Source organism: Musca domestica, unplaced genomic scaffold, assembly GCF_030504385.1.
Source record: "Musca domestica strain aabys unplaced genomic scaffold, Musca_domestica.polishedcontigs.V.1.1 91, whole genome shotgun sequence".
Lineage (NCBI taxonomy): Eukaryota > Metazoa > Arthropoda > Insecta > Diptera > Muscidae > Musca > Musca domestica.
Genome location: NW_026712439.1, coordinates 294,732 through 366,820, shown reverse-complemented (window position 1 = coordinate 366,820; position 72,089 = coordinate 294,732). Strand labels below are relative to the sequence as shown.

The 72,089-nt window shown below is 35.8% G+C and overlaps 2 protein-coding genes and 1 long non-coding RNA gene across 4 annotated transcripts; all 3 read right to left on the bottom strand.

Annotated features, from left to right (window-relative positions):
* Positions 1–34,827: 34,827 nt before the first annotated feature.
* Positions 34,828–37,096, bottom strand: LOC109612215 (uncharacterized). Of its 2 annotated transcripts, XR_009344242.1 has the most exons (5): positions 36,622–37,096; positions 35,773–36,043; positions 35,464–35,690; positions 35,222–35,375; positions 34,828–35,156 (listed from the first exon to the last, which is right to left on the bottom strand). It is a non-coding gene; the product is annotated as an uncharacterized LOC109612215 (long non-coding RNA). The 2 variants fall into 2 exon arrangements; XR_009344241.1 differs by lacking the exon at positions 36,622–37,096 and having other exon boundaries at positions 35,773–36,599.
* A 3,393-nt stretch (positions 37,097–40,489) lies between these two features.
* LOC131806963 (mitochondrial chaperone BCS1-like) lies at positions 40,490–42,039 on the bottom strand. The gene has a single exon (XM_059131948.1). It carries the CDS (start codon positions 41,929–41,931, stop codon positions 40,660–40,662), a length of 1,272 nt encoding a protein of 423 aa, XP_058987931.1. The 5' UTR covers positions 41,932–42,039; the 3' UTR covers positions 40,490–40,659.
* A 2,559-nt stretch (positions 42,040–44,598) lies between these two features.
* On the bottom strand, positions 44,599–46,063 carry LOC101895172 (mitochondrial chaperone BCS1). The gene has a single exon (XM_059131949.1). The coding sequence runs from the start codon at positions 45,931–45,933 to the stop codon at positions 45,001–45,003; it is 933 nt and encodes a 310-aa protein (XP_058987932.1). The 5' UTR covers positions 45,934–46,063; the 3' UTR covers positions 44,599–45,000.
* Between the last annotated feature and the right edge of the window lie 26,026 nt (positions 46,064–72,089).

The window sequence follows — 72,089 nt, the reverse complement described above, 5'->3', positions numbered from 1 at the left end:
CTAGTTCCGCTTGGGGAGATGTAGATAAGATGCCGTAAAATGAGTTTGGAAAATTAAGACAAAGACATGAAACAATTAACGAATATTCATTAAACAAACAAAATTACATATGTAGAATATAGTTCTTTATTGTATTTAATGGATTACTTAAGCAAATAGTGTTAAATAAACTGTTATAAATAACACAAAGTGACCTCATAGGGTTGTTAAGCTCATAGTTAGTTCTCGCAAACGATAATTTTAGGGGTTCAAAATTACGAGTTCTGCGAGAAGGAACATTATGGTATATTTCACCTATAAGAAATGGAGAATCAATGAGACCGCGTACTAATTTAATGATAAATAATGCTCTTAATATAAGACGTCTTCTTTCAAGTGATGGAAGGTCAATTAACAATAACCGACTCTCATAAGGAGGAAGAGGTTCGGAAACGTTCCAGTTTAAACCACGTAAAGCGAAAATTAAAAACTGAATTTGTACAGATTCAATTTTATCAGAGTAAAATTTATAAAATGGACTCCACAATATACAGCCATATTCTAATACTGGACGCACTAAGCTAACAAATAATCTTTTAGTTACGTAAGGATCATCAAACTCTTTAGACCAGCGCTTGATGAATCCTAGTAAAGATTTCGCTTTATTAACGCAAGAATCAATATGCAAATGAAACCGAAGCTTAGGATCTAATATTACGCCCAAATCAACAAACGAATCAACATTATCCAATAATAAAGGTTGGGATCGAAAGAAAGACAACTTTTTGCATTTTTTTTAGATTAAGGGTCATACCATTTGCACTACACCAGTTTACGAGTGAGTATAAATCATATTGCAAAGAGATTTGATCACTAAGTGAATTTGTGTGAAGAAAAAGCTTCACATCATCAGCGTACATTAAAATTTTGGAAAAACGAACTACGTTTGGAAGGTCATTAAGGTAAAGAACAAAAAGTAATGGGCCCAAGTGACTTCCCTGGGGTTTAAGAGTTTAAGAGTGATGTTGGGAAACCCATTAAGTCTAGTTTTTGAAGCAAGAGTTTATGAACTACCGTATCAAAAGCTTTGCTAAAATCAGTGTAAGTAACGTCAGTCTGTTGCTTATTCACAAAGCCTTTTTGAACATGACAAGCAAATTCTAATAGATTAGTAATTGTAGATCTACCTTTCATGAAACCGTGTTGACAAGGTGAAATTATGCTTTTTATGTAGTGTAATATTCTTCGTGATACCAAAAGTTCGAAGAGTTTAGGAATGGCGCTTAATTTAGCGATACATCTATAATTACTGATGACACTCCTATTTCCTGATTTATGCAGGGGAATAACAAAACTCGATCGCCAAAAGCATGGGAAATATCCATTAGATAGGGAGAAATTAAACATTTTAGTGAGAGGTACAGAAATTTCACTAGCACAAGATTTTAAAATGTACGTTGGAACGCCGTCAGGGCCTGGAGAGACGGCTCTTTTGGAAGTCGTACAATTCGAGATTGAGGTTGTAGCGTTGGTAGTAACATCCGAGTCTTTACGATTATCATGAGAAACTGGTTTATTACTATTAGGAGGAGGATTTGGCGAAGTCGGAGAATTTAAGGTGATTAAATTATCGAGACCCAAATTGTTTGTTTCGATATTGCTAACAACACCTGAAGCTTTTTTCCTCTTTGGTGAACCATCAGATAATTCAAACCTGTTAACCAATTTTTCAATTTTTTCAAATTTTTTAAAAGTTAAATTAAAGCTTTTTTTTTAACTTGTCGATTTCAGCCTCAGTTTCTTTAAAAAGGCAATGATAATCAACTTGAAGATCTCTACAATCAAAACAAGACCAACGAAGACTTTAGTCTTGTCAGTAATAAAATCATACTGTCTACCATTAAAACCAGCACATTTAAGATGCATGAAATTATGCATAATTAATATTAAATAAACTTATTAAGGAGGAAAAAATACTTTATTCACAAAAACTTCACACTTTTGGAAAAAAGATAAATAGTGTTTAACACTTTTATGACGCTTTAAACACACAAAAAAAATGAATTTTTATTTCGTTAGACGAAGACACAGAAAATAAACACTTTCAATCGAGCAGAGTTGCCAGAGGTTATTGAACTCATCATTTATGGTAGTGACTGGAAAGAACAGCGTAATATGTGGAAGAGTGAGAGGTGGAGATATTCCGTTAGGGAGATTATGTGTTGTTGATATTCTACTCATCATCATCTGTGTTCACGTTATCGCTGTTTTTGCATTGCTTTTTTGCATCATTAGATAGAGCAGATTTTAGTTCTCTGATTGTTCTCTTTGATGTGTTTTTTGGCAGAATTTGCGTTTTTTTCTCAGTAGGTTTCTTTGGTTCAATTTGTGTTTGAAGAGTTGTTGTTTTTTTAGTTGCGTTTGTTTCTTCGTCTCCTTTGGGGTTTGTTTCTTGAAATTTTGTTTTGTTATAACAGCTTGGTTGGTCCTCGGTATCATTTGTTGTTATCTTACGAGCAGTGTTTGAAAAAGAAGCAGTAGGTAGATAGGTGACGTTGATTGTACATTTTGAATGCAGTTTTGCTGTCGACTTTATTTATTGTTTTTATGGCTTGTATTTCCTTTTGTTTAAGGAATACTGGGCATTTTTTGTCGCGAACAGAATGATTGAAATCTGGAAATTTGCTTTCTTTGCAATTGATGCATTTTTGGGGGTTTGTGCAAATTTCTTCTTCTAATAAATGCTCTTTTTCACAACAAATAAAACACATACCATTATTGTTACAATGTTTCGCGGAGTGACCATAACGTTGGCAGCATCTAATAGGTAATGGAATGTATGGTCGAACGTTTGCAATTTCATAGCCGATTTTGAGCGATTCAGGAAGAGATGTACTTGAAAATGTTATTATAAGAAGACCTGTTTCGACAGTTTCTTCTTTAACATTTTTAAATATTTTTCTGGTTTCTATAATGCTTTGTTGCTTTAGTTCAGCAAGAATCTCTTCTTCAGAAATTCCTCGTAAACCATTGCTGTAGATGAAGCCTTTAGTGTAATTAAGGTACCTGTGCTTAGTTACCTTTACTTTTATATCTGGAGTCAGAGATATCAATTTAATTAACTTCTAAGTTTTTGGCACATATCAATTTCTCCACAGACATTGTCAATTATTTTTTATCAAAAAAGGGGATACTCTCTTTAATGTTTCATCACTTTCTACTCTGGACATTATTAAATATTTAGGTCCAACAGATAGATTTCTAAATATTATTTTGTTGTCTAGTTCAAATTGTAGTTTAGATGATTGTTTATCCGCTTGTTATTTACTCATATTGAAAAGAGAGGGTTTAACGATTGAGAGATTAAAAAATGTACGTTCAGTTCACTTTCACTGTCAAAGCGAGACTGATTTATGAAGCAATAACTTATGAACTACCGTATCAAAAGCTTTGCTTAAATAAGTTTAAATAACTCGACAAACAAATTCTAATAGATTGGTGATCGTAGATCTACCTTTCATAAAACGATGTTGACAGGGATAAATTATGGTTTATGTAGTGTGATATTCTCCGTGATACCAAAACTTCGACGAGTTTAGAAATGGCGCTTAATTTATTAATTAATTATCGATGACACTCCTACTTCCTGATATATGCAAGGGAATTACAAAGCTCGATCGCCAGTAACATGGGAAATGTGCGAGGTACAACAATTTCACTAGCGCAGGTTTTAGAATGTACATTGGAACGCCATCAGGTCCTAGAGAGAATGAGGAGCGTAGTGTTCTCAACCCAGAGAAAACTTGGTCTTCTGTTAGGATAATCCGGAGAAAATTATTTAATTCTTCAATATTATAGCTGTAGGAACCACTAAAAGTGTTCGGTGTATAAAATGATTGAAAAAATTCGGTAAATAAATTAATCACAAGTTGTTAGAAAATTCACTACTACTACTATGTGCCTTCCGTTTGTAATTTAAAAAAGCTTTTGGGATTATGTCTCATGTTTGTCTCATTTTTATTAAATATTGAGAATATTCAGAGTTATATCTATTCCTTGCGGAAAAATATTTTGAATAGTTCAGTGCAGTATTTGACATTTTTAATTTTTTAAATAATCTGCTTTTCAAATTACGTAAACGTCTCAGTGTAGGAGTAAACCAAGCAGGACCCAGATCTAAATTTTGTTTAACTGTAGGCACAGAAATAGATAATGCAAAATGAAAGGTTTGTTTTCCCAACGTTACGTCTATCAATAGAAGCATTAGCAGAAATTAAATTCAGGAAAGAGTTTCTCAATTCGAGGTACATAAAGAGTGTAGGATGATAACTGTCTTCAGGAAGTACATAGGGAGAGCATATACAAATCGAAATATTCAATGAAGACGAAAAAAGTAAATCTAACAACCTGTCTTTAACATTTAACATATACTTTACTGGGTACAGACAAAGGTCAAATATCTTATCCCAAAAGTTATCAAGTTCAGTTGGGCAAGTCTGATGCATGTAATCTAAAATATTATCATCGGATGTCCAAGAAACTCAGGGAATTGTGTGTAAGCAATGCAGACACTTTTGCAAATAAATCAGTATGGTTAAAATAAATTTCAAGTTCAGAATTAGGTAAAATAGAACAAGTTAAGTAAAGGGTATTACCAATGATATTTAATTTTGTGCAGATAAATTCGCGATTAGGATCCGCAGAGACATCAATCATTTCTGAAGGAATCGAATTATGAACTGCGTTTAGAACTCCAACACATTTTCTCAATTATCTATCTTTTCTGTACACCTAAGTCTGTTTTTACACGGTCTTTTTGTACACGGTTTTGATATAACAAGGTTGGTAAATTGAATACTTTTAATTTATTTACACGATTTTATTCCATTTAGCACGATTTGAAATTTTATGTACTTAAATTTTTTTTGTCAAATTTAATTTTTGCGAAGTATGTTCATATCACAAAAAAGTATTTATGAAAGAAAAAAAGTCTGAAACCATCGATAGTATCGATAGTTTGCGAACACTAGCTTAAAGATTTAAGTGAATTCCCCTTTAGCGCGTACAACCAATTTTTACTGGTCAAAGCAAATGTGAATAGCACTATGTGCATACAATAAAATTTACTGGTCAGAGCAATTGAAACGTGTTAATATTTTGTGAACTGTTAATGCAATAAGACGTGTTTGGTAAAGAAAAAAATAAAACTTCTTGTTTTTCACTAATTTTAATAGGTTTTAGAGATTAGGAACAAATCACCCATTTTTGTATAAGATCAATGTCTTTTTTACACGGTTTTTTTTTTACACGGCTTCTTCTGGAACCAATCTACCGTGTAAAAACAGACTTAGGTGTAGTCTTAATAATTATCAAAGAATAACTCAGTGTCTTAGAAAAAGCTTAGTATTTATTTTTCTTACATTTTGATAAGGGCTCGCAGAGACGCCATTTAGTTGTTTGGCGCAGTTAAGGTGAGACTTATCTGCTGGAGCGTTCTCTAAAAACAAATTCTTTTACCAATATATCATCGAGCTAAAACGAACTACTAACAATAGTATTAAAAAGTATGTTAGCAACTGTTATTTTAAATGCCAATATAGCAGATGGGCTGTTCTGGAAGTCGTACTATTCGAGGTTGAGGTTGTAGCGTTGGAAGTAATATCCAAGTCTTTACGATTATCACAAGAAACTAGTTCATTGTTTTTAGGGTGGGGATTTGTTCGAACCGAGATTGCTAACAACAACTCAAGTTTGTTTCCTCTTTAGAAATCCACAAGAGAATTCAAATCTGTTGACCAATTCTTCAATTTTTAAAATTTAAATTAAAACTTTGTGTTAACTTATCGATTTCAGCCTTAGTTCCTTTAAAAAGGCAATGATAATTAACTTGACCAATGTAGACTTTTAGTCTTGTCAGTAATAAAAACATAATGTCTAGTATTAAAACCAGCACATTTAAGATGCACAAAATTATCGCAAATAAAACGAGAAATAAGACGTTCATTGATGTCTCTTGTTCAAAAGAACATTTTTTCTTGCACACGAATTTTTATTCTTTGTTATTTAATAAGTTTTGTGCTATGTCAGCATATAACTGACTTAATATAATTTTAGTTTCATTGTTTATTTTAAGCAGATCCATTACGAACTTCACATACGAAATTTGAAACAACAAATCTGTAAATAACGTCGCTAAAATCATTAAAATACCGAATCATTTTTTGATTTAGGATGTAGCATCCATTACGAACTTCAAATACCAAATTTGAAACGATTCCGGTAAACAATGCCGCTAAAATCATCAAAAAAACCGAATATCTGGGGTTACCGTTATATGGGGGCTACAGGAAGACGTGGACCTGCACAGATAATTTTCTGTCTTAGGCTGTAGCATCCATTACAAACTTCAAATGCCAAATTTGAAATAATTCCGGTGAATAATGTCGCTAAAATCATCAAAATACCGAATATCGGGAGGTACCGTTATATGGGGGCTATATGATAACTTGGACCTACATGGCCCATTTACGAACTTAACTTGCCTACTGAGAAAAAATACATGTGAGCAAAATTTTAGCCTTCTATCAATTTGTTCGAAAGATAGCGTGATTACAACAGACAGGCGGACAGACAGACAGACAGACACACCGACAGACAGACGGACATGGCTAAATCGTCTTAGAATTTTACGCTGATCAAGAATGAATATTTCGAGCAGTTACAAACGGAATGACAAAATTAATATACCCTCCATAGTATGGTGGAGGGTATAAAAATAATATTGTCGTAAAATCAAACAATATACGATCAAAAATGTCAAGCTCCATTATATTGTCTCCTATATCGCAAAGATATAGAATAGAACAAAGGTTAGTACAATCATTTAAATAATTAACATGAAATAACTATAAAATTGTTAAGGAAATCGCTTCGAATTCTTAGACGCAGTCTTCGGGATCACCACAATCCATTTGAAATAGCCACAGAGGAGAGCTTTTTTGAGTTGTATAGGAAGCGGAAGCATTTGTGTTTGGAACTCATCGAAGAATTGAAGCCATTTTTGCCGAAATCAACAAGAGTCCATGTAATTCCATGCCATCTAATAGTACTAAGTGCATTACGTTCATTGCTACTGGTAGCTTTCAACGAAGTGTAGGACAAGATAATTTATCCGCTTTATCTCAAAAATCCGTAAGCAGATGTGTAACTATGGTTGCGAAAGCTTTGAACAATATTTCACACAATTATATAAAATTTCCCAAACAAGAAGATTTCCCAGGACTTAAATAAAGTTTATGGAGAAATATCAATTTCCAGGGATTATAGGAGTTATTGACGGCACTAATATTAAAATATCTGCTCCAAGGCGTGAAATTGAGCATATATATTACTTTCGAAAAGAAGGGCATTCAAAGAATGTGATGATTATATGCGATTTAAATTATATTATTTTGGCAGCTAAAGCACAATTTTGTGGTACAGCATATGATTCTTATGTTTGGAGAAGTTCCCAAGCTTGCAGAATACTAGAAGATTTATATACCGGAGGAGAACGTAATTATTGGCTTTTAGGAGATAGTGGTTACCTATGGCAGGTAAAATATACGTACGTATTATGTGTAGAAATAATAAAGTGTATTCGTTTGATTTGCCAAATAGCCGTGGTTGATGACTCCTATACTTTCAACGTGCAATACATTCGAAGAGCGCTATAACTTCGAGCACAAATCGACACGAGCTTTAGTAGAAAGATGTATTGGTATACTAAAATCAAGATTTCGATGCTTATCAAAAGAAAGGACACTTTATTATAGTCCACCAAAGGCAGGTTTAATAATAAATGCCTGTTTGGTACTGCATAATTTTTTAGTTCGAAAAAAGATACCGCATCTGGAAATAATATTATAGGAAATGAATGACAATGGGGAACAAACAAATGCAACTGGGGATATTTCGTGCCAAAATATATCAAGTATTGCAAAAAGGCAACTTTCCGAGATAGTTGAAAACGTATTTGCTCAATAGATAAGAATATATTGGAAAATCAATACAATCATTAAAAACAAATTAAAAAACAGTTGAATACCGTCCACCATTTGGAAAGAATTTGAAAATTCTCAAAAAACAAAAAACTAAATAAATAAACGCAAAGTCCGTTACAAACTCTTTTAAAATCTTAAAAATACTATACGAATACGTGGATCTGAAATTCTCTGTCGCAGGCTGTAGTACCTATAACGAAGTGTGGGCTTTACCTACTTATGCGTGGGCCTATATAACAAATTTTTAATATCAAATGTCCTGCAGACCAACCACACATTTGAATAAAATTATATCAATCTAATTCAATTCGTTCGGACGCTAGGGTGATTTCCACATACGGACAACTTTTATCCACACCTTGAGGATTTTTGTCAAGCTTTTTTCCAAAACAGTTTAAGAATAATCGACGTCATTTTTAGTAACGGCTAGAATTTACTTTTTATTATATTAGTAGCCATTATTATTACAAGCGAGAACTTTAATGACTTCCTTTATTTTTTTTAAATCTACTTTTGCTTGTGTTTGTGCTTCTGTTTCCTCCTTTATAGCTTTAATCTCTTGTTCATTTAGAGTGTTAGACTTTCTAATAGCTTCCACTTTCTCTTCTTCTATTTTAAACAATATCTCAAATTGTAATTCATCAGGATATAAAGCAACCTTCCGTTGTTCTTTCCTTGGTTTTTTTCCTCCCAAATTATTTGTAAATGTGAAATTTTCTCCAATACATTTTGTATCATCAAGCATCTCCACCATATCTTCTGGATAGCAAATGTCTGACGAGTTATTTTCCATATGTACCCCATCTCCCGAGTTTTACCCGCATCAACCGCTTATATTTTGGTAATTTTTATAATCCTCTGTTCTACTTCAGATAGTTGTTTTATTTTTTTAGTCCATTAGTTCCACTCTTTTGTTCGTCTCTTTTCATTTGGAGCACGTAGGTTGCCTATTCGAATGGAAATTGCATAGATAAACGCATGTAAAATGACAAACATTGGTTGGTGTTAAAATACGTAAAAGCATATCGAGCGATTCCATTACCATTCTCCTGATCATTAGATCCATTCTCCCAATTTTGCTCCTCTACATAGTATAATACTTATAACATTCTTCCAAAATATCTTACTACTATTTTTAAGATTCTACAATTAAAATAAGTCATACCTCAAATCACTCCAATATTTCCTCCACTTGGCACCATCCTTCACAGTCCCTTAATAGCATTCAAGCATTCCGCCAATTCCTTCCATTTTTCTTCTCTATATTTTGCACCATCAATAGTACAAAATCTTAAATATACGTATATTTTTATTTTGTAAAGAAACATGATTTTTTTGTAAAATTGTAAATTGTTTTACTTGTCGTTCGCCCAACCCATATTTTCCTCAAGGAAATTTATTAAAAAAATAACCTTTTATTCTTCTGAGACTCTTTAGCACGGACCGATTTTAATAGAGAAAATTTGTATGAAAAAATATTTTTCAACTGAAAACTTTTTTGATTCAAATTTCATGATAGCATAGAATCGGAATAGCTTACTTTGTGAAAATGTGAGAACACTAGTTTCCTTTCATATGAAAACATTAAAAAATATATTTTTATGTTATCATAGAACTCGAATCAGTATTTGTATGAAACGGTGAAAAAACTTTTCATTTTACGTTTTCATTTCATCAATTGCACCTTTCGCAAATGAAAAAATAACGAATTAGCAATTAATAATGGTTATATGTAACAAGTAAACAAGCAATATTGATAATTATGAGCAAATATAATTTAAAAAATCAATAAAAATAGGGAAATACTTGTATATACTTGTATCTATATACCGAATTTGAGAAAGGTAATTAATATTTAATCTAAGCGCGATGTGTTTTAGTTAAAATCAAGCTAAAATTAGTGACAGAGTCTTAATACTTCAACTGGAAGATCGACGTATGAAATCTTATTTTTAGGTGAAATATGTAACATTTAGAATTAAGATGCGAGAGCTAAGCAAAACGTAAAAAAAGTTGGCACAACTCACCATATATATCCCTTGATGTCCTCAGGCCTTCTGACGTTGGGTTTTTATGCTTTTATTTGCGATCGTTTACTAATCAAAATTTAGTTTGCTTAGCTCGCAATATATGGAAATTGAGATGTAAAACAAAATTAATAAAAGAAAAGTTTCATATTTAAAATTCCTTGATGCTGCGGGCAATTCCAAGTAATTGGTGGAGAACATGCAAATTTAACAGCGTCTTCACTAAATGCTCTCCATCTGAATTTAGAATTGGGGAATGTTAGGGCCCCGCTTCAGCGCGATTCGTTCTGAATTCTATTCGTTTCTTTGATGGTTGCCTCAACTTATATTAAAACAACAACTTATATTAAAAAGTCCTCCAAAAACTATACCACGCTTAAAAAAATATATACTTAAAAGATCTTTCTTTCAAATATCTTTCAACTGGTATACTGCAACCTTGCCACCTTAACAATATTCCAACTCGTAATTTACGTTACCTATCTTTCTTAGGACTTTTGCTTTAATACCAGTGGGTGCTAATTTTGAAATAAAATGATTCAATCGACCATTTTGTGCAAAATTTCGACGTATAACCTCTTGCCCAACTTTTAATTCTCTAAACCTTGCTTTTGCAGTATATATTCAAATACTTTTCATACGCCACCCCCATCTTTTCTTGGATCCTATCTCGCAACGTAAAGAATTTATCTTCCCGTTGAAGTTCTAAGTCATGTTCTTCCAGCACTTGCAATTTCCTCAAAAGTTTAAAGTCTTGGCTATGTGTTATCATTTGCAGCCTAAACACAATTTGATAAGATGTATTGTCTCTTGCCTCATGTTTGGTGTTTCTAAGTGCGCAATTGACACGTGGAAGATATGCATCCCATTGCCTGTGATCCTCCCTTGCATATGATCGAAGAGCTACGTTTAAAGTTCTATTCATCCGTTCCCTAGCATTAGCCTGAGGGCTGTAAACGGTACAACATATCCTGCACACCAAATTGGGACAGAAAATTTTCGAATTCCTTACTTTTAAACTGAGTACCGTTGTCGGAAACAAGTACTTCAGGAAAAACCATAACAGGTGAATATCTCATCTCTTAAATATGTAATAATGGGCTTTGATACCAATTTCTTCAAATGCTTCTATCAACATTATTAAAATACATATATGTCCACTTCGTGTACGAGGAAATGGTCCAATAATATCAATATAGACTCTTTGGAAAGGCCTCTGCGTTATTACCATATTACCCATCGGGGGTCGTAATGCCATAACAGGAGTCTATGATGTTTTGCAAACATCACATTTATTTATATATTTCTTTACATCGGCTACTAGCTTAGGCCAATAGAAATATTTCCTAATTACCTCCATTGTTTTAGTAATACCGCAATGTGCAGCGTTTGGTATATCATGAGCAGAATATTTATTCTCGGCTCGTAATTTTCCTGGCACTACCAACTTCCAAGAACTCTGTTCATCTTCATCCAAGCCAGCAAACTTCATCCTTCTATAAATAAGATTATCCTCAACCCTAAAATCAGGATGATTCGTTCTCTCCACTTCTACTCTTGATTTGGCATATTCTTCTTCATTAAAAGCGTCTGAATCTAGATTTATTAAAGGCTTTACTATAATTTCAGAAACCCTGTCTTCTACATCAAAACTTCTTGACAAAGTGTCGGATACAACGTTGTCCTTTCCTCGCCTATGTTCGATTGGGAAATTGAAGCTCTGTAATTTCAATACCCATCTTGATAACCTCCCTGACAAATCTCCCTGCTTCATAAGCCATTTTAGACTGGCATGGTCTGTGACTACTTGAAACTCATGTCTTTCTATATATGTCCCATTCTTTTGCATTGCTAGCACTTCAGCTAAGCACTCCAACTCTGTTATAGTACAATTCCGTTGGGATTCACTCAGCTTCTGGGACATGTACGCTATGGTCCTCTCATTATCGTCGCAATTTTCCTGAGCCAAAACAGCTCCAACGCCAACCGTACTTGCATCACATTGCAGTATGAATGGTTTATTAAATTTGGGGTGGATCAATACCGGTGCACTGCATAGCTTGGATTTCAAATCATCGAAAGATTTCTGAGCACTGTCGTTACATTTAGAAGTTTTCTTCTTTGATAGCAACTCAGTTAAGGAAAAGGTTAGGGTAGAAAAATCAGCGATAAAACGACGCTACCACCTGATCATTCCTTAAAATTGACGTATTGTACGTATCGAAGATGGAGTTGGTAATTCGATTACCTTCTCTGAATCTGCGCCCAAAGACCCTTCACCAACGACGTATCCTAAATACTTAACCTGCTTTAAAGTGAATCTACTCTTTTACATTAATAGTAAGTCCCGCCTTTTGAAAGTGCTGCAAATGTTCATCAAAACTTTCCAACATTATCAATAGAACGTAAAGATAAACGAAAATATGTGTTTTCATATTATATGGAATTTCATGATACATAAGGCGACACATTGTCTGGGGTGCGTGGCACAAGACGATGGCATTCCTTTAAATTGGTATATTGGCTTGTTTTGAATCGTGAATGCTGTTTTTGGTTTGGATGTCTCATCTAATTAGATTTGCCAAAAGGAATCTTTAAGATCCACTTTGGAAATAAATTTTACTGATGGCAACCTTGACAAAATTCCCTCTACATTAGGAATGGGATGTGAATCGCATGCCATGACGGAGTTGAGTTTCCTACTATCCACACAAAACCTAACCTTGTCAGGTTTAACTATTAAAACTCCCGGTGATGACCATGGTGACTGGGGACATTTCTCAATCACTTCAAGCGATATAATTTTGTCGATTTCTTCACATAGTATTGCTATTAACATAAAAACTTGTGTGAAGATGGGGTATATCGGCGCGCACTTTCTTGTAATTCACCAACAAAAGTTCGGTATTTTCAAATATCCCGGATTGAGAAGGAACAAATATCGCAATATTGGTAGCAGACTAAGGTCAGATGGGAGGTGGAACATTTTTGGACCACTCTTTTGGTACATCCGCCCGATAGGGTCAACATTTTAAATAATTGGATAAAACCTTTTTTTCTGATTTATTGTATTTTTTGTTTGTTCTTTTTGCGTGTTGTTGCCGCAAGTACCAGGCGATGGTATGAGAACAGCTGGTATGTGGAATCTATCTATTCGACAGGTCAGGGTTGGGAGTTACCATATGTTTTTCTTTTTGTGCGGATGAGCATATGTAAGAGCCTTTTTAAGAGAGCAGTCACGCATAGAAATTTATAAAATTTCAATATGTTCAAGGCCAATTGAAAATGAACTTGAACCGTTGGTAAAGCATTTAAAAATTGTTGGTAGAAGACGTAAATTTCAGGGGTAGAGGAGAGCAATATGAAAAGGATGAGACAAATGAGGTATCATATTATGTGGATTGTTTCTTCGTTTTTGATTTTGCAAGTAAAACTCGCATAGCATACATAATTAAAAATTTAGGAACATAAAGTTTGTTTAAGCAAAGTATTAAAATTGGTTTAGCCAGTGGTTAACTGGTTAAAGTGAGTTACCTAAATTTGTAAAAAACAGTTAATTAACCATTAGGAACTTAAAATTGATTTTGTTAGTTATAAGTTTATTTTAAACTATTTTAATTTTTGTTGGAATTAATCTAATCTAATATTATTATTTTCTTTTTTGTTAGATAATTATTACTTTTTTATACTGTGAGGGATCTATTCTAGATTACTATTGTAGTTCGTCCCGGTAGGAGGTCCACTGGAAGAGCTCGGATTGATAGAAAAGAGAAGAAAAAGAAAGAAATGTAAGAGTTTAAATTAAAAATTATGTGTTAGAGTGTTAATTGGGAGGGGAATATGAAAAACTGGAGTGACGTGAAGTGAGTCGTCGTTGGTGTCTAGTTTACTGAGGTTCCTATATTGAAAAGAACATTAGGATGGGTGTTTCAAGAAGGGGACCAGTGAACTGGATCCCATAAAGCATCGTTCCTTTGGTCATATTGTCGATGTGTGTATAGTCTATTTGCATACAGTTTACTTGTTGTGCTTCATGGTGCCAAAGGGTTGAGAACCTACTGCCTATATAGAAATAGCCGAGGCTGACACAGGGTAGAAAGAGTGTACGTACCAAAAAATGAAACCGAAGCTTAGGATATAATATTACGCCCAAACCAACGAAAAATTCAACATTATCCAATTTGTGGGAGCCAATAAATTAGTTAGATAATAAAGGGATCGAAAGGAAGACAATTTTTGGCATTTTTGTAGATTAAGGGTCATACAATTTGCACTACATCAGCATACGAGGGAGATTTGATCGCTAAGTGAATTTGTGCGAAGAAAAGGCACATCACATCATTAGCGTACATTAAAATTTTGGAAAAAACGAATTACGTTTGGAAGGTCATTTGGGTAAAGAACAAATAGTAAAGAGAGTTCCCTGGAGAACACCAGATGAAAAAATGACATTCATTGAAAAGAAATTATTACTATTCTATTTTTTTTCATACAGAACAACTTATATTAAAATGTCCGCCAAAAACTATACCACGCTTAAAAAAATATATTTTAAAAATATCTTTCTTTCAAATATCATTCAACTGGTGTACTGCAACCTTGCCACCTTTACAATCTTCCAACTCGTAATTTACGTTACCTTTCTTTCGTAGTACTTTTGCTTTAATACCAGTGGGGGCTAATTTTGAAATGAAATTATTCAAACGACGACTTTGTGCAAAATTTCGACGTATAAACCCCTGCCCAACTTCTAATTAATTAAACCTTGCTTTTGCATTATATATCTTCAAACACTTTTCATATGCCACCTCCATCTTTTCTTGGATCTTATCTCGCAACATAGTGAATGTATCTTCCCGTTGAAGTTCTAAGTCATGTTCTTCCAGCACTTGCAATTTCCTCAAAAGTTTAAAGTCTTGGCTATGTGTTATCATTTCAGCCTAAACACAATTTGATAAGGTGTTTTGTCTGTTGTCTCATGTTTGTTGTTTCTAAGAGCGCAATTGACACTTGGAAGATATGCATCTCATTGCCTGTGATCATATGTAAAGATCGAAGAGCTGCTTTTAAAGTTCTATTCATCCGTTCCCTAGCATTAGCCTGAGGGCTTTAAACGGTAAAACATATGCTGCATCCCAAATTGGGACAGAAAATTTTCGAATTCCTTACTTTTAAATTGAGTACCGTTGTCGGAAACAAGTACTCCAGGCACACCATAACATGTGAATATCTCATCTTTTAAATATAAAATAATGGACTCTGATACCAATTTTTTCAAATGCTTCTATTAACACTATTAAAATACATATATGTCCACTTCGTGTACGAGGAAATGGTCCCATAATGCCAATATAGAGTCTTTGGAAAGGCATCTGCGTTATTACCATATTACCCATGGAGGTCGTAATGCCAAAGCAGGAGTCTTTGATGTTTTGCAATCATCACATTTATATTTATATATTTCTTTACATCGGCTACTAACTAAGGCCAATATAAATACCTCTTAATTACCTGCATTGTTTTAGTAATTTTGCTTGGAACTACCAACTTCCAAGAACTCTGTTCATTTTCATCCAAGCCAGCAAACTTCGTTCTTCTATAAATAAGTTTATCCTCAACCCTAAAATCTGGATGATTCGTTCTCTCCACTTCTACTCTTAATTTGGCATATTCTTCTTTATTAAAAGCGTCTGAATCTAGATTTATTAAAGGATTTACTATAATTTCAGAAACACTGTCTTCTTCATCAAAACTTCTTGACAAAGCGTCTGATACCACGTTGTCCTTTCTTCGTCTATGTTCGATTGTGAAATTGAAGCTCTGTAATTTCAATGCCCGTCTTGCTAACCTCCTTGACAAATCTCCCTGCTTCATAAGCCAACTTAAACTGGCATGGTCTGTGACTACTTGAAATTCGTGTCTTTCTATATATGTCCCATTCTTTTTCATTGCTAGCACTTCAGCTAAGCACTCAAACTCTGTTATAGTACAATTCCGTTGGGCTTCATTCAGTTTCTGGGACATGTACGCTATGGTCCTCTCATTACCGTCGCGATTTTCCTGAGTCAAAACAGCTCCTACGCCAACCGTACTTGCATTACATTGCAGTATGAATGGTTTATTAAAGTTGGGGTGGATCAATACCGGTGCACTACATAGCTTGGATTTCTAGTCATCGAACGATTTCTGAGCACTGTCGTTACATTTAGAAGTTTTCTTCTTTGATAGCAACTCAGTTAAGGAAAAGGTTAGGGTAGAAACATTAGCGATAAAACGCTGATCATTCTTTAAAATTGACGTAATGTACGTATCGAAGTTGGAGTTGGAAATTTGATTTTAGCTGTTACCTTCTCTGAATCCAAGCTCAAAGCCCCTTACCAACGACGTATCCTAAATACTTATCCTCTTTTAAAGCGAAACTACTTTTTTCCGACATTAATAGTAAGTCCCCCCTTTTGATTTTGAATTGTTGTGCTACTTCTTGAAGGTGCTGCAAATGTTCATCGAAATTTCCCACATTATCAATATAACGTCTAGATAAACGAAAATATATGTTTTCATATTATATGGAATTGCCTGATCCATAAGGCGACACATTGTCTGGGGTGCGTTGCACAACACGAATGGGATTCTTCTGGTTTAACTATTAAAACTCCTGGTGATGACCATGGTGACTCCAAGCGATATAATTTTGTCGATTTCTTCACATAAGATCACATCTCAGTATTGCTATTAACATAAGAACTTGTGTGAAGATGGTATATATCGGCGCGCACTTTCTTGTAATTCACCAACAAAAATTCGGTATTTTCAAATATCCCGGATTGCGAAGGAAAAAAATGTCGCAATATTGGTGGCAGACTTAGGTCAAATGGGAGGTGGACAGTTTTTGGTCCACTCCTTTGGTACATCCGCCCGATAGGGTCAACATTTTAAATAATTGGATAAAACAATTTTTTTCTGATTTATTCTGTTTTTTGTTTGTTGTTTTTGCGATAATATGAGAACAGCTGGTATGTGGAATCTATCTATTCGACAGGTCAGGGTTGGGGGTTACCATATGTTTTTCTTTTTGTGCGGATGAGCGTACGTAAGAGCCTTTTTAAGAGAGCAGTCACACATAGAAATTTATAAAATTTCAATACGATCAAGGCTAACGGACAATGAATTTGAACCATTGATTTTGCAAGATATAGGCAAAAGTAGTTTCGTTATGGACAGCTAAGCTTAGTCTAAAAGTAAAACTCGCGTAGCGTACATAATTAAAAGCTTAGGAACATAAAGTTTGTTTAAGTATAGTATTAAAATTGGTTTAGCCAGTGGTTAACTGGTTAAAGTGAGTTAACTAAATTTGTAAAAAACAGTTAATTTGCCATTAGTAACTTAAAATTGATTTTGTTAGTTATAAGTGTATTTTAAATTACCTTGGTTTATTTAATTAAATATTGTCGATGTGTGTACAGTCTACTTGCATACAGTTTACTTGTTGTGCCTTCATGGTGTCAAAGGATTGAGAACCTACTGCCTATATAGAAATAACTGAGGCTGACACAGGATAGAAAACGTGTACGTACCAGTAAATGAAACCGAAGCTTAGGATCTAATATTACGCCCAAATCAAAGAAAAAATTCACATTATCCAATCTGTGGGAGCCAGTAAATTAGTTAGATAATAAAGGGATCGAAAGAAAGACAAATTTTGGGATTTTTTTTAGATTAAGGGTGATACAATTTGCACTACACCAGTATACGAGGGAGTGTTAATCGTATTGTAGGAGATGTGATTGCTAAGTGAATTTGTGTGAAGAAAAAGCTCCACATCATTGGCGTACATTAAAATTTTGGAAAAACGAATTACGTTTGGAAGGTTATTTAGGTTAAGAACAAGTCGTAATGGGACTTACCTGGAGTGCACGAATTGAAACAATGACATTCATTGAAAATAAATTATTAAAAATAACTTCTTGAATACGACTTTCTTAGTAGGGGGATACCCAGTTTAAAAGGAATGTTGAGAAACACATTAAATCCAGTTTATGAAGCAATTTATTTATTTTATTTATTTATTTAATATTTATACTTATAACTAAATTACAAGTATAAAGGGGGGTGAAGCCATGACTACAACGGTCCTAAGCTTACACAAGTAGTTACTAATAATATAGGTTTATTTTAATTAACATCGTTTATCTTTTTGTTTGTCAATTACATGATCATGAGTAAGTTTGGTGTGGCCAAGTCTTAGGCGAATGGTCACCATTTCATCTTTTCTGGTAAGTGTTTTGTCTTTTTTAAGATAGTCTGTAATGGAGTTTTTATTTGGGTTTATGGATTTATACCACGTAGAAGTCATATCCCAGAGTTCGTTAGTTTTCATGAGGAAGATTGATTTAAGGAATGTATTAATATCAGTTGTTGAGAGATTTTCGGTCAATATTAGGGGTCTATTTACTGCCGACTTATCTGCTTTATCCACCATTTCGTTGCCGGTAATGTTTTTATGTCCCGGTACCCAAACGAGTTTGCATTTTGGACTTTGTTGGATTAATATGTTTCTTATGGACGATATGTAAAATTCTGTGTTATTAAGGTTAGTGATTGCATTTAAGGTAGATAAAGAGTCAGTAAATATCACATGTTGTTTGTTAGTTTGTTTGGCATATCGAAGAGCTTTGTAAATTGCTATAACTTCTGCTGAAAACGATGAAGTGTATGAAGGTAAGATGGAGATTTTAACAATATTGGTGTTTTTAATTACACTAAATGATACATCGTCTTCACATTTTGAACAGTCTGTATAAATGAAATTGTATCCTTTTAAATTTTCTTTTATTATGTCCAAACCGTGTTTATATACTTCACTGATGGTATGGTCTATATTAAATCTAGTTAAAGAAGTGTCAATAAGTAATGGGTCAAGTCTAAAGTATGGTTGGGAAATGTCGCTTGATTTCTTAAGGTATGGAATGTTCCATTCTTCGCATACGGTAATTATACGATTTAAAACGGAATCATTTGTCTTGAAAATAGTTTTGTTTTTAATTTTATTTAATAGTTGTGGTACAAGACAACCATCATTTAACATGATTGTTTTGAATAGTTTACAAGTGTGCAGATATCTGTAACTCTCAATAGTTGATAGGTTAGTTTCAAAAAGCATATTTGCTATTTTTGTTGTTCGGTGGGCACCAAGACACATTCTTAATGCTGAATTTTAGATTGTTTTTATTTTGTTTAAATTACTTTTTGATGTATTACCATAGAGGTAAATACCAAAGACTATTTTTGATAAAATCAGGGGAGTTATTAATGATACCAAGGATGTGGTACTGCAACAGAACTTTTTGTTTGAAAGACATTTTAATACATTGAGTTGTTTATTTAATGAAATTGTTAATTTTTCAATGTAATTTTTCCAATTGTATCTTTTATTAAACATTATTCCAAGTATTTTTAAATTCTCCACAGAAGGCATCTGAATGTTTTTAGATTTTAGAATAGGCGAGCAATATCTTTTTCTACATATGTGTAGGTGTTTGCATTTGTTTAAAGTGAGTTAAGCGCCGGAATAAGTACACCATTCCTCGATGCTACTCACTAAGGAGTCGATCGTAATATCCTGTTTACTGTTTTTCCTTAACCTTTTTATTATCATGTAATCATCAGCATAGGCGATGACATCATCATTTTTGTGAAATTGTATTGACTGTGATAATTTGTTGTATGCTATAAGAAATAGAATGACTGAAAGTGGTGATCCTTGTGGAATGCCATTTTCCATTCTCATTAACTCTGAATAATTAGAATTTACTCGAATAGAATTTTCGAAAGTAATTATATATCCTTGGTCCAACTTTCCAATCTTCCAGTTGATTTAAAATGGTGTGCATTCCAATTTTGTCGAAAGCTTTAGCGAAATCAAGAGACACAATTGATAGGTGACTGCGTGTTTTCAGCGACTTTTTAATAAAGTAGTCTATATAAATAAGAGGGTCAGCTATTGATATTCCTTTTTAAAGCCAAATTGATTACTGGCGATAAGTTTGTTGGAATTAACAAACCACCACAATCTATTTGCTATTATTTTATCGAGAATTTTGGAGCAGCATGGGTTTAAAGAAATTGGACGATAAGAGTTTATAGATGTTTTGTCGCTGTTGGGTTTCAGGATGGGGATAATTAAGCTATTCTTATAGAATTGAGGAATAAATGTTGAAAAAATGTTATTGTAAAGGTTTAAAATTCTTGTTGTAGTTGATTTAGAAACATTGTTAATCATTTTATAAGTGATGCCGTCTATTCCAGGACTTTTTCCTTTAAGTTTTCCCATAACACTGGAAAATTCAATAAAGTATATCTTGGTTTCAATGTTTGCGGCATTTTTACTAGGTACCAACTGTTTTGGTCCTTGAAGGATTTTTGTTTTAGCATTTTGAATAGTTTGTGGAAAGTTTGAGTCTTGTGATAAGTGGGACCAGTGTTTGCCAAATGCATTTGCAATATCGGATTTATAAATAACTGGGGAGTTACCGTTTTCATATATACAATGAATTCCGATTTTGGGATTTATTCCACAAAATCTACGAATGTTCATCCAAACTTTTTCAAAGGAAGTATGTATGTTAATTGCACCTGTGAATTGTTCAATCGAAGCTTTTTTTGATAGTTTCAGTTGTGTTTTATACATTGCGTTTGCCTTTCGGTAATTAATAAGATTTTCGGTTGTACAGTTCCTTTTAAATTTGTTGAATAGACGGTTTCTATTCTTTTTTAAATCATTTTGTTTCTTATTCCACCATGGAACAAAGGGTTTCTTTTTTGTGAAAAGGGTATTTTGGTATAGTTTCATTGGCAGATTTAAGTAATATTTTTTGTATATTTGCCGCTTCCTTATTAAAGTTATTTGACAAGTTCACTTCATTACAATATTTATCAGATAGATAAAGGTATTGTGGCCAATTCGCTTTATTTGTATTAAAAAAAGCTTTATGGTGCATACTATTATCTATTTTGTCCTCAGAAAAAAAGGAGGTTAAGATGGGATAATGATCACTACCATGAAGATCACTATCTATAATCCAGTTTGAGTAAATAGCCAATGTAGGAGATGCTATTGTTAAGTCTATATTTGTGAATGTCTTATGTGTGGAGAAGTGTGTAGGGGACCCGTCGTTTAAAACTATGAGGTTGGTTTGGGTTATAAACTGGTACCAGATTTTGCCTTTGTGGTTACTTGTTTTCGAACCCCACAATGTATGCCAACAATTCATATCACCAGTTATTACAAGTGGATGATATGAAGGTTGGTACATTTGTTCAAGCTCTAAAAGGGAGTATGTTTTCGTTGGATTTATATACGTTGAGAAAATTGTAAAATTTTTTTTAGAGAAAATTTGTACTGCTACCGAATCAAAATTATCAAAAGTCGAGATAAATTTATGTTGAATAGAATTATGTATGAGTAGTGCGGAATTTTTAGATTTGTATATGGAAAAATTAATGGCGATAGGAGTAGTTTGCAAACTTTTAAAATGTGTCTCCTGTAAAGACACGATTGATGGGCTATAATATTTAATCAGAGTTTGTAGCTCACTATAGTTATTATTGTAACCTTTTATATTCCATTGCAGAATCTTAAGGACCATGATACAAATTATTGAATTGATTATGAAGTAATCGGGAAGATATGTATCTTTTAAAATATAAAAGAACTACAATAAAAATAATGAATATCAGTTTTAGGTAGCCATAAATATTTGTACTATTTGTTATACATTTTGTTATCAAAAAGAATAAGGAATAACAAGAGATCATAATTGTTAGGAGAATTTGTAAAGGGAAATTAAGAGGATAAAAACGGAACAAATATTTTTTATATGAGATATTTTTTAATATTTTTTTTTTCGTTCGTTCCCACGCCTCTCACACCCGCCCCTGCCGACCGAGAGGCCACCTCCATATACGTAGAGAGCGCGTACACACCAAAGTCCGGACTAAGGCGGGTTAGCAATGGTTTCGCACCGGCCACAGAAACTTCATCAGCCAGTAAATAAAATAACAAAAAATAACAGACACACACAGATTAGTAAACAAAGTTAACAAGGTACAGATTTTAAAAATTGCTGCTCATTGGCTGTGTCTACTGCACCGCAAAGGGAAATGTAGATCAAGTGCCAGATGATCAAGCAGCTTAGTAGTTTATAACAGAATTTCAATCTACTGTTTACAACTATTACTCAAAGGCGAGTTCTACTAGTTCCGCTTGGGGAGATGTAGATAAGATGCCGTAAAATGAGTTTGGAAAATTAAGACAAAGACATGAAACAATTAACGAATATTCATTAAACAAACAAAATTACATATGTAGAATATAGTTCTTTATTGTATTTAATGGATTACTTAAGCAAATAGTGTTAAATAAACTGTTATAAATAACACAAAGTGACCTCATAGGGTTGTTAAGCTCATAGTTAGTTCTCGCAAACGATAATTTTAGGGGTTCAAAATTACGAGTTCTGCGAGAAGGAACATTATGGTATATTTCACCTATAAGAAATGGAGAATCAATGAGACCGCGTACTAATTTAATGATAAATAATGCTCTTAATATAAGACGTCTTCTTTCAAGTGATGGAAGGTCAATTAACAATAACCGACTCTCATAAGGAGGAAGAGGTTCGGAAACGTTCCAGTTTAAACCACGTAAAGCGAAAATTAAAAACTGAATTTGTACAGATTCAATTTTATCAGAGTAAAATTTATAAAATGGACTCCACAATATACAGCCATATTCTAATACTGGACGCACTAAGCTAACAAATAATCTTTTAGTTACGTAAGGATCATCAAACTCTTTAGACCAGCGCTTGATGAATCCTAGTAAAGATTTCGCTTTATTAACGCAAGAATCAATATGCAAATGAAACCGAAGCTTAGGATCTAATATTACGCCCAAATCAACAAACGAATCAACATTATCCAATAATAAAGGTTGGGATCGAAAGAAAGACAACTTTTTGCATTTTTTTAGATTAAGGGTCATACCATTTGCACTACACCAGTTTACGAGTGAGTATAAATCATATTGCAAAGAGATTTGATCACTAAGTGAATTTGTGTGAAGAAAAAGCTTCACATCATCAGCGTACATTAAAATTTTGGAAAAACGAACTACGTTTGGAAGGTCATTAAGGTAAAGAACAAACAGTAATGGGCCCAAGTGACTTCCCTGTTTCCCTCTAGAAAACACTTGACTTTAGGAAAATTTTTTTTTAAAAAAATCTGCCCGATTAATCTTTCAGGAGTGTTTATATATTGAAAGTACACCTCATGGGCTTTCCAACGTGCTATTCCATAAGCTTGCACTATTTTTAGTTTCGCACAGTGGGACTCGTTGATAACTTTTGAAAAATAAGAAAAATCGATTTTTCTCTAATTTTCCACGATCGATTTGGCCAAGTAATAGCGTTTTAGAAAGCTCTTGGAACTGCCTTTCCTGCAGTGCCATTCATATGCGTGCACTATGTTTTATTGCTGCACAGTGGGCCATTTAATGTTTCCCTCTAGAAAACACTTGACTTTAGGAAAAATATTTTTTTAAAAAAATCTGCCCGATTAATCTTTCAGGACTTTTTATATCTCGAAAGTACACCTCATGGGCTTTCCAACGTGCTATTCCATGAGCTTGCACTATTTTTAGTTTTCGCACAGTGGGACTCGTTGATAACTTTTGAAAAATAAGAAAAATCGATTTTTCTCTAATTTTCCACGATCGATTTGGCCAAGTAATAGCGTTTTACAAAGCTCTTGGAACTGCCTTTCCTGCAGTGCCATTCATATGCGTGCACTATTTTTTATTGCTGCACAGTGGGCTATGTAATTTTCTTCCATTAAAAAATAATCGGTATGATGACGAAAGTTTTTTTATTGAAACACCTTTAAATTAGTTATTTTATTTTTTTTTTATTTATAATTATGTTCATTATCAGGTACAAACAAGAATAACTACAAATTTAAAAAAATTGCATTCTTGTTTCGCATCTTCAAAAATCGTTTTTATTTTACGTCTACAAAAATCGTTTTTATTTTCCGCATATCTGTTATACACTGTTATACAACAGAAAGTGCGCCCAGACTGGGTGTTGTCTTCGCTAGTTAAAATCGATTTTATCTTCACGCACATCAATTGCAACAACAAGGAGTGTGCGTTGGCGACGACGACAAAGTAACCAACCGACAGATAGATGCACTGTTATTACAAGTGTGTTGTTATTGTTAATTAAAAACAAACAACTCGTTAAAGGACTCAACCTTTGAAACGTTTGGTTGGTGAGAAATTAAACAACAAATAAACAAACGACCAAATATAAAGGAATGTGTACGTATGCTGCTATTACCAATGTGGTGATGCAAATTTTTCTTCAACTAAGGCGAGGAAGTAGGGCAACACCTAGGGGACACTTTCTATTCTCACAAAGGGTTGAATATTTGAAATGAGAATTTGAAATAAAAACATTTTACGAAGCGGGGCAAGAACGACAAATGCTTTTGTATGATCAACGCGAAGACGAATGATAAGTATAAAGAAAGCTAATTATTTTCACAACAACAGCGCTACTTGTTGTAGGGAAATGCACTGGACTAACACAAGAAGTGTTAACATAAGTCGACCAACTGACTGATCAGTATAAGTTATAATGTGTGGACTGTATTTTTTGTAGCAAATACACGCGCTTAAAGCAATTGCAATTCGATCAAAACTAAACAAATTGATATGCACTAAGAAACACGAGTAGCTCACTTCAAATAAAAATCTGAATTTACGTACTGGTTTCTTAGTCAAATAAGTTTGTGATGATGAGATTAATCCAGTGATATTTTCATCCACTATAGCAAATGTTGGCTTGAATTCGGCTCGATACGACCAATGTTTACCTTGTGGGGAGTGGGGGAATGCGGTAAGAACAACGATGAACTGCACATGGTATTTTATTATTTATGATGTAGGTGAGAGATGTGGTGAGGTGCAAGTAATACGCGAGTGTGGAGAAATTAAACAAAGATAAATTAGTATCGATCTTATACATATATGTCCAATTTTTTTCCAAATTTATAAATTTGACGACATCTCATTGTCAAAATCTATATTCATAAATCGCATGGTAGAAGAATACAGGTAGATGCAACAAAGCTTGGGTGTTTTCAAAAATAAGCATATCTTTATATTTTTATATGATTTTTCAACAATTTTAAATAAATTTTCAGTTTCAAAGTTGTTTTGACAGTTCTTTGTCCCAGCAGCTGTGTCGATGCGACTACGTGTATTCTTCTACCACACAAAATCAGAGATGGGAACTGTTTTTTATGCATTGAAATTTGACATGGTAAATTACTGAAAATACAGGGCTGGGAATACTGGTTTGAAATGGGTTTACATTTATTTCATTGTACCATAGTACAGAGCAACAACATAGATTGCCTGTTTGTCATCGGTTCGCGAATGGTAAACCGGTGGACACACTTTTTTGGGCAGAGATGGCTCTATTGTGAGTAGTCCGAGTCAAATGGTGACCCCTAGAAATTCAACTTTGTCTTCGTCCGCCTCATCCTTTTGACCAAAAAAACATAATTGCTTACAGTAATCGTTCGCCCGGTAAAGTAGTTCGTCAATCATTTCACAAAGCAGTTCTATTGGGAACATTCATTTCGGAACGACTTCAGAAAAACTTAAATCTGTCGGTACATTCTACAAATTCTGTAGTTTCTGTGGTAAATAGTACTCATGCAGCTAAATGTCGAAAAATGTGGAACTTAAAAGTTTGTAGTCGTTGTGATAGATTGCCTATTTTGGAAACATCGGTGTTGGTTGTAGATTGAATATCGAGAAATCTCCCAACAATTTCGGTCACTTCAGCGATGAGATCAGATTTGTCCAATATAGTTTTGGCTGATCCACAATTCGGTATATCTTGTCCAGAAGATATTTAGATAGGGGCAGATTTGTACCCTAAATTGGTGAAAAATCATAGTTTTCGTCTTTCGTCCGGTACGCTGCTCGCTCAAAATACTTATTCTCTCTGGATTTTTACGGGTTCTATAACAAAAATGTTTATCGTTGTATGTCGTACGGATTGTTTGGGGTTTAGCGAAACACATTGGCTCACTTCGCGGGGTCCCTAATGGCACAGAGATTCGTATGGCTCCAAATATTTCAAGGTCCCTAATGGCCCGGGGTTCCAAACGATCTCGAATGTGGTAAAGGTCCATAATGGCCTAGGGTTTATAGTGACCCCGAATATTAAAGAGGTCCCTAATAGCCTGAGATCGTTAACGACCCCGAATGATATAATTGTAAGCTCGTTTATTAAAAAATAAATTTAAAAAAAAAATTGAAAAAGATGAAAGAAAATAGATTCACTACTTCGTTATGCCATTGTATGCAATAAGAGATATTCGTTAAAACATATAGTTGACGGCAAATGTTTAAGTTAGAATTCATCAACGCTTGAATCGCAAGCAATTCACCCTCGCTTAATTGTAAGTTTATGTTCATATCTTTATGCGAATGAGAGGTAATATCTTTACCAATAAATATACACGGCAATTGGCCAAACACCTGTTTTATTTATTTTCTTTTTTATTACACCCCCTTTATCTTTGGACGTACGCATGGTACAATAAAAAGGAAAGGTAGAGCTATTAGTTGTTTACAATTTTTTTCTAAGTGTGCCCGTCTTCTGCCAATTTTGTGCATGTATTTATTGTTTTGAAAATGAAAAAAATCAAAACCAATCATTGGGCTCGCGGATTAAAGGTATTAGCCAGTTTAGCCATCAATTTGGAAGACTGAACAGATTGGATCATGTTTTTGAGAAACAATCCGTTCATTTCATTTATGGTTCGCGCTATTTGTTTCATTAAAATATGAAGGAAAGTATGAAAAAAATGTTAAGAATTTGTTTCATAAAATTTTTAATGAGTCTGACAGAAAGCGGGCATAGCCTCAGGGCTGTATTTCTGTAGTTTTACGAAGCTGTTCTACCTCCTTATTGTACCATGGACGTACGTATTGGACGTACTGGCTGTATTGGGAGAGTTTCGCCGGCACTTGTTCCCACCCCAGTCTATATAATGCGGACTTAACAGTCTTTGTCCCAAATTTGGATAAGCCCGAAGACGAAGTGGAAATATACTACTTTTAACGGATTGACATGTCAGAAAATTTTTATTTACTGGATTGTTGGAAAAATAACAGAAAAAATTAGCCATATTTGTGACAACTAGCATTAGAAATGTACACAGCCTACTATTTTTAAATTGACAGCCAACTATTTTTATTTTTTTTTTTAAATAAAAATTGTAACTAACAAAAACCGGGATCATTAATTAAAAGACGCAAAGTCTTTTCCTTTTGAGCGTTTGTAAGACACTGAATTTATTTATTAAAAATATTTCTTAAGAGCTACTTATGATAATATGACTTAACCTAATTTATCATTAAGTGTAAATGAGAGAGAGAGAGAGAGAGAGATAAATACCAAATGTACACATGCATATGCACCATGCCACCATAAACCTTAGGAGGAAGTCATAAACACGCATAGCTATCTCACATGTGGCAATGTGCTTATCAGTCTGAGTAAAGATTGCATTCCATAATCTAACTCCACCATAACACATGCAGCAATTGAAAATTCTGTATTATTTATTTCTAACTCGAAGGTCTGCTCACCACATTTTCTTATCTTATTTAATGTGGACTGTATTAGGAAGATCCCTGCTTAACAAATCCCTCTCATCTACACTAGGTAGCCCCGCTATTCTCTTTTATTATAAAAACATGTTCACTTATCCGTGAACATTCTTGGCAGGGGCAAAAATACATATAAAATATAAAAATTACAAATATGAACAATTAAATAAATCTAAGAGAATTGATATTTTAAGAGAAAAGAAGTTAAGTTATTGCACTCAAGTAACTCCTCTTTCCAGCCTGTCTCTCTTGAACATCTGCCGGCTTCAATTTCCAAGCCGAATCCTTTTTATCTGTCGTCTTCTTTCTGTAGCCAAAGTTCTCATCCTTCTCTGGAAGCGCCATCTCACCGACCTTATTCATGTATTTTGTTCGCTGCACCACTTCCACTAGGCATCTTCAGTATAACTTGACTTTCTTCCAGCATCGTATTATTCCAACGACGCAGATCGCTTTTCTTCTTAGTCTTCATCTCGCTGGCAAACAGCTTATTTTCGACTTCTTCCAATCTCCCTATGTCCAGCTTTCCAGTGAGCTGCTCATCTACCTTTTTCAAAGTTGATTCTTTTTCGGCAATTGCGTCTTCCATATAAACCTATTCAACCATAATATTTTCGTTGATATTGACCGCTAATTTTGCAGCCAATTCATCAGCCTCGATTTTGGATGCTTTCTGCGATATGAGGAATTCTTTTTTCAGTTGCAATATATCACCCTCCAGCCGAAATATCCTTCTATCTTTTTCTTCACCAGCTTCTAGATTTGCAGCCAACCCGTCACGTTCGGGTTCAGCTGCAAGTCGTTTTCTTTTTGCGCAAGACAACTCATCACTAAGTTGTCTTATTACCGCCTTCAAAGACTTGCCCTTGCGTTCTGCCTCCTGCTAGTAATTTATCCTTAGTATCCTCGGCAACACATACAGAATTTTCGATTTCCTCCTTCAAATTCGAGACAAGTTTAAGTGCGTCTTCCTTTTCTTTTTTTCTGTGAAATCAAGACAACCTCCATTGCCTTAATATCACCTTCCATTTTTCTCATTTCGGCTACCGCTGCTTCGCGCCCCTTTCACTCGTTGTCCAATTCGGATGTTATGTAGGCCACTTGTTTCTTCAAGCCAAGGACTTTCTCTTTGGTCTCCACATTAAGAGCCTGCATGACTTTAAGGATGACCTTAACATCTTTCGAATACAGCCTCGCTGTCGCATTCGGCTGACTTGCTCTGATAGCAGCGGCTAGTTTGGATTTCTTTAGAAGCATACCTAGAAACCGCCTATGAACGCCTGGATACAATATTACGTCTCTTGCCGCGTCCATAAGTTTTTCTTTGGCGAAGTCAAATACTCACTATTTCCATAATTGTACCCATCATTTCGAGAAGAGTGACAGCTTCTTCCTTTATTATCATCATTGGCGGCCATTTCACCAATTCGTCCTCCTGGGGAAATGCCTCACCCCTTCTGTCTGAAGACTTCAAATATGAAGCCCCCTCGGTGTGCACCGCAGTCTTCTGTGCTGAAGTCTCATTCTGACTCAGCATCCTTTTATTTGGCTTATAAATTTCTTCTGTATGGGAACAATTCCAACTTTAGTTTTAGCTCGGTAATTTTCCACTCTTGAAGACCAATTTTAGCCTGACAGAATTTCCTCGATGTTAAGGCAAATTCTTCAACATTTATCCTCTACCGATCCGGCTCGATGGACCAATGTAAACCGGGATCAATAATTAAAAGGCGCAAAGTCTTTTCCTTTTGAGCGTTTGTAAGACACTGAATTTATTTATTAAAAATATTTCTTAAGAACTTCTTATGATAATATGACTTAACCTAATTTATCATTAAATGTAAATGAGAGAAAGAGAGAGAGAGATACTAACTGTACACATGCATATGCACCATGCCACCATAAACCTTAGGAGGATGTCATAGACACGCATAGCTATCACATGTGGCAATGTGCTTATCAGTCTGAGTAAAGATTACATCATGGTAAAATTAAGAAGGTAAAGTCATGCAACCATATGACAACACTTTTTTTCAAAATTATTCATTTGACAACATCTCATTGTCAAAATTTATGTTTACCAATCCATTGTATACACACAAATCAGAGTTGGGAACCTATTTTCCATGCAGTTTGGCAAGGTAAGTTACAGAAAATGCAGAGATGGGAATGCTTATTTGAAATGACTACCTTCTTAATTTTACCATGGATTGCATCCCATAATCTAACTCCACCATAACACATGCAGCAATTGAAAATTCTGTATTATTTATTTCTAACTCGAAGGTCTGCTCACCACGTTTTCTTACCTTATTTAATGTGGACTGTATTAGGAAGATCCCTGCTTAACAAATCCCTCTCATCTACACTAGGTAGCCCGCTGTTCTCTTTTTTTATAAAAACATGTTCACTTATCTGTGAACAACCACGGAAAACTGATTTTTGAACCCCCCCCCGCTTTTTGGATATAAGCCACTAAAGTCTGATTTTATTACTATTTTAGAAATAATGTGTTCCTGGAAAATTAAAGTGACTGAAGTCTGATTTTTGATAACTTTTTAAAAAATAATGTTCCTATTTTTAGAAATGAGCCACTGAAGTGTGATATGCTATAGATATAAAGAATGTTAAATAAAAATAATGTTTTTATATTAAATATCATTTGTGTCGATTTCTTTAATGGGGGACAGCTTTTATTATTAAAATCTCTAACAGAACTATAACTGCTTTTATTATTGAAATCTCTACAGAAATATGATTGCGCTCATATTCGATCTTTCGTGTTTGAATCAAGTCATTCACCCTACAAAGAAAAATCAAACCGATCATGCTCACCTGATCTGATCGATGATCGTCCCATTATGAAGAATTCAACATTAGTTTATAAACAAAGCACTCATGTAAACTGTCTGATTGCGAGCACAGAACATTGATCAATGTGTTTGCTCATAACTTCCTCGTATTTGTTGAGCAACTCGAATCAACATGTTACGAATGTCTGATTGAATTTGATTGGATTTCTACCATGTGTGATCAAGCTAACTCAACCATACTCTTGCAGCCCTCCGACTCATACTCCACAATGTATATTTCTGAAAATTACTTTGCATCTGTAAGAAACTTTGCATTTGTAAGAAACACGGTGTGATATGATATCTTCCCATAGACATTGAACCTGTACAGGAGGCGCACCATCAGAATAATGCACCTGTGGGAAACATATTTCGCAGCATAATTTCAGAACTGGCAGATTTCAGTTGAGATCGGGAGTAGAACGTGCAGAGTCCATAAATTTATGTTATTCATTTCATTTCATTCGGTTTTTAGATAATAAATTGATTTAAATTTAATACTTAGAATTTAATTCCTTCCGTCGGGTTTGACGGATTAATATTTTAATACAAACTAGGACCCACGTAAAAGGTCCTTAAAACAGTTTGGAGTCATACAAAATTAAGGAAGAAAAAACAGTGAAGTGAATTTAAATTAACAAGGAAATCAAAGAGAAGAAAATTGAATAATTAATTTAAATTGAAAACAGCACATTTTATTAGAAAATTGAAACCAAAAAAATAATTACTTTTAAAACAGTGAAGTGGAGTTTACAGAATAATAAAAAGATTAAGTCCCCAATAGTGAAAAATCTAAATGAAATTTTAATTTAAGATAAAAGAGGAATCCCTTAACAGATAAAAGTGGTATCAATTGAAAAAGAAAATAATTGTGGGATGGAACAGATCTAGTTTTCTAAATAAATTTCCTAACAAATAAGGGGACATGCAAGAACTGATTATCACGTAAATCTATTATAGTCCCTTTCTAAATTTAGAATACATCACAATATGGAAGAATTAAGATCAAACGCGAAACAAATCACGGGGGCATTGAATGCTCTCCTGGAGAATATCAATATACTAGAACGTGTCACATATGGGTGGAGAAAATGGATGTGGATCCTTCAATCCAAACTCGGAACGTTAATTATATGAATAGACCAAATCCCTTCAAACGAGGAGGAGCATCAGAAAACTATCCCCGGAAACTAGAAACAAGGCAAACATGCATGATGAACCTGAACAGGAACAATCAAGAGACGAACAGGATTTACATGCTGAACTTGACCAAGATGAGTCGTTCAATGAGAAGCCTAAGGGTTTTTTTGGAGTCCGGCCATCTAGCGTAACATACATAGAGTATATCTTGTCAGATGGTCAGGTACTACAGTTTTTGATTGATACAGGGGCAAATAAAAATTATGGTGTGTTCCTGTTAAAAGGATATTTAAAGTGGCATCTGTTGGGGGTCACGCGACTATTAAAAATAAATCGAAATTGAAAATATTTAATAACATTGGGAATACGACAGAGATTCAATTTTTTGTATTACCTCATTTAGGAAATTTCTCCTGTATCATCGGCGATGATACATTAAGGCAATTGGGGCAATAATAGATAGGAAAAATGACCTCGTTATAATAGGGAACTACGAAATTCCTTTAAAAGCGCGATTCTCTTCAGATGAATTTTTCACTATAGGGGAAAATTTACCCCATCGTGTTCTCGATAGAAGCGACTCCCTATTAGGAAAATACTGCAAACTTTTTGAACTACTTAGCGGTAATGAATTGCTAGATACGAATATTCGGGCGGAAATAAGACATCAGTCGCCGATCCTATTTACAGAAAGAGTAATCCGTACCCAGCTTGTATGAGAGAAGAGGTAGATAGGCAAATTAAAGGAACTACTCGAAGGAGGAATAATTCGTCCGTCAAAAAGTTCATACAATTCCCCAAATTGGATGTCCCAAAAAACCAAAACCAAACGGGGAAAACGGTATCGTATGGTGATCGACTATAAACGATTGAATGCTGTAAACATTGCTGACAACTATCCCATTCCTGATATCAATGCTACTCCTTGTAGCATTGGCAATGCACATTATTTTACAACAATTGATCTCACATCAGGTTTTCACCAGATACCCATGAAAGATTCCGACATATCAAAAACAGTATTCTCCACTGTGAATGGAAAGTATGAATTTTTGAGGCAAACATTTGGCCTTTCCAAAGAATGATCGATGATGTCTTGAGATAATATATTGGAGATATTTGCCATGTAGGGTATTATTATATCAATCAACCGTTATATAATTGTGTTTGAGAAAATTTTAGATGAGCATTTGGATAATGTTGAGAAAGTGTTCACACGTCTTATGGATGCTAATCTTAAACTAAATTTTAAAACTTTATTGCCCCAAAAAATCTTAAAGAATTGAAAAGCTTCATATTATAGGAAATTTATCAGAAATTACGCGAAGGTAGCCAACCCGCAAACTAATTAAACTAGAGGAGAAAATGCACAAATACGAGTGAATGCTTCAAAAAAGCTAAGAATAATACTAGTCGAAGAGACTCTTTCAGCATTTGGGCAGTTAAAAAAGCTTTAAGTTTTTGCCGACGTGCTTGCCTTTCAAGATTTCACAAAACCATTCAATCTAACGCGGATGCATCAGATTACGCTATTGGAGCAGTTTTGTCACAAGGTAATATTGGCGAGAATAGACCCACTACATACATATCGCGTTCACTAAGTAAGTCGGAGGAAAATTACGCCACCAATGAGAAAGAGCTCCTGGCGATTGTTTGGGCACTAGAAATCTTGCGGTCATACCATTATGGTACAAGGATAATAAGAATTTGTACTGATCATCAACTCTTAACCTTTTCTCTAAGCAATCGCAACTACAACGCTAAGCTCAAGCGATGGAAAGCGCGTATCGAAGAATATAACTGTCAATTGATCTATAGGCCAGGAAAAACGAATGTAGTCGCCGATACACTCTCCTGTCTCAGAACAGAAGTGAACACACTCACAGACTCCGTTGTTGTTCAGAACTCCACAAACTATACGGCATCCTAAAATGATACTGCATCCGAAACAGACACTGCATCAGAAGGTACAAGGCATCCGGCATCGGAAACTGATACAGCATCAGAAGGCATTCGGCTGAACATGACAGTTCATACCTAATACCGCATGTGGAGTGGCCTGTAAATGTATTTTGAAATCAAATAATTCTACGAAATAGGGTGAGTTTCGAGTGTAATGAAGAGACGCATAAGGGTTATAAGGGATTTTCTGTGACTTTGCCTAGGATGACTAGTGAACCCCTTACTAACGTTTTGAAGAAAATTAAATCCTCATGTCATAACGGAATAAAAAATGCTGAATACTATATTCCCCCTTTACAAGAGGCCTACTAATCATTTTTATAGGTAACGGATAAGAATAACACAACGTATGGTTGAGGATGTTACAGTATCTGATAGGGTATTTAGCATTATAGAACAGGAACATAAATGTGCACACCGTAACAGATCCTTGAGAAATATCACTTCCAGCTATGTTAAGGAAAATTCGAGAATGTGTTAAACAATGTAAGACATTTAAAGTAAATAAGTACGATAGACATTAAAGGCCTGCACAAGACGAATTGTATGAATTGTTTTTTCGACACACTGACTTTGCCTACTCAATCATGCGCTATGTATTCCATAGGCATTATCTAAGGTTCGATCGTGGCATGGTTGATTCGAATATTTGCATGGTGTTCTCTATAAATGCAAGGTGTCAACAAACTTACTATCATAAGCCTTAAACTTGGAAAACGTTTGTAAAAACTATAGTAATACGCTTGGTAACAATTAAATAATAAACAAAATTGAACCCTGTTATAAGTTTGCTAGTCTATAGTTTACAACAAACGTAAAATTGTAATCTTTTAACAAGCTTAGAAATGTAAGCTTTGAACAAGCTTAGAAATGTAAGCTTTGAACAAGCTTAGAAATGTGAGCTTTGAACAAGCTTAGAAATGTAAGATTTAAAAAAGCTTAAAAATGTAAGCTTTGAAAACGTTTGTGAAAAGTATTGTAATACGCTTGGGAACAATTATACAATAAACTAAATTGAACCCTGTTGTAAGCTTGCTAGTCTATAGTATACAACAAGCTTAGAATGATAATAATTAGTTGACACACATTCCATCTTTATTTGTAAATTTATAATTTTTTTTATTTGGTATAGTTGAATTAATTAGATGTTTAATTAGATGATTAGATTAAATTAAAGAGATCATTACTACAAACATAAAAGAAACTTCAATTGTTTTCTACATATATAAATTAATAAAAAAAAAATTGGGCTTGTAAAGAAAGTTTTTTGTTTCTATTTTTTCGATTAAGCATTATATTTTTTTTTTTTTTTTGGACTCAAGCCTATTTTTGGCAAATCGCAAAAATTATTTTGTGCTTTTCACAAAATCCTCTGCATTTAATCCAACGGAGACAGTAGCATCTGTATAATTAAAAAAGGAATTAAACTTAAATGCGTAAAATTGTTAAAGTCAATTATGTACATACTTCTTATGGCTTTTGCTACACTCAGACTGCGCACACTCTTTTTATCTTCCGTCCCTTTCTAACACAACTTTTCCGCAACTTGATCTGTCAAAATTTTTCGCCAGCAGTTTTTGGTGAAATTCGGTGCCTTTGCTACAGATAACAGTTCTGTTCCCTTTGAATATAACAAAAAAAAGAAAAAAATTGAGGTTAACTAGAAAGGTTAATTAACTAATTGGAAGCGGTTTCTCTATATAACTTACAAACGAAAGAAAAAAGTTTTTATCATCCTCTAACTGCTTTTCGAACTTTAAAAAATCATCCAAGTCTTTAAACGCGTTATCAGGCATCACGAACTTCAATAATGTTTCTTTCTTCAAACCTTTCACTTCATTCCGTAGGGATTTTATTTCTTCCCGCATTGAAGTTACCTCAGTCGTTAGCCTCAAAAACATGGGTTCAATAGTCTGAGCAAGGGCTTCCGTTATCGCTAAAAATAAATAGAACAAAAAATTATAAAGTATAAAAATTTCAAAACATGTATGTAAAAATATTATTGAATATGTATTTACCTTTTAATGCCACAGGATTTGGTTGTATAACATTTTGACATTCTGAAGTATTGTGCACGAGTTCCGAGCTTAGAAAGATATTGTTAAAGTTTATGTTATTCACTTCAGTCACAGTGTATAACTGGAAGAAATCCAAATTCATTGTTTTATTGCGTAAAGCACAGATTTATTTCATCTTCAGATTTATTGTCGTCGCTTAAATTAGAATCCGCTGCACTACAAGTGGCTGCAAGATCATCCCTTAAATTAGAGTCCACTGCACTACATGTGGCTACAATGGAATCTTTTTTATTACAAGTAACTTCACTAGAACCGCACTTATGTTTTTTGCATTTCAGAGTAAGTCAACAATTTCTTTTGTTTCCTTACGAACACTGTGTTTAATTTTGTAATGCATTTTATATTTTATTTTACTTTTAAAAATGGTATTTTTTCACTTTCTTGCTTCTAAATTTTCACTTATTTCAACTGAACAATCAAAATTAACAAGACAACTGAAAACATAAACAAAAAAAATTCACTTGGACACATAACGGTACTTAAATTCAGTCGCAGCGACTTTGTTTTTGTTTTCATACGAAACCGGTTTTCGTTGCACTTTATGTGTGAAGCAACATACATCAAATGATGTATGTTTATGAAAAGTTGTAGAAATTCGTTAATAGTAAGTTTATTCACCAATCTATTTAAATTACGCATAGGGAATGGTTTGTTGGGAACAACACTATATACTTCCATTGTTCAATTCTGTGCAACTTATGTTATTGAATGAGAGTCAAATCTCTGCCCACAAACTTTAATTTCAAAAGAACACTATGTATAGATAGAAAATAGGCAAACAATATTTACCTCTTTTTTATAACCAAAATTTTATGATCATCACCAATAAATTGGGATTATTCAGTATATATTTCATTTTTTCTATTCATTTGTTGATGTCTATGCACATTTTGTTATTGAACTCAATTTTATATGTACGCGGTGTTTGGTTACTTCAAAATTACAGCACACACAAAAACACACCCTCACCGTCGAAATTAACACACACACACACACTCTCTCAATTTAAGCACACGTACACAAATGACACACAATTTGACGATAACACGGTTCGACGTCATTGTTGACACCCTGCATTTATGGAGAACACCATACAAATATTCGAGTCAATCATGCCACGATCGAACCTTAGACAATGGCACACATGAATCAAAATGGGGATGTTGTTAGTTGTCATTGCCTATGAAATACATAGCGCATGATTGAGTAGACAAAGTCAGTGTGTCGAAAAAAACATATGTCATCTGAGTTCAAGCCTGCATTCCAAAAAGGAACCCAAAATAAGGGTAAAAGAGAACCCATAAATAAAGGTCACAATTACGAAATATTACATAGCAAAAAGAAATCCAAAATAAGTGTCAAAAATATAAAAATTGCAACCAAAAAGGAACCCATAAATACGGGCCACAATTACGAAATATTACATACCAAATAGAAAGGGTCAAGAAAAATATGAAAATTACAACAAAAAAGGAATCCATAAATAAGGGTCACGATTTCAAAATATTACATACCAAAAAGGAACCCAAAAATAAGGGTAAAAAATATATAAAATACTAGCAAAAAGGAGCCCAGAAATAAAGGTCACATTTATAAAATATTGTAAACTAAAAAGGAACCCAAATATGTTTCACAAAAATTAAATGGATAATAAAAAACCTAAAAGTTACAAAAATGTTGTTGTTGTATATTGTTGACCTGTTATATTTATTTTGCTTATTTGGTTAATTGCTTGGCTTAAAGTCATTAAAAAACTATGTTTTTTATTTTTGAATTTTTTCCTTTTTTATTCATCCAATATTTCGATTTCCTACAGAAATCATCTTCAGGGATATTTTTAAAGTGAAAGCTCGTCTATAGAGTTTAAATGTGAGTTTGATAGTGACATTTAAACTCAATAGACGAGCTTTTGCTCTCCTATCCCTAAAGATGATTTCCGGAGGAAATCAAAAAAGGAAAAATTCAAAAATAAAAAACATAGTTTTTTAATGACCATAAGCCAAGCAATTAACCAAATAAGTAAAAAGTTACAAAAAATACTAATCATTACTAACTAAATATAAACCTCCCACTCATCTGATCCCATCTAGACTACTCCGTCGCCCAAACTCCTCTCACTTCATAAAATTAACAAAATGCTCAAGAATATTTAGATAATTAGTATTAACACCCTATGAAATATCAAACAATATTCTAAATTTTATAAGACTAAGAAAATGTTAAATTTTTGGCAGTAAAATTCGATTTTTTTTTTTTTTTTGTTTTAGTGTCATTAACATGTTACCCAACTGTTTCTAAAAACTTATTTCCTTTTCTTTTCAACATCTGATGCAATAAAAGTTTGTTAAATTTTGGCACAATACACTTTCTTCTTAAATTGTATAAGGTTATGCAAATACTTTTCCAAATTGAAACCTTTATCATTATATTTGTTTCATAAATAAGAATTATATGAGGCGTAAAGATAAGTTTGTATCAAAAAATATCTATGTTTTAAATTCAATTGTTAGATTTAAGCCACAACATTATAATTGTTTCTGACGATTCGTGATGACTACGGCTGGGTGATCAATGGACACTTCAAATATCGATCCACAATAATAATAAAAATCCACAATATCGACTTACAACGCTATGAGGATGTATTAAATTGATTGGGGAATGATATAACAGGATAAATGAGACCACTGTTGTCAAGGATACTATGGCATTCCAGCTGGGAAGGATTCGCACCCAACTTGATGAATTGCAGAGACCCAAATCGGAAAACACAAACGCTCAATTAATTGGATTGGGTCGGCTTGGAAATAGATAGCTGGAACGCCTATTGCAACAGATTGGGATGAGATTCTTCGAAGCCAAGATACACTGGTTTCCAATAACAACCAGAAATACAAAATAAACTCAGACATCTCCATAAAAACTCAGGGACTCTTGTGGACTATTAATGGAGCCGTAACTTCAACCAACGACATACTTATACATACCAATCAATCAAAGTTTTCGCAGGAAATACATCATAAGCTGATGATTATGAAGGAGGAAGTAGGCGAATTGGTCTTAGCCTGCCAAATGGCCAAGGCGAAAGTTGTAAACATAAACTTATTAAATAAAGAAGAGATAAATCAATTAATAGGCAAAATAGAAGTTCTTCCATACAGTGATTTCAACGAAGCCATTGAGTACAGCGAACCTTCCATCTACACTAATAGCACCCGCTTACTTTACATTTTATCGATGCCAAAAGTAGATGTAACCAAATTTAACCACTTGATTGTACGAGCTGCCTTAAAAAAGGATCAAAAAGTGAGTCATAAAATGATACTGATGAACAAGGACGAAACCTATGGTATTAAAAATAGATGCCTTCGAATGTAAGAAGGAAGCGCTTGATAAGTTATCTAGTGAAGAATCAAAGGTCGAACTACTTAAAGATGGCACATTATTCTTGGACAACTTTAACGGTAGTATTTGGCCCAATGGAACATCCCATCACCATGATGGATCCTTTATTCTACAAATGCAAAATGAATCCTTAACAGTAAACAATAAAATGAATTGGAGTATGACTAGTTTTGGCGTTCAAGTACTTCCATCGGTACTAACCACCATCACGAATAGGAGCATATCGGTTACTCTTAATCTAATACATGAAATGGCTTCAACGAACATACGACTTTTGAGCAACCTTAAGGAAAAAACATTTGGTTCGTGATGTCAAGATCCTTGGGTCTATTCCTACTAATGGGACTGATGTGGATAATCTGGAGGAAACTAACAACGAAGATAAACCTACCCAAACTTAACCTGTCAGTACTACAACAAAATACTTCCCAACATCCTGATCTGCGGGACGAAGATTTTTAAAAGGGGGAGAGTTAACACATTCCAGTCTCACCAAACCACTGTGTTGCCCTATTTTAACATTACACGTGTCGCTTATTCAGCACTTTAATTCCATTGCGAAATTGCAATATAATATCTTCCCATAGACGTTGAACCTGTTCACGAGGTGCACCATCAGCATAATGCACCTGAGGGAAACATATTTCGCAACATAATTTTAGGGTCGCTACCAGAAATTCGAAGCTTGAAGACAACTATTGGAACTGGCAGATTTCAGTTGAGTTCGGGAGTAGAACGTGCATAGTTCGTAATTTTAAGTTATTCCTTTCATTTCATTCTTTATTAAAATAATAAATTGATTTAAATTTAACTGCTCTCGTCGGGTTTGACGGATTATTTTTTTTTTCAAACTAGGACGAGAGTCCTTAACTTCTATAATGAGTGTGATGGGTTTGATTCATCTTAGTTTAGTATCGTGAGTGAATTGATTAACACACAAGTTATTGAACCTGAGCGAAATCATGATTGTAATTTGACTTAGCATTTGGTAAGTAAAAGACAGCCCCCATTCAGGAAATTAGAACATATTATATTTAATAAACACACAATTTTTAGTTTTATTTAGGTTTTTGTTATATTAGACTTCAGTGACTTATTTGTAAAAAAAATCATTATTTGTAATAAAGGAACACATCAATGTATTTAATAAACAAAAAATGTTGACATATTTTTTTAATTTTTTAATTAACAGTATTGGTCAAGATTATTCACACTCGTGCTCGTTGCAACCGTTTGATATATACATGCGCGGTGAAAAACGTCGGATGAGGTATTTTATTTTTAATTATTGAAAGACGCACATAATCGCTTTTTTTCATTCATTTTCAGGCCCTTTGTATAACTTTACTTAAAACTAAACTAAAACACATATAATCTAATCCGCTTAAAAACGGAACGGATCAATTGTATATCCATGGTACTCTATCGTGCAACGTCACTACTCCATATTTCACTAACTTTGCTAATTACTTCAGTTTCAGGTGAAGTTTTATACCTCATGAAATATCCTTGAATTTGAGCAGGGCTGACATGCTTGCCAGTGCTGATTACTGAGTCTGCAAAGTTCATGGCTCCCTTGTTGTCTTGATAAAATCTTTTGAACATTTCTATTAACTGATATTTGGAACAATATCCTATGTATTCTTGTACATCCACGCGACCTGGCCTAATTAATGCTGGGTCTAACCTATCAATATAGTTTGTTGTCATAAAGACAATCCGAGCTTCTGTCGAAGCCACGCCGTCCAAACAGTTAAGCAAGCCACTAAATGTTACTCTGTTTAAACCCTCGTAAGCCGCTTTTTGGTGCTGCACATCTTCACGGGACGCGAAGGCTGCATCAATGTCCTCAAGTAATATTATAGACTGTTCCGGAGCAACATTTAATAAATGGTTCAATCTATCGTCAGTTAATCCTCTCTCTGACAAGTTAAGTAAACATATGCCATATTCTAGTTCTCCTGCCAAAGCAGTAATGAAGCTTGACTTCCCACAACCAGGGGGACCATATAATAAATATCCTCTTCTATATGGTATTCCTCTGTCTGCATACCATTGGGGGTTGTTAATAAATTCCTTGCAGTCACTGATAATTCGCATTGATATTTGTTTATCTAATACAACCGAAGACAATGGGCGGCGCCTTCGCGGATGTCCGAATGGCCTCCATTCAGAGCCCATAGCCGTATACATAATGGTTTTTCCTTCTGTTGCTTGAAGTGCATATTGTCGAGCCTCCTCTAACATTTCAAAATAAAGCTGTTTGTTTCTTCCAAACGCAGTTATCGTTACCGACTCCCAAGGAACGCCCATGTGCAGATCTAAAGTCTGTTGTTCTCTCGACCTTTCAACCTGCATCCACACTCCTTTATAACGCATCAAATGTTTTCCAATGCTGGGAATGAAATCGTACTTGGTTTTAATTTTTCCAGTTTCTTTTTGCACAAATGAAGTCTCAACACTTAGGTGTTGCGTGTCACGAGCAGCGTGAGCTGTTATCCATTGCAACAACCATTGATACGATTTATCACGGCACGGTACTTCCAATGTAATCATAAGATGTCGTCTGAATAATACAATACTCCCTTGTAGGCCTTTGCGAAGAATCGCCGCACCTGCTCCGACTCCAAAAAGGCCAAAGCCGGCGCCAAAATAAGGATTCGTCGATAAGTTATTCAGAAGATCAGTCAACATTCCGTATTTCCAATATCCGTCAGTTAGGAATACCTAAGTTAACATTTAACTTATTAAGGAAATGGGCTCATATAACAGGTCTACCTAAAATATGCCGCACGTATGTTTACGAAGTGTTCACACACAACTGTCATGAATCACAGTTACATGTTACCATGGTGTAAGAATACAGGTAGACCATGGTAGAAGAATACAGGTAGATGCACTCTTGGGAACATTGATATGTCAAAAAATGTAAATGTTTTTGCAAATATAAGTAGATTTTTATGCTTTCTTACACGACGTCATTCGGAGGTTATTATAATTACATTTATTTATTTATATGTTGCGATGAAAAAGCCATTAGGCCAATAACTATCACAACTATCGAAAAACTACTTATTCGCGTTTTCAACAATTTTTACAAATTTGAATAATTTTTCTATCAATATTATCAATTCCAAAATTGGTTTGACAGTTCATTGTCCCAGCAGCTGTGTCGACGCGTCTACCTATATTCTTCTACCATGAGGTAGACGTATTGACACAGCTGCTGGGACAATGAACTGTCAAACCAATTATGGTATTAAAATTTTTTAATGAAAAATTATTCAAATTTGCAAAAATCCCAAGTCCCCAAGCGTTGATGCACTTACCTGAAATCATGTATCATGGCTAATTAAAAAAAGATTCCTAACTGCAAAGAAACTAGGAAAATGGGACTCTGTATCTAAGTCGTCTTGTGTCAAATAAAATTTTTGAATATGCAACATTGTTTTGTTTTTTTTTTAATTATTTTTACAAATTTCAATTCAATCGAAGATAGAGGGAAATTTTTATTTTATCCAAAAATTATAAAAATTATTATCTGTTGCCTAGATTTGAAAATAATTCATATTTTTTTTATTTATTCAAAACAACACACACATACAAACTGTGTAAATGTTTTGATAGAATAGAAAAAAAATATTTTGGAGGTAGCTTTTTTTACCTTCTGTAGTTGTGCCACAATGTGCCAAGAGTTTACATAACTATTAAGCGATTTGAAAGGACAGCGAACTCAAGAAAGTTGTGACATTGTAAACAATTTATGAAGAAAAACATTTGAAATTTGTTAAAGAACAAACAACTCATTGTCAGTAATAATTTTGAAGCAAGTCAGATTTAAAGGTTTGCATGGATCATTTTAAATTTTATATAACAGGTAACTATTTGAACCTGATTGCTGCAAAGTAATTTTTCGTAGGGAAATACCTAGTTATTTCATCCGAAAATTTGAATACAAAATCTGGCTTTTATCCGGTTCTACAAAATCGATATATACCTCATAATGGGTGCATTTTCCATTTTTACGGTTTTTTGAAAAAAAAAATGCTGTACAAGAATACCGATTTTCTCCGGAACGAGAGAGAGTCAAGAAGAACAAGCAGCCGAAGCACCCGAAGAATTCCACCAGCTCGTTTTGATCCAGACACTTACGAAATGTCCATCGCTCATTCGCCAAAATTTAATACGCCGTCTGACAGCCTCCAAAACGAACCTGAAAATACAGCTTCGGTCAGTATGTCTTGCACAAATAACACAAATCAGCTGCTTGCTCAACTACTACCAAAAAAAACTACCACAAATTCACCAGCCACAACCTACAAATCCACAAACGAAATCTGCGATTTAAAAAATCAAATGAAGATGCAAATAACAGCGATGCAAAAACAAATTCAGGCAATGCAAACACAATTTCTTGATAATTCAAAGCAAATGCAATTACAACAAGCCACGCAAATACAGTCAACATTAGCCACGCAAATGAAGAGACAATTATTAGAAACCGCCATTCAAATGCCATAACAATTAGTCACTCAAATGTTTTCACAATTAGCCTTTCCACGCGAGGAATATGAAAATATCCGCCACTAAATCGACGGCCACACAATTTACCACATGGACTGCGGAGATGAGAACACAGCTGAATGTGCAGGTCGAGGGGCATATAATTCCGACCACCAACTACCCCAAAATCCTTGGGGTCACATTCGATAGCATGTTCAAGTCTTCCGCGCAAGCCACAGCTATTTGCGATAAAATAAAAAGTAGGAACAAGGTCCTCAAGGCGCTAGCCGGCAGCACTTGGGGTGCGGATAAGGAAACCTTGTTGACTTCTTATAAAGCGATAGGTCGGTCTGTGGTTAGCTATGCGGCTCCAGTGTGGTCGGCGAATACAAGTGCAACGCAGTGGAAAAGCATTCAGACCTGCCAGAATGCCGCCCTGAGAACTGTTTCAGGTGCCTCCTCATGACTCCTGTGGACCATTTACATGAGGAGACGAAGGTTCTTCCCTTACGTCAGCATAATCATATGCTTTCGTTGCAATACCTGCTTGGGTGTTATCGTGGGAGTCACCCTAACCACCATATGGAGGATAGAACTCCCCCACCCAGGCGTGTCATGAAGGACCTGCACGATCTAGAGAGAGAGGTCCAGCGATATAAGAGAGAGCCCCTAGATCATGAAGGCTATCAAGCGGGTCTGAATAGCATTCATACTGATGCAGTCGCAGAGGTAGTTAATAATTACAGTATGAATGCCATACTCTGAGTCCACCATCCATCCATTGCAGCATAATCAGTCAACACCGTCACTTCATTAACCGCCGCAATCTTGCCAGCAACAGCTACCATCACATCCTGAGAATACGCCGTCTCACGCACCAACTCACCAAATTTCCGTAACCTCAGAAATGTCCGTCCACAATTCCACAGCCAACAACTCAACGTCCATTCCACACATAAAGATATACCCATTGCCTACCTTTACGGGATTGCCAGAAGAATGGCTCACGTTTCATGAGTCTTTTGAAATCACAACTATGGAGTTTGGTTACTCCAACCTGCACAACATAATGAGATTGAGGGATGCACTGAAAGGTTCTGCCAAAGAAGCCGTAGAGTCTCTGCTTGGTAATTCTGCCAATGTCGACGCCATTTTGAATTCACTCCAGGAGAAGATATATCCATTGCCTACCTTTACGGGATTGCCAGAAGAATGGCTCACGTTTCATGAGTCTTTTGAAATCACAACTATGGAGTTTGGTTACTCCAACCTGCACAACATAATTAGATTGAGGGATGCTTTTTGGTGCTGCACATCTTCACGGGACGCGAAGGCTGCATCAATGTCCTCAAGTAATATTATAGACTGTTCCGGAGCAACATTTAATAAATGGTTCAATCTATCGTCAGTTAATCCTCTCTCTGACAAGTTAAGTAAACATATGCCATATTCTAGTTCTCCTGCCAAAGCAGTAATGAAGCTTGACTTCCCACAACCAGGGGGACCATATAATAAATATCCTCTTCTATATGGTATTCCTCTGTCTGCATACCATTGGGGGTTGTTAATAAATTCCTTGCAGTCACTGATAATTCGCATTGATATTTGTTTATCTAATACAACCGAAGACAATGGGCGGCGCCTTCGCGGATGTCCGAATGGCCTCCATTCAGAGCCCATAGCCGTATACATAATGGTTTTTCCTTCTGTTGCTTGAAGTGCATATTGTCGAGCCTCCTCTAACATTTCAAAATAAAGCTGTTTGTTTCTTCCAAACGCAGTTATCGTTACCGACTCCCAAGGAACGCCCATGTGCAGATCTAAAGTCTGTTGTTCTCTCGACCTTTCAACCTGCATCCACACTCCTTTATATCGCATCAAATGTTTTCCAATGCTGGGAATGAAATCGTACTTGGTTTTAATTTTTCCAGTTTCTTTTTGCACAAATGAAGTCTCAACACTAAGGTGTTGCGTGTCTCGAGCAGCGTGAGCTGTTATCCATTGCAACAACCATTGATACGATTTATCACGACACGGTACTTCCAATGTAATCATAAGATGTCGTCTAAACAATACAATACTCCCTTGTAGGCCTTTGCGAAGAATCGCCGCACCTGCTCCGACTCCAAAAAGGCCAAAGCCGGCGCCAAAATAAGGATTCGTCGATAAGCTATTCAGAAGATCAGGCAACATTCCGTATTTCCAATATCCGTCAGTTAGGAATACCTAAGTTATCATATAACTTGTCAAGGAAATGGGATCATATAACAGGTCTACCTAAAATATGCCGCACGTACGTTTACGAAGTGTTCACACACAACAAACTGTCACGAATCACACTTACATGCATGGTAGAAGAATATAGGTAGACGCGTCGACGCAGCTGCTGGGACAATGAACTGTCAAACCAATTTTGAAATTGAAAATGTTGAATGAAAAATTATATAAATTTGCAAGAATTGTTGAAAAAACGGATTATAATAACCTCCAAATGATGTCGTATAATAAAACATATAAAAATCTACTTATATTTGAAAAAACATTTAAATTTTTTTGACATATAAATGCTCCTAAGCGTTTATGCATCTACCTGTATTCTTCTGCCATGTTTACATGTTACCATGCTGTAAGAATACAGGTAGACCATAGTAGAAGAATACAGGTAGATGCATGCTTGGGAACATTATATGTCAACAAAATTTATTTTCTTGCACATATAAGTAGATTTTTATGTTTTGTTACACTACGTCATACGGAGGTTATTATAATTCGCGTTTTTCAACAATTTTTACAAATTTGAATAATTTTTCTATCAATATTTTCAATTCCAAAATTGTTTTAACAGTTAATTATCCCAGCAGCTGTGTCGACGCGTCTACCTATATTCTTCTAACATGAGGTAGACGCATGGTAAAAAAATACAGGTAGATGCATCAACGCTTGGGAGCATTGACATGTTAAAAGTTTTTTAATTTCTTTTCAAATATATGTAGGTTTTTTATGTTTTCTAATACGACGTCATTCAGAGGTTATTATAACATGGCTTTTTCAACAATTTTTACAAATTTAAATAATTTTTCATTCAACATTTTCATTTCCAACATTGGTTCGACAGTTCATTGTCCCAGCAGCTGCGTCGATGCGTCTACCTATATTCTTCTACCATGTGTAGACGCATTGATACATCTGCTGGGACAATGAACTGTCAAACCAATTATGGTATCAAAATTTTTGAAAGAAAAATTATTCAAAATTGCAAAAAATTTTTAAATAGGGCATATTATAATAATCTTGTTGTTAACTTCCGACTGGCGTACTATGAGAAAACATTTACAAGTCTACTTATATTTAAAAGAGAATAGAAAAGCAAAAAATATTTTAGAGGTAGCTTTTTTTCTACCTTCTGTAATTGTGCCACAATGCGCCGAGAGTTTACATAACTATTACGCAATTTTATTTATTTATTTAAAATTTTTTTATTTTTAATTACAAATTATAATAAAGAATGAAATTATAAAAGCACTAGCAATTAAAGCTATCGGCTAAAGTGTAAGAAATATCTTAAGGATAGAACTATATAGAGTTGTTGCTAATATATCTATATATATACAAAGATTTGTTTCATTATATTTTGTGATGCAAATTTAGGGATTTTAGGAAATTGTAGATGTTATAGATGTTGTTGTGGGTAGAGTTTTTTAGTATATCCAGTAGATTGGTTTGTGAGAAAAATGTTGTCCTTGATGTTTGAAGTGATGGACATTCAATAATCAGATGGTAGGTAGATAAGGTTGTTCTATTGCAGAATTCACATATCGGTGGTGACTCATTATTAAAATGATGTTTATGTGTAAGATTACAGTGAGTCAGTCTTAAGCGGGTGAAACATTTGTTTTGGTGTATTGATGTCGTCGAAGGTAGTACAAATCATGGTACAATGAAGAGAAGGTAGGCCAACTTTGAAAAAATTGCAAGTATAGAGGTATACCTGTTTGGCTTGTAATGTCAGAAATAGTATCAAAACAATAACAAAATCAAACAACTTGTTGCATTTATAAATAAATAATTGAAAACCGCGAAAAATGAATGAAAGGTCAACACCTCTTTTCAAAACCAGGTTCTATATATCTCTAAAGGATTATTTCGCTACAAAAACTCTAGATTTTGTCGATGCATACGATGAAATAAACATTTTGAAAACATCCGAATTTGAATGTTTTCTGAACAATTTTTTTGTTATTGAAAAGAAAACACATACATAAACAAATAAAGATTACATATTAAGCCAAGATAATAAAAAAATTGAAATCATATGGTATTATAGCCCTACCTTGATATCATTTTACCATGGTACCAATGGTATTTTTTGCGGATTAAATAATTTGTAGATGTGGTTATATTCATTCCAAACAATTTCGGCTTCTTTTTTGCAATATTGAACTGCAACATTTATTACATATTTTTTCGTAAAACGTATAAATGTAAAGGTTGGTACTGAGCTACCTATTGATTTGGCAGCAGAGTCTGCTAGCTCATTTCCAAAAATCCCAACATGGCTAGGAACCCACATAACTTTTATTTTAGATTTCATCGTTATAAATTCCTGTTGGATTGATGTTATAATTTCGTTCTTGTTCCAGCAATTGAGACAAGATGTACATACGGAGCGACTGTCAGTACATATAAGAGTTTTACTGTGTTGATTTCTGAACAACTCCGCAGATTTTAATACAGCAATAGATTCTGCATCAAAAACTGTACCATGTTGGGGAAGAAGGCCAGAAGTTTGTATGGAACCATCTTCAGTTACTACTGCAAATGTGGTATTATGATCAGTTTTCAAGCCGTCAGTAAATAATATTTTCCAACCAGACTTTTTATGCTCGTCAAATATTTGATTTGATAATGTTGTAAATACCTGGGCAGTTGTAGTGGATTTTGGATAGCATATTAATGAACCTTCGTAGATATTTTTGCCCAAATTCCATGGAGCATGTACTTGGTTTGGAGCTTTGTATGAAAATAAATTTAAATTCGTAGCTATCTCATAAATATTGGATAAAACAGATGGACGTTTTAGTTCGGCCTTTCTTTTGCGCAGTAAAGATAGTTCGTATGATAAAATTCCATCTTGAGAACATAACACCTTCTGTACCAATCGAGCTTGTAGATTATGGGCTTATTTATGTAATTTCTCGAAGCCTGCTTCAGCCATTAGATTAGTTATGAGTGTTGTTCTAAATGCGCGAAGACTGCATCTTATAGCATTGTGAAATATGCTTTCTATAGGAGACATACAGGTTTTTGGTGCATTTGTGTAGAAAATAAGTCCGTACTCGATTTTGGATAATATAACAGCATTAACAACTTTCAACAATGCATTGGTGTGAACATGACTCTTTTTAGTTGATAAATATTTTACAATATTAAACCTACTTTGTAGGTTTAGTTTTAGATATTGACAGTGTTTTTTAAAGCTATACTTATTATCTATGTACAGGCCTAAAATCTTACATACATCGGTATTTAGAATTGCATGATTATTGTAATGTATATTTATTGGGCTACAATTTCTTTTATTGCATATATGCAGATGAACTGTTTTCTCATAGGAAATGTTGGAACCTGATTTATTGGACCAACTATCAATTTGTTGTAGAGTTTCTGAAAATATTTGATTAATGTCCAAATTGTTTTGGGGCTTTGCTATGATGTAAAGATCATCTGCATATATACAATGTACGATTTGTTTATTTGAAGACAAAATTTGACTTAACTCATCAAATGCTATTATAAATAGTGTAACTGACAATGGAGATCCCTGTGGGATACCATTGTGCAGCGATACTGTCTCGGAGTGAATATTATTTAATAATACTGAGAATTTTCTATTGGTGAGAAAAGATTTAATAAAATTGTACATTTTGGGACCAATTTTCCAGTCCACAAATTTTCGAAGTATTATGTGTATGCCGATTCTATCGAAAGCTTTAATGAAATCAATGGAAAGAATTGAAGTGTTCCTTCTTGTGGATCGATTCTTCTGGATGATGTGGTCAATGAGTAGTAGGGCATCCATTGTACTAAGTCAGGTTGAAACCCAACTTGATTGTGAGATATAAGTTTATGTTTATTTATGTACCACAAAGGCATTTAGAGATTATTTTTTCAAGAAGCTTACTCAGGCATGGTAAAAGGGGTATTGGTCTGTAGGATTCAATTTGATTACTGGGTTTGTTTGGTTTTGGAATAGGCAATACCGATGCCGATTTGTAAAATTGTGGTATAATGCCTGAGGAATAAATATCGTTAAAATGGTCTAAAATGCGTTTTGGAAAGAAAATGGTGTATTTTTTATCATGGGGTAAGAAATTCTATCTAAACCTGGTGTTTTGCCTTTTGAAGTCTTCAGACTATATAATAGTTCTTGAAAAGTGAGTTCTTCTTTCAAACATATTGATTTTGACGAATAATGAGTTGGTGAAAGTGCTAATTCCAGTAATTCTGTTTTGTTTCTGCGGAAAAGTTTGAATCACTGGAATTTGAGGACCAATGTTGTGCAAATGTTGTAGCTATAATATTTGAGTCTGTAATTGTTGTACCATAAGTGTCTATTGATTTAATTTGTCTTGGCTTCCAGTTTTCTGTAAGCAAACGAATTTTACCCCATAGAAAAGATGATGAAAACGTTTGGGGAGATTGTTGACGTTAAACGTTGGAAGGCGTTCGTCTTTGCTATGCTTTTAGCTCTATTAAAAATGGAGAGGAAAACCTCTTATAGTCTAGAAGATGTTCTCTACTTATATTCTCTGCTTATATTATATTTTTAGATTGAGAAAAATTGACTTCTACTGAAGATATATTATTCCGAAATTTAATCCAATCAGCTCTATCTGTTATATATATTTTGGTTTAGAAGCACCAGAAGAATTGGTGTTGATATTTAAAGTTGTCACTGAAGGAAAATGATCGCTATTGTAAAGATCATCTACTGTGTGCCATGAGCATTTTGGAAATACTGTTATGGATACAATAGCAACATCTATATGGGTAAATGCATGGTACAATGATATCAAGGTAGGGCTATGATACCATATGATTTTAATTTTTTTATTTTCTTGGCTTAATATGTCATCTTTATTTGTTTATGTATGTGTTTTCTTTTCAATAACAAAAAAAATTGTTCAGAAAACATTCAAATTCGGGTGTTTTCAAAATGTTCATTTCAACGCAGGCATCGACAAAATCTAAAGTTTTTGTAGCGAAATAATCCTTTAGAGATATATAGTACATGATTTTGAAAAGAAGTGTTGACCTTTCATTCAGTTATCGCGGTTTTCAATTGTTTATTCAAAATAAATGCAACAAGTTGTTTGATTTTTTTATTGTTTTGATAATAATTCTGACATTACAAGCTAAACAGGACAGACCTCTATACTTGCAATTTTTTCAAAGTTGACCTACCTTCTTTTCATTGTACCATGGGTAAATGTATCATGTGTGCTAAGGTGAGTTGGGGAATCATCAATTAAAACTATCATATTGGAATTATCAATAAAGGCTTCAACTGTAATACCCCTATTATTTGATTTGGGAGAGCCCCAGAGACTACTCCAGGCATTTAGATCCCCCAGGATAAGAACAGGGGGTGACATGTTGGTGATAAGAGGGTCAAGCATTGAAGGATGTATTGTTTCCTGTGGTGGAAGGTAAAGAGATAGAATAGTAAAACGAATGGAAAGATTAATTTGAACAGAGATACAACACAGTGGAGATGTGGAATTGATAATTTGATGAGGAATACTTTTTTTGATAAGTATGGCAACTCCTTCCTTAGAAGAATTGTATCTATTAAAGAAGTAACCAATATATTTTTTTGGAATACATGGTGTATGACTTTGTTTGCATTTTGTTTCTTGCAAACAAACAATATCAGCATCAGTATCCGAAAGTAATAATTGAAGATTTGAGTAGTTATTACAGTATCCTCTGATGTTCCACTGTAAAATTTTCAATCCCATATGAGATTATAATAAAGATCATTCATCAGATGAATGATCGGTATGTGTGTCCATTGCAGTTATTGTGTTTTGGATATTTGAAATTGAATTTTGTCTCTCTTTAGGTAATGAGAAACCAGATGTTGACGGTGGCTCCTTAATAAGTGCATTTGGTTATTGTTGTAGTTGTGAGGTGTTAAGGTTGCTTATTGAAACGTTTTTAGTACAGTGAGTGGTACTCGCTGTAGTTGGTAGAGGGTTGTTTATTTTTATTTTTGGGTTTGAATTATTACGAGTAAGATTCGAAGGTTTGCTTATGGTATTTGTGGTTGTTGTTGTTGTTGAAGAAATATTTTTTGTTGGGTTGGGAGTTGTTGTTGATTGAGAGGGAGTGATGGTAGGTTTGTTGATGGTTTTTGTTGGAGTTTTTAATAAGTTATTGATTTGTGCTTTTGGAGTAGTTTCTATAATTGACGTAGTCGATGTGTTTGTTGTTGTTTTATTTGTTGATAATTCGTTTATTTCGTTTCCAGGCACTACATTAGAGAATGTGTTAGAAATAATGTCTGTTGTTGGTTGGTTTTTATACAAACCCAATGCTTCTTTCATCGAACAATTGTTAATTGTTTTTGGTTTTAAAATTTCTTTTTGTTGTTTGTATAATTTGCAACTGTTTGATGACGATGGATGGTTTTCGTTGCAATTGGCACAGAGAGTGCGTGTGCAATCATTTGGAGAGTGAGGGGGCAAACTGCAATTTGCAAATAATCGTGGATTTTTGCATCGTTTTCCTGTGTGCCCTAACAATTGACACTGTTTACACCTCATGGGGTTCGGGTAGTGCTCTTTTACGAAGGCTGAGTGATACGCAATTTGTAATTTTACTGGCAGGTTATAGAGATCGAAAGTGACAAGAATCACTCCACGTTTCAATTCTTCACGTTTTAATTCTCTTTCCATCCACTAATTTCTCATATTTAAAAACCTCAACAACGCCCTGATCAGAGAGTTCAGTAATGATCTCTTTTTCAGCGACATTGTTGAGATATGGAGCGTAAATGGTGCTTCTAGTGACATTGAGTTGTTGGTGTAGTTTAGATTCTATTTTGCATACACCAGTCGATTCTTTAGTACTTACAATTTTGTTTGCAATTATTTTATATTTCACCAACAATAACAAGCTACCATCTCTCAGGGGAGAAATAGAAATAATTTCTTTTGTTATTATGTCAAATGCTTTTTGGATAGCAAAACATGAGTACTCTGTCAACTGTTTTGTTTGATCTAAAGCAGACACTACAAGATACCTTGGGTTTGGAGCTGATATGGTAGGGAGAATTGGGAATGCTAAAAGAATTCCTCTTTCACGTTTTTACGTTTTTTTTTTGGGACTCTGTGCTAAAATAGCAAATTGATTGTCCCTAAATTGGGGGGTCCAGGGGGCATAATGCACCTTAATAAAAACGCAAACTTATATTTTTTTATTAATGGCTCAACAGTAAATGTACGAAAAAAGAGACTAATAAGAAGGTGTTAAAATTGAGTGACACTGAGAGAACTCTAATGAAAAAAAGTGTGAACACAGATGAAGCGATCGAAAGACTGTACGCGACGAATGCTAGTCGACGACTGTAAGCAATTTTAAAAGAAAGCGATTGCAAGAAAGTTTTGACATTGTAAACAATTTATGAAGAAAAACATTTGAAAATTGTTAAAAAACAAACAACTCATTGTCAGTAATATTTTTGAAGCAAGTCGGATTTAAAGGCTTTGCATGGATCATTTTATGTTTAGGTAACTATTTGAACCTGATTATTGCAAAGTAATTTTTCGTGGGGAAATACCCAGTTATTTCATCCGAAAATTTGAATACAAAATCTGGGTTTTATCCGGTTTTACAAAATCGATATATTCCCCATAATGTGTGCATTTTCCATTTTTACGGCTTTTTAAAAAAGTTGTTGTACAAAAATACTGTTGTTTTTCCAGATTTGTATCACCAATTGAGAATAAACGTCGCCTTCCTTTTTCCTTTTAGAATGGCAACATAAGGCATTTTGCTTTTTAAATTAAAATTTCTGCTGACTTTTTTTATACTAGTTGTCAACGGCGGTAAGTAAAGGCGTAAGGATTACTAGTTTGTTGTTTATTCACTAACAGTGAAATAAAGGTACGATAAATAAAATGAACATTAACATTTAAACAAAATGGCAAAATATTAAAATTTTAAATAAAGGCACAAACAAGTTAAATTTAACTTACATGTTTTTTACTTGATGATACAAATGAAAAGGAAAGTAAATGTGCCTGATGGACCTTTTATATGTAAAAATGTTAACAAATACATACATACATACATACATACATACAAAAAAAGACACAATACAATAACGGCTTGGGAAATTTTGCGCCATGGTTTTTCCTCAACATCACATTCGTTCTTGAGTTAGTTTTTGAGTCACAAATTGCAGTAGCAGGGTTGCCGTCAGCAACATCCCCACCCCCGTGAACTGACCCAGTGGGGGGACTCACCACATCTTGTGTCAACATCAAGTACGCCTAGTTTGGCTATTGGTCTTCGATATATTCCGGTACTGGTTCATACCCACATACAGCTGGATTATTCTTCCTCTCTTCCATTGACTTCTTGGCAGATCCGAATCACACACAAAAACTAGGCAGCCGACTGTGACTGGTTGCGAAGGCAGGCACCACTTCGTGCGACGAGTCAGCTCTGACAAGTACTCTCGCAACCTTTGGTTCCAAAAACCATTCTTCATGTTTTGCAGAACACCCCACTGCTTCCTCAAACACATCAACCTCCGTTGAAATGGTGCAGGCGTGTGAATGGAATTGAAGCATCCAAGCAGGAAATGATTCGGCGTCAACGGCTCGGATTCTTCTGGCGAAATTGGAAGATGGGTCAGCGGCCTGGAATTGACCATATTTTCTGCTTCTATAAGGAAGGAACGAAATGTCTCAATTTAGGCGCCTGCTTCTTCATCATGGCATACAATGCTTTCTTCCCGGATTGGACCAGGCGCTCCCAGACACCACATTCACTAGGATTGTTTGGTGTGTTGAGCATCCACTTTATCCCAAGAGCCGTCCCTTTGAATTAAAATAATCATTATTGTCAATAAAATTTTCAGTACCTTGAAGTTCCTTGGCGATGCCGACGAAATTTGTCCCATTGTCGCTTCTAATGGTAACTGGGACACCTCTTCGATGAATGAAGTTTCGATTATACAGCGGTGGCAATTTCAAGGTAAACGGCTCTTTCTGTCAGGCAAGTAAAAAGTACTACCCATCTTTTTTCTTTTTGACGCCGAATAGGGCCAAAATAGTCCAAGCCAGTATAGGTAAACGCTCTGACATAAGGCGTCACACGCTCCATAGGTAATGGTGCCATTTGTGGCTGACGAGGTTTGGCCCGAAGTATTTTGCAATACACATAGCTCGCTTGAATTGTTTTAAGTAGTTGACGAAGTGCAGGAACCCAAAAAGTGTAACGTACCTCACACGACTGTGGCGGAGACGTACATGGTTCTATTCCAAAATAAGATATGCAAACGGATGATTTTTCGGCAAAATTATAGGTCTTCTAGCCCCTATTGAAAGGAGTGTGGCATTTTCAATTCTTCCACACACGCACAATATTCCGTCGTCTCCAAGAACAGGATTTAGCTCACTGTTGTCAGACAATCTGCTGTTTATGGTAAGCGCCGACAAATCATCCGCAAATGCTTCTTGTTGTACCTTTCGAAAAAGGTACTTCTGGCCTTCATTTACATCATCAACAGACAGATCACCAGTCATCTTTTCTTGTCCTCTAGCTTTCCGTAGACAGTACTTCACATACCGAAGCACCCACGACATCGTTCTCTTGAATCTATTATACTTGGAAAAACGTTTAATTTTAGGCCACCTCGCCACCATCACTATGTATCTGGAACGCAGCACCGTTTCACTTCGATCAGTCGAACTACCTCTTTGTTTGTTAATTTTTCTGCATTGGGAGCAGCATATCCCGGAATGCTTGCTCCGGATTTTATTGGTCCGTCACGGGATTGAGGAAAACCCCAGACCTTGGTTCTGCTCGGTTTGTCAGAACGTCATCCACCACAGATCTGTTTCGGTGCGATGTAATGTATGCAGAGAATGGGTGCACTTTAAGAACTGTTCCGGATTAAGGCGTTTGCGAGACTACAGCGAAAGGGATTATGTTGCGACTTGCTGCAGTAACGTAGTCCCCAGCGAGTCCACTTCTTCGTCGTCCTCATAAGAGACGTCGTCGAAGTATTGCACTCCACCGCAGTCTCCAGAACAGCAACCAACACCGCAGCACTTAACGCCACATGTTGCTGTTTCAACTCCGGATTGTGCATCATTCTTGCAATTCAATTGCAACGGACTTCGAGGCAAAATAGATGAGATAGTGGAATTCATGAGTCGGAGGAATATTAAGATCGCAGCGGTGCAGGAAACCAAGCTGAATGAAAATTGCAGCCTACAACGTTGTTATGGTTACAACGTACTAAGGAAGGATCGCACCAGAAGTGGAGGTGGGGAATTAGCGTTCCTGTTACACCATTCTGTTCAGTATAGACCTATCTCGCCTGAGCTAGTCTCTAGTAACCCATACATGGAATGTATGGGGGTAGCAGCCAAGTGTTGAACTGCCGAGGTAGAGGTGCTCAATGTGTATATCCCGCCGATTGATAGCTGTGAACCGCGTTATTTGCCTGATATTAGCCCATTATTGGTAGGCACTAACCGCCTGGTACTAGGGGATTTTAATGCCCACCATGTGTTGTGGCATTCCGTCCTAGGTAATGTCCAGAGGGAATCAGCGCTGGCAGAGCAGATTGACTGCTCCACATTTTGCACGGTTAACGAGGATGCCCCCACCCGAATAAGAGGAGAGTATCACAGTTCGCTAGACTTAACCATAGCGTCACCCGGTGTGATAAATGACGTGACTTGGCAACCCGTCATTTCTCTTGGCTCAGACCATCTCCCGATAATCGTCTCCATAAGCAGTTCGCCCGACTTCATAACCTCTGAACGCCGCACTTTCCTTAACCATGGGAAAGCTCACTGGACAGAGTTCAGAGAATTCACCAACCGCCGCTTCAGAGAACTGACCAACCTTTCTGATGTTCGGGTAGCAGATTTTCCGAAACACTATCAAAGCTGCAGCCGCTCGCTATATACCTGAGATAAGACCAAACTTCCCAGCAGAGGCAGCGGGATTAGCAAACGAGCGTGATGATCTCCGTCGTACCAACCCTGCTGATCCTAGAATCAGTGATTTGACAGTGGAAGTCAACCGGTTGGTACAGGAGCATAAGAGGAAAAAGTGGCTAGACCATCTGAAGTGCTGCAACATTGGAACCGATATGAGTAAACTGTGGGTAACGGTTATGTCGCTCTCGAACCCTGGAAAAAAGGATGATAGGACCTCAGTCACTTTTAACGACGTACCGGTGAATAATCCGAAGAGGTGCGCGGAATATTTTAACCGACAATTTGTCGAGCACCCCGAGAGATCGATAGGGCGAAGAGAAGAGTACAGTGTTGGTAGCTCTTGACCTATCAAAGGCATTTGATATGGTCAATCATGCCACATTGTTTGAGGACGTGCAGAGAACTACCCTCCGGCCAAGTTTGAAACGTTGGATAATCAACTATATGTGTGGACGCCAGTCGTACGTGGAATTCCGAAACAAGAAGTCCAAAGCCCGTAGAGTGAAACAGGGAGTTCCCAAGGTGGGGTAATATCTCCGGAACTGTTTAACCTCTTCCTTTCCGGAATTCCTCGCCCTCCAGACGGCATTGAGATCCTAACGTATGCGGATGATTGTACGATCATGGCGTCGGGTCCAGTGGTCGATGACATATGCGAAAGGTTGAACCTGTATCTCATGGAGCTTGCCGCATACTTCCACGCGAGGAATATTAAAATATCCGCCACGAAATCAGCGGCCACACACTTTACCACATGGTCTGCGGAGATGAGAACACAGCTGAATGTTCAGGTCGAGGGGAATCTAATACCGATCACGAACTACCCCAAGATTCTTGGGGTCACGTTCGACAGCATGTTCAAGTCGTCCGCGAGAGCCAAAGCTATCTGCGACAAGATGAAAAGTAGGAACAAGGTCCACAAGGCGCTAGCCGGCAGCTCTTGGGGTGCTGACCTTGTTGATCTCTTATAACGCGATAGGTCGGTCTGTGATCAGCTATGCGGCTCCAGTGTAGTCTACGAATACTAGTGCTACGCAGTGGAAGCATATCCAGACCTGCCAGAACGCTGGCCTGAGAACTGCGACAGGGTGCCTCCTCATGACACCAGTGGACCATCTACATGAGGAGGCGAAAGTCCTTCCCTTACGTCAGGATAATCATATCCTTTCGTTGCAGTACCTGCTTGGGTGTTACCGTGAGAGTCATCCCAACCATTATATGGTGGATAAATCTCCCCCACCCAGGCGTGTCAGGAAGGACATACATGATCTAAAGGGGGGGGGGGGGTCCAGCGCTACAAGAGAGAACCTCTAGATGAAGAAGCCTATCAGGCAGGTCTGAGTGGCATTCACACCGATGCAGTCGCGAATGCTATTAGCAGTTATAAAGTGAATGCCGTCCTCGGGGTCCACCCCCCCCAACCATTCCAGCTGAAAAACGTCAGCTGCCTAGACAAACCAGGGTTGTTTTGGCGCAATTACGGTCAGGTTGGCGTAGTCGTCTCAATTCGTATTGGGCACGAATTGATGTAGATGTGCGTGACGCCTGCCCAGCGTGCGATATAGGCCCGCATAATACGATACACCTTTTTAATTGCTCAGCCAAACCTACCCAACTCACTCCAGATGATCTCTGGGTACAGCCCGTTAAGATAGCTGAATTTCTAAACCTGGAGCTGGATCCAGATTAGCAGAACGCAAGCACATACATGTACTACTGCTACAACAACAACAACAACATCTTAAGGTCTTCATGGGCCAATATTCCATACCTCTGTTTAAAAAATCAGGACCATTCTTCCACCTTCCTTCAGGATTATACGGCCTTGACAGCTTCATGCGGGTCCCATCACTCGCTGGATTGTCTGCTCCGGAACACCATCTCCACAGATTAATTTCACTGCCATCCAGAATTTCTGCCACTCTATTTGCCACAAACTGCTTGTACATTCGATGGTTAGATCTTGTCCTCTGTACTACGGTTGAGGAATCTGTCCAAAAAAAAAAAAATGACATCAATATGTTTTAAATGATTTTTCACAATAGATTCCGTTAACCGCATTCCCATAATAGCGGCTTGCAACTCTAATTTAAATATAGTGTGATACCGCGTTGGGGCACAACTCGTCTTACCCATAACAAACACCACTTTTATGTCGTCACTTACTACACGCCAATATCCAACTGCAGCCTTAGCATTTTCATTGGCATCTGTAAATAGATGCAACTCTACCACATTAGTATTAAAATTTGGGCTATAATATCTTGGCACATTAAATTTCACAATGTTTGGCAGTTGTTCAAGCCACACTTTCCACTGACAATATATTTCTGCCGGCAACTTATCATCCCACTTAATGCCACTCTTCCACACACACTGTATTCTAATCTTTGTGGTCACCATAAAATCGCAAATGAAACCAAAGGGGTCATAAATGGACATATTTCAACACAACATCTCACGTTTGGTTGGCACTTTTTCACATTTCAATATTTGTCCGTCCACTTTGTTTACCTTTAAGTCAAAACAGAAACCATCTGTTTTTGGCACCCATCGAATTCCGAGTACTCGTTCCACTCCGTCATTAATAACGGTATTGCCACTTGTTTCATCACCCTCAGTGGGATTGTCATTCTGCTTCAAAACATGCCGGAAATTGGATTTTATCCCGTGTAAATTGAATCCGGTCAATTTATAAATTTTAATAACATTGTTTAAAGTATGTGTTGCTTCATCTTCTGCATCGAAACAATCAACATAATAATTCACGTAGTGTCGGTCAATGATCCCATGCACAGCTCTTGGAGACTCACCTATACAGGTTTTGGCATTTAAATTTTTCACAAATTGGGCTATTGTGGGGCAACAGGTGGCACCAAATATCAATCGCTCCATAACGTAAATATCCACAGGCTTGTTCACGTTACCATCTCTCCACAAAAATCGTTAGTGGATTATTTATGTCTGGACCAGACAAAAGACATTTGTTAAAAGAAATTCCATTAACTTCGGCAGCTGCATCAAATACTAGGCGTAATCCCTTTTTTTGTTGGGGTTTTTTTACGCCAAAGTGTGGAATGAAAAATACATAATTGTTGACTTCGTCAATCTCATTTGCCATAAGCTTCTGGCAACAACCCTTTTGTAAGTATTCCTCAATTTTGGATTTGTACTTGTTAAAACATACATAAATATTTTTTTTTATTGTTCTATAAACATACTTTAGATTTAATTACCAAAACAAACAATAAATACTAAAATCAAGCACACCTACATATTTATAAGTTTTAAACTGCTTATACAGCATTATTATATCACATATTTGGACTATTTTATTGTTACAGTTAATTTTCTTTATTTTAGTTCATTGGCCATTGGTTCATTCACTTTTGCAATGTTTTTAAGTTTCTTTAACACATTTATTTATTTTGCTTACATAGCATTTAATGTCTACTAGTAGCCGACCTACATTACAATTAATTTATATCAGCATTTATCAATAGCATTTTAATTAATTATGTTAAGAAATTATGTATATAAAGACAGCCAGAAATAAAGAAAATTCAGTCGTCTTTTGTAGTGACTAAACCAAGAGTTTTAATTACTATCTAGGCGGCTTCCTTCAAGTTCATGTGCTTGCAAGGAAATTAATTTGGATACTAAGAGTTAGTTCAAATTTATGTGTTTGAATTGAATCGCACTAGATCCTACTATCAAAACATTTTTTGGTGACCCCGACGTGATCCTGACAGTAACTAAACCGAAACATTTTTTGGTGACGTTATCCACAAGGTGTGAGGACGTAACGCATGCGTACCAATTTCAAAAACCCCTTTTTGGAGCTCTGGAGGAAAACGAGGAGGAAATTGCCTGTAACTAATCATCATACAACAACTGCTGCTACTCGCTGATAAATTAACAAACAATAATGGCAAACGTCCAAGAGCTTATTTCTCAGCAAGAAGAAAGAGGCAGCAATTTCGAAAAATTCGTCTCTGCTATAAAGAAGGCATCTCTTGAAAGGAGAACGGAAGAGTTCTACAAGAGCAAACTTGATGAACTAAGGCTGTTATGGCAGAATTTTGAGAAGGCAGAAAACAGAATTCGCGATGATCCATCATTGTCAGAGGATGATCCGTATATTGCTCGGAATCTATATAGAACGATTGGAGAGAAGTTCAGCTCAACAATGGAATATATAGACGCGGAAATGAAGAAACTGAGGTCAGCCAAAAGTAAGCCAGTTCCCACCTTGAAAGAGAAATCGACTGAAGTTGTCGCAGGAGACAAAATACCTTCCCGTGTTGATGGGCTTGTCAGAATGATAAATGCTCAAATGAGTGCCCTTAGTCGTCACTTGCAAGGCTTGGGCACAATCGAAGCGGAACAGCCGAAGCAATTTTATAGCATCAAAGAAGATACTATAAAAAAGCTATGGAATCAAATAACGGAGCTCTACGATGAAATATTGCAGCAGATTGAAGATCCATCGAAAATTGGATTAAGTCAAGAAAACTACGATATGCTGGAAGATTCGGTACAAGACAACTTAATAAAACTAGCAGTCTTGAAAGACAAATGCAGCGAAACCGTGACCATTGCACCTCAATTAGGGAGTGACATTATAGCACACAGTTCACTCCCACTACCAAAGGTAACAATTCCTCAATTCAATGGGGATTGTTTGAAGTGGCGTCAGTTCTATGAACTTTTCTTCGAGATGGTAGACAAACAGTCTCTTCCAAGTGTTCAAAAAATGTGGTATCTCAAAACCAATTTGTCTGGCGAGGCTGGCAAACTAATCAGTCATCTATCCTTGACAGAGGATAATTACAAAACGGCATGGATGTTGCTGCAAGAACGTTATAACAATAAGCGGGTTCTTGTTTCCACTCTAGTAGAACGGATTTTGAGTCAACCAAATGGAACTTCATCAACGGCCCCCATCAAGGCTCTGCATGACACTACAAAGGAATGCATGCTAGCCCTCAACAATCTTCAAATCGACACAACGTCTTGGGATGCTCTATTGATTCAATTGATCACAAAGAAATTGGATCACGCTCTGTACATACGATTCATGCAATCACTGGCGAATCCGAAGGAAGTTCCTACTATGAAAGAGCTGTTTTCATTTTTGGAACTGCAATTCGAATCAATGGAATCGATTGGAAAAGCGGCATCTACGCACAAGGGTTCAACCAAAACTGTTTCGTCCGTAACATCAGTGGAGGATCACAGGAGTTGTAAACTATGCAAGAACGACTCCCATCCAATTTATCATTGTAAGAAGTTCTTGGCAATGACAGAAGGTGAGCGATTGAAATGGATACAGCAACATAAATTGTGTGTAAATTGTTTCAAATCGGACCATGCAGCAAAAACTTGTTTTTCTGGCAACTGCAAAATATGTAGTAATAAGCACAATACATTGCTACATTTGCCAAAAAAGTCTCAACCGTTGCCGGAGGCCTCAAATCAATCACCACCCACAAAAATCGATATCGCACCAGTCAACCTTACTGCAGTTTCTTCGGCATCAGCAGAAGATCAGAAAAATGTAATCCTAGCAACGGCTAGAGTCATCATCAAAGCGACTAACGGTATGTCAGGCGAATTTAGAGTGGTGTTAGACTCGGGTTCGCAAGTGAACATTGTGACGGAGAGACTCATACAAAAATTGTCACTTAGAACAGCAGATGCCTCTTTATCTATTTCCGGAGTCGGAAGGATTCAGAAGAAGGCTTATCATCGGGTAAACATACAAATGTTATCAAGCAATTCTGAATTTTCCACAAATTTGGAAGCATTTGTTTTGCCCACAATTATACCTCCGCAACCAAATCATGATTTGGATATATAAAACTGGCAAATTCCCAAGAATATTAGATTAGCGGACCCTAATTTTAACGTTCAAGGAAAAATTGACATTTTACTCGGAGCTGAGTTTTACTTCAGTTTAATGCAACCAGGCACAATAAAACTAAATGGTCATCAACCCATACTCCAAAATACTGCGCTTGGCTGGATTGTAGGTGGTTTAATTCAACAATCGTCAACGGACGACACATCAGCAGCGCTAACATGCGCAATTTTTAGTGAAACATCACTGGAACAAGCTATCGAAAAATTATGGAAACTTGAGGAAGTGGAATCAACTGAAAAGGTCACGTCTCCATTGGAAACCCTTTGCGAATCTCACTTCAATCAACATGTTAAGACGGTCGTTTCATCGTCAGCCTTCCGTTCCAAGAATCTCCAACAGCATTGGGGAAATCACATGCAATGGCTTATAACCGATTTATGAGCCTTGAACGCCGACTTCTACAGAAGGAAGATATCCGAAGTCAGTACATTAAATTTATGCGAGAATATGAACAATTAGGACACATGCAAAAGATTGACGTGTGTACCGTATCAAATCCTAAATATTTTATTCCGCATCATTGTGTTCTTAAGCCCGATAGTACAACAACAAAACTTAGGGTTGTATTTGACGCATCAGCGAAAACTTCATCAGGTCAATCGTTAAATTATCTAATGTATACAGGACCAATCGTACAAAGTGAATTGTTTTCTATTTTGCTGAGGTTTCGATTGCCAAAATTCGTTTTCACAACCGATATTGAAAAGATGTACAGGCAGATTTTAGTGCATCCCGATGATCAAAGGTATCAGCTAATTATCTGGAGAGAGGATCCATCCCATCCCGTCAGTTATTAAAAACTTAATACGGTCACATATGGGACACGTTCAGCACCGTATCTGGCTACAAAATGCTTACAAAAGATTGCAAACGAGAACATGGAGCGTTATCCATTAGGCTCACAAATGCTGAAAGATAATTTTTATATGGATGACGGTCTCGGCGGTGCAGATAGCCTAAGTACAGCTATTGAAACACAAAAGGAGTTAATAACAATCTTGAAACAACACGGCTTCATTCTAAGGAAATGGTCATCCAATACACCAAGATTGCTGAAGGACATACCACATAGCGATCGAGAAGTGAACCTGGATCTCAACGAATCTCAAACAATAAAGACGTTGGGATTATATTGGATGCCGCAAGCAGATCAATTTTGTGTAAAAACGAACATTGATCATAATGAAATCCTATTAAAAACGAGTAGTTACGTCTGAACTAGCAAAATTATTTGATCCGCTTGGCCTACTTGCACCGATTGTGGTGAAGGCAAAAATATTTATTCAGCAGCTTTGGCAACATACATTAGACTGGGACGAAGCATTACCCGAAAAACTTTGTGCCACTTGGAAAACATTTCGAAGGGAATTGGAAGGTCTCAACAACTTTAAGATACCGCGACATGTATTCTGTGGGGAGATCCCGACGAAAATCCAGATGCATGTGTTTGCCGATGCAACGGAAAGAGCTTTTGGCGCGGCTATTTATATTCGTTTTATTGGAAAAAATGGACGAGTCGTTGTACGTCTGATCTGTGCTAAATCCAGGGTAGCTCCTTTGAAAAAACAAACTCTACCACGATTAGAGCTATGTGCCGCAGTGGCAGCAGCTCAACTGGCTACCAGGGTGAAAAATTACCTAAGGCTTCAGAATAATCCGATGTTTTTATGGACTGATTCTGAAATAGTACTCGCCTGGATAAAATCAAGGTCCAACGTATATAAGACTTTTGTGGCTAATAGGGTATCCACCATACAAAACTTAACAGTGCCAGAACAATGGAACCACGTTAAGTCAAAAGAAAATCCTGCCGACATTTTATCCCGAGGACTCTCGCCAGCTGATCTTTCTAAATGCCGATTATGGTTTCATGGTCCAGTTTTTCTTCATGGAAAGGAAGAACTATGGCCGACCAAATTCTCTCCGCAAGAGGATATAACAAATAGCATGAAGTTAAAGACTGCAGCTACGACGTCAATAGTAGCTTCTGACATGCATCTAATACATATGATCGAGCACAAAAATTCATTCAGGAAGTTACAAAGAATTTTGGCATACGTGCTTAGATTCACAAGCAATGCACGTATGCAAAAGGCACACCGGCCTCAACATATAGCAGTGTCTTCCAACGAATTAGACGACTCCCTTCGTCGAATAATTCAAGCCGTACAATCATCCGAATTTGCAGCTGATATCAACGCATTGAAGGCTGAAAAGCAGATTAATAAGCATAGCTTGCTATGCAGTTTATCACCGTTTTTGGATGATGAAGGCATTCTTCGCGTTGGAGGAAGATTGGAACATGCTATGCTACAAATGGATGCGAAACACCAAATGATATTGCCTTATAATGATCCTTTGGTGAAACTGCTATTTAAGACAGTTCATGAAGAAAATAAACATTGTGGAGCTCATGCCCTGTTAAACGCATTAAGACAGCGATTCTGGCCAATAAAAGGCAAGATAACAGCAAGGTCTACTGTTCAAAGATGCATAAAATGTAATAGAGCGCGACCACAAGTGTATCAACAAATAATGGGAAATTTGCCAGCAACAAGGGTAGTTCCTGCTCGACCATTTATCAACTCTGGAGTCGACTACTGTGGGCCATTTTGGATACATTACAAGGTCAGGTCAAAGGCTTATGTCGCTGTATTCTGCTGCTTTGCAACAAAGGCTGTTCATTTAGAGCTCGTATCGGACCTATCAACCGAATCATTCATTGGCGCTCTTAAACGATTTATAGCTCGCAGAGGTCACTGCCAAAATATATACTGCGATAACGCTACAAACTTTGTTGGAGCCAAAAATAGTTTAGAGGAATTATCTGAAACCTAATATTCGGACAAGGCGCAAGAGCTACTTTTATCAGCTGCAAGTTCCAAGGGCATACAGTTCCATTTCATTCCACCAAGAGCTCCGCATTTCGGAGGCTTATGGGAAGCTGCAGTGAAGTCCGCAAAACGTCTCTTGGTCCGTAGTGTTTCAACGGAAACACTTACTCATGAAGAATTAGAGACAATAATAGTAGAAATCGAAGCTATTTTAAATTCGGGTCCGCTCACACCTCTTTCAAACGATCCAGATTGCCTTGAAGCATTGACGCCTGGACATTTTCTAATCGGCGAAGCTCTAACTTCGCAGGTAGATAGTAGAGCAGAAACTTCGAAAACATCCAGGATAACACACTGGAAGTTAATTTCGCATATTAAGCACCAATTCTGGAAAAGGTGGTCGGAAGAATACCTACAAGAACTCCAGCAACGTAACAAATGGAGGCAAAAGATGTCCAATCTTAGAAAAGGAGATATGGTCATTATAAAGGAAGACAATCTACCTCCAATGAAGTGGCCATTAGGGAGAGTTCTTAACGTATTTTTCGGTGATGACGGAGCTGTAAGAGTTGCTGAAATAAAAACCCCAACCCAATCCATCGACTAGCACCACTGTTTCCAGAAGATCATGATAATGCTATAATTGACAAAGATACAACTCAAGAAAGCACAATTTCCTACAAGAAAAAATCGGTAACAGATGAACATGGAAGAGATGTCATTCCGGCAAAAAGAGTGAGAATTGCAAACAGTCCTATAATACTATCAGTATTATTAACATTGTTCCTAATACCTATGGTCCTGTGCAACAATTTGAAAGTTACACAATTTCACAATGATCCGGGATTATATTTTGAAGGGTTAGGAACAATGAAACTGAATACGGCAGAATGGAAGATGTTAGTATATTATGACTTAAATCCCTTTGTTTCGAAAATAGAGTCATTGGCATCCGGCTTACAAACGTTGCAGCAAATGTGCCATGTAATGCATCAGCATGAGATGTGCAACATTTTTGTAAACAACCTGAAGCAGACGAAAAATGAATTACTACAAGACAAAGAATTATTCATCAACAAACGTGTAAAAAGATCTCCATTCAACATAATTGGGAATATTGCGCACTTACTTTTTGGCGTTCTTGATACGGACTATGCGGAAGAAATGTCAAAGACTATCAACCAGGCAAAAGGCGAACAGGACCACATAATCAGTCTATTGAAAAATCAGACTTCAATAATTGATTCAACTATTAATGTTATAAAGCAGGATGAGATTAACACTCATCAAAAAATACGGGAGATTTTGAAAAGGATTGACAAACACAATAACGATATAGCTGAAGAATCCTCCCAATTCAACATTTCTCAACTGTTTGGACTTCTATCAACGCATTTGATGTTATCCGCAATAAATCTACAGAGAACACAGGCCGAAATCATTAATGTACTTACTGATACTCATCATGGAAAAATAAGTCCCCTGTTATTGGCTCCTCATCAATTGAAAGAAGAAATTAGTGTCATTAAGGCTAATCTTCCAATTTCACATGCTTTGCCAACATCAGGTGACAATTTGATTCAACTTTATAAGCTTATGAGTGTCAAAGGGGCAGTTACAAAATATGAAATCATTTTTGAAGTGAAGATACCCTTAGTTAACCAACAGTTGTTCAAAATAGTTGCAGTTCCAACAATACAAAATGACACCTTAATCGCCATTCAACCAGAAACGGAATACATATCTACCGATGCACATAGAGAAGAATATATTCTCGTCAAATCAGAGGATATTTCAAGCTGCCTCAAACCAAACGATGATGAATATATTTGCAGAAATCAGCTGTCAAAGCTCAAGAAAAATGCACTTGTTAACCCTTGCGAGATCAATATCTTCAATAACCAATCAACTAGCAATTGCCGTCTTCACAAAATTACTGGAACAGCAGTTTGGAGTCAATTACATCATCAAAATAAATGGATCTTTGCTACTACAGCCGATATTGAATCTTCAATGGTATGCGGATCTGAAACCAACCTCATCATCATTAAAAATTCCGGAATAATGGAAATTGGTCCTAACTGCGTAATAAAAAACAAATTTGTTACGATACATGGACATTTTGCAGCTTCCAGTAGTTTACATACATACATTGAAAGGCATTCAATATATAAGTCGACAAGAGGAAATTGAAAAGGTTTCAACAAATACCAATACCACCTCTTACAAGATTCATAAAGAAGAATTGGATAATATACAAAAACAGTTGCACGAATCAACTCTAAAACACCTACCACAATTAATACACTCATCAAATCAACATCCTTATGCAGTTAGCTACGCATCTTTAGCTTGCTGCATTCTTATTTTACTTGGCCTGCTGAGTTGGAGGATCCACACAAAATTTAAGAAGCCATCTCAATTCATACCTACACCAGCTATAAGATCTCATCAATCAACAAACGATGTTACAATGGAGTCATTCCCACATGCATCCAACCCAGGCGCACTCATTGAACAATGTCAACGCGGCGGAGAATGTTAAAACATACATAAATATTTTTTTTTTTATTGTTCTATAAACATACTTTAGATTTCATTACCAAAACAAACAATAAATACAAAAATCAAGCACACCTACATATTTATAAGTTTTAAACTGCTTATACAGCATTATTATATCACATATTTGGACTATTTTATTGTTACAGTTAATTTTCTTTATTTTAGTTCATTGGCCATTGGTTCATTCACTTTTGCAATGTTTTTAAGTTTCTTTAACACATTTATTTATTTTGCTTACATAGCATTTAATGTCTACTAGTAGCCGACCTACATTACAATTAATTTATATCAGCATTTATCAATAGCATTTTAATTAATTATGTTAAGAAATTATGTATATAAAGACAGCCAGAAATAAAGAAAATTCAGTCGTCTTTTGTAGTGACTAAACCAAGAGTTTTAATTACTATCTAGGCGGCTTCCTTCAAGTTCATGTGCTTGCAAGGAAATTAATTTGGATACTAAGAGTCAGTTCAAATTTATGTGTTTGAATTGAATCGCACTAGATCCTACTATCAAAACAGTACTCTTTTGCATATTCTTCGTGTTTTGCATTTTTCATTCAACGCTGTATATTCGATTAAGCGGCATATTGTATGAATCGGGTAGTGAGGGAACGTCTTTCTTCCACAACAAAGCACATTCATAACGACCATCAATGTGCTTCGTTTCACATTCCTATATATCCAACGCTCGTTTATCCTCGTCTGACATCAACGGTTTTGTAGCATTTTGACGTCTATTGTTTCGGTATCCAAATAATTTCGCATCATATTGCTTATTTCTTCCATAATCGTATCTTCGGATCCGGAACATATGTGGAAATGTAAAACATGTTTAGAATAATTATTTTATACCCTCCACCATTCTATGGAGGGTATATTAACTTTGTCATTCCGTTTGTAACTCCTCGAAATACTCATGTCAGACCCAACAAAGTATATATATTCTTGATCAGCGTAAAATTCTACGACGATTTAGCCATGTCCGTCTGTCTGTCTGTCCGTCTGTCTGTCTGTCTGTCCGTCTGTCTGTTGTAATCACGCTATCTTTCGAATGAATTGAGATAGATGGCTAAAATTTTGCACACATGTTTAGTTTTCCAGTAGGCAGGTTAAGTTCGTAAATGGGCCATGTACTTCCACGTTTTCATATAGCCCCCATATAACGGTACCTCCCGATATTCGATATTTTAATGATTTTAGCGACATTATACACCGGAATTGTTTCAAATTTGGTATTTAAAGTTCGAATTGGATACTTCACCCTAAGGCAGAAAGTTGTCTGTGCAGGTCCACGTCTTCGTATAGCCCCTATATAACGGTACCCCCCTATATTCGGTATTTTGATGATTTTAGCGACATTATTCACCGAAATTGTTTCAAATTTGTTATTTGAAGTTCGAATTGGATACTACACCCTAAGACAGAAAATTGTCTATGCTGGTTCAGGTCTTCGTATAGGGCCCATATATCAGTACATCCCTATATTCGGTATTTTGACGATTTTAGGTACAATACCCACCAAAATTGTTTGAGGTGTGGTATTTAAAGTTCGTAATGGATGCTACAGCCTGTGACAGAAATTTGTCTATGCAGGTCCAGGTCTTCGCACAGCTCCGATATAACGGTACCTCCCTATATACGATATTTTGATGATTTTAGCAACATTATTCACCGTTTATTTCGAGTTACGAATTTGAATATGGTAATAGCTTATGACAAACAATGCCTATGTAGGCCTACATCGTATACACCTCAATATAATGCCTATATTTGGTATTTTTAAAAATTTAACAGAGTGTTTTAATGATTTTATTTTCTGAAATTTTCCAAATTCGTTCCGAATGGTGGAGGGTATTCAAAGTTCGGCCCGGCCGAACTTACTACTTTTTGACTTGTTATACCCTCCACCATACTATGGATGGTATATTAATTTTGTCATTCCGTTTGTAACTCCTTGAAATACTCATGTCAGACCCAACAAAGTATATATATTCTTGATCAGCGTAAAATTCTAAGACGATTTAGCCATGTCCGTCTGTGTGTCTGTCTGTCTATCCGTCAGTCTGTCTGTCTGTTGTAATCACGCTATCTTTCGAACAAATAGAGATAGAAGGCTAAAATTTCGCAAACATGTATATTTTGCCAGTAGGCAGGTTAAGTTCGTAAATGGGCCATGTAGGACCAAGCAATCATATAGCCCCCATATAACGGTACCTCCCGATATTCGGTATTTTGATGATTTTAGCGACATTGTTTACCGGAATCGTTTCAAAGTTGGTATTTGAAGTTCGTAATGGATACTACAGCCTAAGACAGAAAATAATCTATGTAGGTCCACGTCTTCGTATAGCCCCTATATAATGGTATCCCCCGATATTCGGTATTTTGATGATTTTAGCGACATTATTTAACGGAATCGTTCCAAATTTGGTATTTGAAATTCGTAATGGATTCGTAATCCTAAGTTAAAAAATGAGCCATGTAGGTCCACGTCCTCATATAGCCCTCATATAACGGTAGCCCCCGATATTCGGTATTTTGATGATTTTAGCGACATTATTTAGCGAAATCGTTCCAAATTTGGTATTTGAAGTTCGTAATAGATACTACAGCATAAAACAGAAAATGGGCCATATAGGTCCAAGTCTTCATATAGCCCCCATATACCGTGCCCCCCCGATATTTGGTATGTTGATGATTTTAGCGACATTATTTACCGGGATTGTTTCAAATACGGTATGTGAAGGTCGTAATGGATACTTCAGCCCATGCCAGAAAATTGTCTGTGCAGGTCCACGTCTTCGTATAACCCCCACATAACGGTACCCCCCATATACGGTATTTTAATGATTTTAGCTACATTATAAACAGATTTTTCTTCAGGTTTCGCATTTAAATATTGTAATAACTCATGACAAAACTTGCCTATGCAGGCCCACGTCGTCGTATAAGCATTCGGAATTTTTAAGATATTAACAGAATTTTTAACTGATTTTATTTTTTGGAAATTGCCAAATTTGTACCAAATGGTGGAGGGTATTAAAAGTTCGGCCCGGCCGAACTTACAGCTTTTTTACTTGTTTTCACCTGGAAGTGGTCCATAAATAATGGCTCCCAATCTGGTTAAAGTCACAATTGGCCCAAAATCATCCATAAGGCGTAGGGCTTCTAATGGCACTGTCAAAAAAGCATGTAGTAGACTCAATATCATCATTGGGCGAACATCGGAATAATCCCCAATTGGGATTTCGTCGATTTTCTGGTATTGCTGGGATTTAACAATATGTGCCATATGTCAACTCTGCACGGGCAATGACAGATCAGCTGATGTGGAAATATTGGAAATTGTAAATTTTTCATTGTGACGGCCGGTTCCACTAATCGTGACGCAAATTCTTTTTGTTTTTTGTGAAGTGCGGTGATTATTGAGGCACTGGAGCTCCAAATGCGTGCAAATCCAGATCGCGCGCGACGTCAGTTTACAACATGGCAAAAATTGGAACAAAAAGTTTTCGTTTTCACGTGTTGCATGGCAGTTTCTCCTTTCGGGTTCGGTTTGTGATGTTCCAAGTGTATTTTGGCTTTGGTGTGGTGTGGCGATCTGTTAGCATCGCGGCTGACGTCGATGTAGGTGTAGGCAATCATTTATGCCACAACGACGTCTCATCATGCAGTTTTTCACTTGGTGGCCTCTTTTCAAGCAGCAGAAATATGTCTTGAGCTTCTTTATTTTGTTCCATCTATCATCAACGGCCATCTGTAAGAAAGA

Excerpts from the sequence above, each read along its gene's own strand:
- LOC101895172 (XM_059131949.1), bottom strand. The coding sequence starts at position 45,933 with ATGTTGCCTGATCTTCTGAATAGCTTATCGACGAATCCTTATTTTGGC.
- LOC131806963 (XM_059131948.1), bottom strand. The coding sequence starts at position 41,931 with ATGTTGACTGATCTTCTGAATAACTTATCGACGAATCCTTATTTTGGC.